The sequence below is a fragment of the Protopterus annectens genome, chromosome 13.part0, assembly GCF_019279795.1.
Source record: "Protopterus annectens isolate FY-2018-M chromosome 13.part0, PAN1.0, whole genome shotgun sequence".
NCBI classification, from domain to species: Eukaryota; Metazoa; Chordata; order Ceratodontiformes; family Protopteridae; genus Protopterus; species Protopterus annectens.
The window spans coordinates 509,456,781-509,528,869 of NC_056747.1; positions in this window are offsets into that span (position 1 = coordinate 509,456,781).

Genomic DNA, 72,089 nt, shown 5'->3' on the forward strand with positions numbered 1-72,089 from the left:
CCTTGTTCAAACTCATACCTATTATTTGTAAACAATTATTTAAGTGGGAATATTACCTCATCCATCCTAATTGTTTGTCTGGATATTAATATAATGTCATTGTCATAAGATAACATGATAAGGATCTCAATTCCTTTTCTAGTTAAATATCTTACATATTGCATATTCTGATTAATATAACTTGCTACTGCATTAATTACTAATGCAAACATTATGCCACTCAAAGGCCATCCTTGTTTAATTCCACTCTTAATGTTTGTTTCTTCTCTTAAGCACTGATTAATCAATACTTTATTTTATTTATAAGACGTAGCATGCACATTCTTTATTTTTTCACACATATTATAAGAATTAAACATATCCTATAGTATTCTATGTTGTATAAAATCAAAAGCTTTGCTTATATCACCTATCATAATTAACAGTTTCTCGTCTATTTAATATGTCATCCACTAATTTTCTAACCACCATTAATAATGCTTATCACCATCTACATTTAATATTTATTTTTATTTGTGTTACATTTCTTAACCGGGATAGTCCGACTGGACACAGGTCCATTTTCAGCAGAGGCCCAGGGAGAAAAGCTCCACATGTGGATAGTTACATAAGAGTTAAACAGTAACAGTTTTATACAGTCACATATAGATACCAGTACAGAATTATAGGATTATATGCATACTTGGAATACATACATACTTAAACTTAACATTGTAGTTTTCTTGTTCGAACTTAGACATTTTAGTGGTACAAGGCTGAAAAAGGTAGCATGTCATTCAGTAGTACAATACATATGAGAATGAGACTAAGTCTGAAACATTGACTATTTTACAGATAGCCAGGTAGTGAAGAGAGTGGTAAGCTGGTTAGTCAGGGTTGGTACAGGGGCACAGCCAGTGACTTTTTAGGAATTTTTTGAGAGATGTTTTAAATTGGTTAATAGTCTGGTTTGCTATAAGTTCGGCAGGGAGCCAATTCCAGATCGTTCCAACAGAGTTGCAAAACAATGAGTCACCTGTTGAGTTTTTAGATTTAACAGTTTGTGCCAGTATTTTGTCAGAAGACCAGAGAGTTTTTAGGTTACTGTAAGGGGTAATTATATTTTTGAGTATGGGTGTGCTTTCGGGCTGATGGAGAACTTTGTGGGCTATTATTAATTGATTATACTGGATGTGAGAGGGAAACTCAAGCCAGCCTAGAGATCGTACAGTGGTGGGTTCTATATGCTGAGCCTGTGGCAAATCTGGCTATGGTGTTGTAGCAGCTATTGAGTTTATTGAGGTCATATTTACTCAGGTTTGTATAGACTGGGGAGGCATAAAGAAGGGTTGAAAGTAAATGTGTTTGGGCAATAACTGTCCTAGCAGTTGGGGTTAGAAATGCCTTAATTCTATATAGATATCCTAGCGTTTTGTTGACTGTTTTAATGGTTTTTGTCGATGTGAGCGTCAAACTTAAGGTTATCGTCAACAATTACACCTAATAGTTTTGTATTACTTTCTGAGGAAATTATTGTGCCATTATTAGATGTTATGGTAAATGATGGGAGTGTAGCTTTCCGGGTGGGGGTGAAGAGTAGCAGTTTTGTTTTATTTGGATTCAATAGAAGATGCCTGTCAGGGAGACAGTTTTCTACTACACTGAAAGTATTTTGGGTTAAGGTCTGCAGGTCTAATGGGGAGGTGGCAAAACAGATTAGGGTAGAGTCATCTGCATATTGAATGCAGGTTACTTTGGGGATGACTGTATGAAGATCATTAACGAAGATGGAAAATAGGAGAGGTCCTAGTATAGACCCTTGAGGAACTCCAAGGGTGACTGGCAGTAGGGAAGAAAGGCTATCCTTCCATAGCACAGCTTGTTGTCTGCCACTTAGGTAGGACTGAAACCAACATATCGCTAGGCTGTCTATGGCAAGAGGTTTTAGTGTTTGAATGATTAGCTGGTGGTTTACCATATCAAATGCCTTAGATAGGTCAAGAAAGACAGCAGAGGAGGACATATTATTATTACGGATTTGATTTATTGTCTGAGAGAAGGATAGAAGGGCTGTGGTGGTACTATGGTGGGGTCTAAATCTATCCTGGGAGCGAGCTAGGAGATTGTGCAAATTGAGGTAATGAAGGAGTTGCTTGTGGATACATTTTTCCATAATTTTAGCCAGAGGGGACATAATGGTGATGGGCCGGTAATTTGATAGATCAGTAGAGTTACTCCCTTTATGAAGAGGAATTACATAGGAAATTTTCCAAATGGAGGGGATATATGCTTCAGAGATGGTTCTGTTAATTAATACTGAGATGGGATACGCTATTGCATTTGCAGCCTTTTGAAGATATTCAGCTGGGACTAGGTCTGCTGAGAGGGTAGTGGGTTTCAGTTTCTTTATTAAGGATCGGATAAATGCTGTTGGTACAGGTTGAAAGTTAAAGGATGGGTGGGATTGGATATGTGGTTAATAAGGTCTAGGTTGTTGGGGCCTAGTTGGTTGACAAGGGATTGTATAGTTTCCGTAAATAAGGTGTTGAAGGTGTTGGCAATATTTTCTGGAGGTTTTTGGAGGATAGATGCAGTGGTAGGGGTAGTAGTATTACCTGGATGGAGAAGACTGTTTAAGCTTGACCAAAATATTTGTGGTTGATTTTGATGTTTATGTTGCAGGTTACAATAATAGTCTTTTTTGTCTAACATTATAGACTTCTTAGTATCATTTCTTAGCTGTTTATTTACTAGTTGATCCTTAGGGTTTTTATTGGTTTTCCAAGACGACCAGGCTTTATTTATATTCATGATTTTTTGTCTAGTTTCTTTGGACAGCCACGTTGCTACTTTTTTCTTTGTTCTTATGGTCCGGGTGGGTGCATGATTGTTAAGGATTGTAAGAAATGTGGAGTTAAAGTGTGATACTGCCTCGTCTAGTGAGAGTAGTTTTAGTCTATTCCAGTTACATGTTTGAAGTTCTAATTGGAATTTGGTTTGATTTAAGTTCTTATTGTTCCTGATAGGTCTGAAGGTAGGTATTTGAGGGATATCATTTTTTTTGTCTGAGTATATATGTTAGGAGGTGATCACTTATTTCCTCAGGTTGGGTGCCTGCCTTATACATTTGGGGAGGGTTATTAATGAGAATCCAGTCTAGTATGCTTTCTTTATTATTGGGCTTACTAGTTCTGGTGGTGGAGATTATGACTTGGGAGAAACCATATAGAGTTATGTGGGTAGTAGGGAAGTCTGAGGAGCAGGTGTTCCAGTCTATATTAAAGTCACCTAAAACAATAGTTTCTTGTGGGGAGTTTATGGACAGCCACTGTAGAACGTCTTCAAGGATACTGGTGTTGTTGCCAGGTGGGATATAAATGCAGCCGATTTTTATATATTTATGCTGGTTAATTTGTACTTTTGTAAAAAGTATTTCAGCTTTATCAGCTTGAGGAACTTGTGGAGAGTTGGAAATAGTTACATTAATTGAAGATTTATATAAGACAGCTACCTTGCCTCCCTTCTTTGAGGTACGTTCCAGTCATATTATATTGTAACTTGGAGGAGTAACTTCATTGTCAGTGGTGGATGGCTTAAGCCAGGTTTCTGTAAGACATAGTATATCTGGGGAGTGTACTGCTAAGAGGGCATGCAGGTAATGGATTTTATTATTTAGGCTTCTGATGTTTAGGTGGCAGATGAGGAGAGAGGTAGAGGAAATGTTTAAGTTTTGCAGACTAGAGGGGATATTATATATTGGGTTGGATGCTTCTGATGGGGTTGGTCCTGGGTTGGGGTGGATGTCCCCATCCATTGTGAGGTTCATTTGAGAATAGATTATTAGTTTTTGAAGTTTAAATAATAGTTTGTAGTAGTGTTTAGTTCTAGGGTTAACATAACTGACTCAAATGAGCTGTTGAGTTATTGTAATACGGGAGTTGGAAGGGAGGGGGAGTAGTGGCTGATTAAAGTTATGTGAAAGAGCATGAGTATTGGTCTGTTATCTGGGGTAGTGGGAGCCTGGAAGGGAGAGATGTTCATAAGCTGTGATAAAATACGTAATTATCAGTAGCATGGGTAAAAGGTAGTAGGACGGCTTTGAATTGAAAGGCGGAGTTGAGGCTTGTAGAGGCATTGAAGAGGTTTTGCAACTTACAATTGTTTAAGAATGGGGGTGGGAGGGTAGTAGATGAGGGTAGAGTAGAGAAATAGGGAGGGTGTTGTGGTTAGAGTGGGTCTAACAATTGCTGATTGGTTCTATAATTAAGGGAGTGGCAGTTGTAGCTATAAATTTAGCACATCTAGAGGTGGGAAGAATTTGGGGCAAGGTGGGGCGGGGAGCGAGCCCGAGCGGAGCGAGGGCGAGTGTAGCAGGGCTAATGCAAAGAAACCAGCTAGCAGTGGGAAACTATCAACACATTAAGTACAATGAGGCTATTTTTTATTTGTTTGTTTTAAATACTTTCTTACCCTTGTTTTTGCCTTCACTATACAATTTTTACGTAGTATACTGTTAGTAATCACTTTTTGCAGCCTTTTCTTACATTAAGCTTTCTTCTGCCAATTGTCTGCTATTTTTGTACAGAGCTCAAGAGTTTAAACCCCTGCTTCAGGTTTATGCTATGTAATTTCTAGTTTTATATGTTTTATGCAGGGAGCTCAACTGTATTTCCTTCGTTAGTATGATTAAGCTCAGTTTCTGAGTGCTAAAATCTAAGGCAGACAGCTGGGCTACAGAGCCTACAGTAAAAAGGAGCTTCGTTCTGTGTGTCTGAGTTAATTTATGCTAGTAATATACCTAGAAACTTAGATATGTTCACTAGGTAATCCTTAGATATAGGAGTAACCCAGTTTAGTATTTTAGGGTTGATTGTGGGGCTTTGAGGGATTACTAGTAGTGCTGTAGACCCGGTATGGCTAATCAATATAGTACATACAAACAGGATAAGATAATATTAACCTTGGCAGATCTTTTCAGAGTCGCTGGACAGTGCAGGAAAGTTTCCAGTTAGGTTTCAGCAGGGGAGGTGTCCTTCTGGCGTTCAAGCCTTTCAGGGATCTAGCAAAAAAAAATATATTGCAACATATGTAAAAGTTAAACTTCCAGCCTTTTTTGTATGATTTAAGATTTTATAATCTGTATTATTTAATACTCTAGACCTCCAATTCAGAATATTATTTCTATCACCCTTTTCCCATATAAATGTAAATACCTCAACATAGTTCCTTATGAGTAAAATCCACATTTAGCCACTCATTTAACACATCTATAAAGCAATTATTTTGTACTATTCCCAAATTCTTATACATCTTGTATTCTATCCCATCAGGTCCTGCTGCTGTTTCAAAATTTGCTTTTCTTAAAAGTCTGTCCAGTTCTTCTGCTGTTATTCTATATTCCAAATCCTTATTATCTTTATCTGATAATGATTTCACCTGCCATATAATTTTTGTTCTATCTTATCTCCAAACATTTCTTTAACCCAATCCACTACTATTTTTATTGTATTTTTTCTCTGTCTCTGTATTAAATCCTTTTTGTCCTTCAAGTTGCTAATTACACTGCCCTCTTTCATTATTGTACTAAGATACGGAGCTACCTCCTCTTATTTTCCCTGAAGAAATTATCTACATTTGAATAATAAGTTTTTGATTTTTCTTGATTTATCCTATACATTTATTTTTCATTGCTAAAATACTTATAATTATTTTCTTCCAGATTATCAAATGGTTTTTAACTTATTTATTTACATTTGTTTACTGTGAAATTCTGACTGGACGCAGGTCCTTTTTCAGTAGACGCCCAGGGAGAAAAGCTCCACAGTGTTGATTATCAACAGTATATACAGGAAATGCTGCAAGTTAAGATAGGTTCTTGTTGTTTATAATATTAGTAACAAAGTTGTCAGACAAGATTTTAAATGATGTAAAGACAACTAGCTAATTCTGACTGTGGTTAGTAGTGGCGGTAGTATACTTGTGTTAAGAGTCTAGGCGGGGGTGTTAGTCTGGATTAGAACAAGGACAAAGCCAGTGCATGTTTAAGTGGAATTTGAGTGCAGTCTTGAAAAGGCTGCTGGAAGGTAGAGTAGTTATAAAGGGTGGAAGATTTTTCCAAAGTTTAGATATGGTACATGAAAATATGGCTTCTCCTGCTGAGTTTTTGGGTTTGATAACAGTGAGTTGATTTTTGTTGCTTGATCTTAGGGGCCTCATGGAGTGATAGGGCTGGAGAAGGGTTTGAAGGGAAGCGATATTAAGGGGGTGGTTAATAAGTTTATGAGCGAGGGTGAGTTGATTAAAGTGAAGGAGTTGTGGGAGTTCTAGCCAATTTAGTTCTTTAAGGGAGATACAAGGAGGTTCTAGTGGCAAATTTAGCAATTTTGTTGTAACAAGCATCCAGCTCATGTAGGTCTGTCTGTCTAAGCCTGGTAAGTATGGGGGATGCATAGAGTAGGGTGGAGATTAGCTGGGAATTGGCTGTGGAGATTCTAGCTGCCTTGGTTAGGAATTGGCGGCTTTGATATAATGCACAAAGTTTCTTGTGAACTTTTTTATTGTGAGAGATATGTGGGTGTCAAATCTAAGTGTGTTGTCTATTTCCACACCAAGGAATTTTGTGTGTTCTGATGGAGAAATGATGGCATTGTCTTTGGTGAGAATGTTGAAGTGGGGCATGTTTTAGGTGGCTTTGGAAGGTTGGAACAGGAGAAGTTTTGCCTTACTTGGGTTGAGTAGGAGCTGAGGATTGGATAGCCAGCTTTCTACAGAAGAGAATGATTCCTGTGTGATTTGTTGTAGTTCTGGTAGAGTGGGGGCAGAGCAGATGAGAGTAGTCATCTGCGTACTGTATAAGAGATGCTTGGGTGGTGGCAGTATGCAGGTTGTTAGTGAAAAGTGAGAATAGCAGAGTGCCAAGGATAGACCCTTGGGGAACTCAGAGTAACTGGGAGGCAAGGTGATAGGTTATCGTCCCAGATTAGTGATTGCTGGCGTCCATGTAGATAGCTGTGGAACCAGTTGCAGGCTGATTGTGAGAAGGAGAGGTTGGGGAGAGTAAAGATTAATAGCTCATGAGATACCATGTCAAAGCCCTTTGAGAGATCTAGAAATATGGCAGTAGAGAAGAGGCCATTGTTTTTGTGATGAAGTATAGTGTTGGTGAAGGAGAGCAGAGCAGAGGTAGTGCTGTGATATGGCCTGAAACCATGTTGGGTTTTGGAGAGGAGATTATTAGCTAGGAGGTAGTTGGAGACCTGGGTGTTGATACATTTTTCAAGTATCTTGGAGAGAGGGGAAAGGATAGCAATGGGGCGGTAACTGGAGAGGTCGGTGGAGGGGGTCATACTATATTTTTTTATTTCTTTCCTCTTATTCCTTTGACAAATTATGTAACTTTTTTATTTATTCTTAAAAGAAATCCACCATTCTGACCAGTCTTTGTAGAATTGTCTGATATTGATATGATCATCCCAGAATTTTAAGTTTTTTCCCATTTTCCTTCCCATTCTTTGTGTTGATGTTTTTAAACCTTTACCTATTTTAATAACATCTTATTTATGTATATATATATATATATATATATATATATATATACACAAATAGCTCTATGATAAAAAAAAAAAAAACGTTTCTACTATACCATCTTCCATAACCTGTAATCCTTCAGAAAATAATCTAGCTCTGTTTTAAAAAGTCCCCTACTATATGTCCAATCAACTTATCACATCTCATAATTTTATTACCTTTCTTAATTTCACCAACTTTTTTCTTATTTTTCCTTAAATCTGTATTAAATTCTACTGACATGATCATTTTCATATTTACAGCCACATAATTCAGAATTTGATTAAACATATTTTCTCTTTGTCTGTAAAATTAGCATAAACTGCAATTAATATGTACATCTTCTCTTTCCATGTTATATCTATAATGGTTACCCTTCCCATTATTACTAAATTTATATCCAGAATTTTTAACTGTCTTCTTTGTTAGAAAACATATTCCTGAACAAGTATCTTGGCCAAAATTCCAAACTATATCATTTCCCCATATAAGTTCTGTTTGCAGCGTATCTTATTTTGTTAATAATCATATGTCTTCCAATATTATTATAACCATATCCACCTTTTTACACCGTTCTATAATAGCTAATCTTCTAGCCTTCATTTCCAACCATGGCATTCTGCTTGAATAGTTATTGCTAGAACCTGCACACTGAATTCCATGATGGACCAATTGCCTTCACTTATCTTTCTGCTCTCCTATTTAACTGCCTGGAATTCAGCATTTTTTCCCCATAAGAAGGCTCAACTGCCACCTGCAAAACTTCAGACAGCTTCTCTTTTACATTCTAAAGTGAAGTCTTGATTGACTTCACTTCCCCACTTTTCGTTTTCTACTCCTTACTAGGAGCTTTCCAAACATCTGTTGACCAATCTGCACTCTTATTATCCTCTGGTAAAACAAAATCATCTATGAAACTGTTAAAAACAGCTTCCAACATCGTGACAGCATCTCTGAATCATCTAGGTGCCTGGAACAAAAGAAGAAAGCATCCCAGCAACAATGGTCTCACTTGCCAACAAATTGAGTATGTTTTTTATTGATATATACATTACATATTATTCATATATTTACATATTTACATTATTTAAATCTATTTACAAATCTTCATAAGTTATACATTTCAATTTAAGCATTTCCTCCCACTCTTTTATCCACAATCAAAACAAGAATTTTTCCATAATCTTTGTCAAAGTCCATTTTCCACTGTATTTAATTTCATTTAGTCTCTTGTTCCATATAGTCCATGAAACATAAAATATTACTCTGTCCATTTTCTTCACTTCTTCCTGTTTTTGTGCACAATAATAAAATTCTATTATATCCATATTTATTTGTTCAAATTTTAACAAACTTTTCAGTCTATTATGTTTACATATTTCTTTCCACAAATTAACTCTTTCACATTTCAATAAATATATACTCAGTAGACTCAAACTCTCCATATTTATTACATATTCTATCCTGCTTTTTCTTGTAAAGCATATTCACCTTAAATGGCAATTTTCTAATAGACAATCTCCATAAAAATCATTATATTCTTTAATCTTTTTATAATTATTATATCACATCATTATGACTTTTCTCTTAACTATTTCTAAATCTTTTCATGGCTCAATACAATATAATGATTTCATAATATTTAAGTACAATTCCTTTCTATTTTTCTCACATATATTCTTTTTTATTTTCTATAAAACAATTTTGTTTTGGTACTCTTTCATTTCTTCATTCACAATGCTTTAACTTCTTTTTTTAACTTCCATTCCTTCCCACAATTATTTGAATTTATACTTTAGTATCATTTCTATCAAGATTTTATTTTCCTTCATAATTCCTTTTAATACGTTATATAAAAATTAAAGATGCTGCAGTTACTGTTGGGTTTATTAAACCTAAACCTCCTTGCTCTTCTTTCATATATAGAATCCCTCTCTTGACTGGATTCAGTCTACAGCCCCATATAAAACAAAATATAATCATCATTAGTTTCTTTTCATACTTACTAGGAATCATATAGATGTTAGCAACATAAGCAACTTTTCCTATTACCATGGTGTTCAACAAATGTATTTTTTTCTATATGAAAATCTATATGATTTCCAAAAATTAGTCATATCCTTTACTTCTTTGAGTACATTATCCCACTGTTGTTGTCTCTAGTCATTCCTTCCAAATATTATTCCTAATATATCTCTATATTTTTCATCAAACTCAATACCTCCCTATCATACCTTTAAAACCAAATCCTTTACTTTTCTCTTTATTTTTACTTAAATCATTTTTTTTAATTTATACTTAATTTTTCATTTACTTCTTCCATTCATACTTTAATTTTAACAGTTAATACAATATCATCTCCATAATTATACATTATTGGCAACTGTACTTCCTTTGTAATTTTGTATCTACTGCTACTTGACATTTTATTAATTTCCTTCACTATTACATTCATAATTAATGAGAATATTACACTACAAGCTGGACAGCCCTGCTTTATTCCACATTCGATTTTTTATTTCTTCCCCAATCCAACCATTTTCATTTAGTTTTACGTAATTCCTTTCATAAACAGATTTTATTACTTGCAATATTTTTTGCTTAAATTTTATGCCTGCAATATTCCCCATAATGATTTATATTGAAAATTATCATAGACTTTACTTATATCCCCTATTATAACCTTCACTTCTACATTTTTATTTATGGTATCATCAATTATTTCTCTTATTATTCATAATAACTCTTGACTTCCTTTTCTTCTGAATACATTCTGGTGGTATATTCTATCCATTTCTTGCAACTTTTTTGTTATTATTCTCATAAAAATGTTATAATCCATATTATTTAATATTATATGACTTCAATTTTTTATTGGGTCTTTATTTCCTTTTTTAAAATAGATTTTATAACTCCTGTACTCATCTCTTTTTCTTTAATTCCAGTTTCTAACCTTTCATTCATAACTTCTATAAAATTATTTTTGCCATTCCTTCATTTCTTTATACATACCACATTCAATTCCATCTAGTCCTGTTGCAGAATTCATGCTAATATCTTTTAGAATTTAATTCAATTCTTTCATAGTTATGTTTTGTTCTAAATACTCATTATCTTTCTTATTTAATTTTTCACCTTTATAAATTTGTCCTGTTTTCTTCTCTTTCAACAAATAATTCCAATACATATTCTTTAATTATTTTGTATATTCCTCCTTGGTGTTTTATTTGCTTAACTTTTTATTTTTTTAATTCCCTTATTTTTTTTCCTTTTTTTATTATTTTACTCAGATATGGTGTTACTGATTTCTTTCCTTGTAAACAATATTTCTGTTTATATAAAAAGTTGTTAATTTTAATTTGATTAATTTTATATATTTCTCTTTCTTTTTCATAAAAGGAATTTTTCTTGTCTAATAAATCTCTGGATGTTTCTTCACTTAATATCTTATATCTCTAGCTTTTCTTTTCTTCCTTATACCTTCTAAAATACTTTTTGATATTTCTCCTTAAAATTAAGCCACCAAACAGTCCAGTTCTCATAAAACTCTTTCATATTCATATGATTTTCCATAATTCCGTAAGTTCTTCTTTCTCTTCTGAATTTAATTCCTTTTCATTAATTCTCTTTATTCATTTTCCTATTCGTATATAGCCTTCATTTTCCTGTACTTTAACCCATATAGCTGCATGATCTGAAAATCCAGCATATTTAATTCCTTTGTTTTTAACTTTTAAACTATCAGATATTAAAAACAAAATCAATCTCTGTCCTACTTTCATTTCTTTTGCAGGTCCAGTGGTTATTTTCCCATACACTTGACTTTCCACTTCTCACAATTTCTTTAATCATTTTAACATCACAATTGGTCTTATTTTTTTCTTAAATTACAATTAAAATCACCCACCACTATAATATCCATATTCACACAGACATATTCAAGAATATTTTTAATCATCATCTCTCTCTCTTTTTTGTTACAGATCCTATAAAGCTATAATTATATACACATACTTTTCCATCTGAAGTCTATTACTGTAATTCGTCCTAGTTCCATTATGGCTACAGCTAATATTTTAATGCTTTCTTGACATAATATACATATGCCCAAGCACGTTTCTTTCCCCATGTTCCAAACTACCACACCATTCCAAAGTTTTTCAGTTTGTGTTCTTTCTTCCTCTGTTATTAATCTGATAACTTCTAGTAATATGTGCATCTACTGCAGCACACCATGGCAATATACCTATTCTCCTCTTAAGATTTTTCATACTGTTCACATTTAAAGCTAATATTTTCAGCTTTTAAGAAAAGTTAGTATAATAAAATGTTTTTCCCTTTCCTTTCTTATTTTCTCTAAGCATTTTATTTTATTTTTGAATTTGCTTTTCTTTCTTTAACTGTTTTCCCTTATCAAATTATTTGTATTTCTTACTGTATGCCAGCCAGTTTCTTCCTCACTTGTCTCCTTGGTTTCCTTTTCCTTGTTACGTTCTTTAGCTTCATGAATAACCTCTTTATCAGTCACATCTTTTTGTACATTTTCTTGTAAAACACATTCTTGTGTCTCTTTCTCCTGTATAACTTTATTTTCATTTTCCTGCACATTCATTTCATATTCTAGCCATGAATGACCAGTATTGCCACATTATTTTGTAATTTGAATCACATTTTTTTGCATTATGCCCTGTTTTACTACATACATAACATCTTTTTTATCACATTCATTGATTAAATGATAATTTTTTCCACAAAAATAACAAGTCTTTGTTTGACCCTGTATTTCATAAAACCCCTGTTACCATGACCATTAATACTAGGTACATGCATAACATTATTCTCACTCGTTCATCTCTAACACATATGACAAGAAGGCTTGTGGTTTCATTTAGATGCTTTAATACATAGAAACACATCAGGATGGATAGTAGCATCATAAAATATGGACAAACTAGTTAACAGACAGGCCTTACATACATACATGCTTACATCTCAATAGCTTACTACAAAATGGCAGTTAGGCTCACAGATGCTCAGTATTTATACACTTGCGTAAGCCCTTGGATAGCTTCTTAAAGGTATATACACACATATTGATCTACATCCTCATTCTTAAAAAGATTGCCATTTGAGAAAAGAATATCAAAACTAGACATACATTACTATATACATTAGAAACAAAACATAATGTTCATGTCTAAGTTGCTTCATATCTGCTACAAAGTTTAGAGATTCGACCATATCTTGTAACATAACAGCTGGGACCAAATTTAGCAACAGGGACACACTGCAGTGCATAACTCATATCAGGAATGTCCTCTGGAATTTCCTCTGGAATTAGAACACTGGACAATTCACTCTGAGATAAAGAGTCTTTATCACAGACTATATTCTATGGTATAAGTTCGGACACTGGTCTCAAATGTTTCCAATTCTACCTAAAGATTGTTCCTTCTGATTCCACAATGTACGATCTTGGCTCTGGACTAATATTCTTCATGTCACCAATCCAGTCATAACTTTTGGATGTTTGCATCCTTACCACTTACCCTTTTCGTAATGGGTTGAGCAATTTGCTGGTCTTATCATAATAGGACTTCTGGGTTAGGCGTTTCTTCAACAGATTGGCTTTCATTGATCTGTTGTTCTTGACACATAGAACCAACAATTGACTACTGATTGGTAATTTGGTTCTGGTTTCTCTCAACAGAAGTCTCTGAACAAGTGAACCAAGATGTTTATCATGATGAACATTTCTGAGATTCGTGAGATTCAGGAAAACATCACTATTATCTCATTTTGACTTCTCTAGTAACCGCTTTGCACTTTGAACTGCACGTTCTGCCAAACCATTTGACTGTGGGTACTCAGGACTACTTGTAACATGAGTAAAGTCCCATTCATCAATAAATCTTTTGAACTGTTGGCCTGTAAACTGTATGCCATTGTCAGAAATAACTTTGTGTGGACTACCATGTACAGGAAAATTATGTTTCATCTTTGTAATGACAGTACTGGATGCTAGATTGGGAAGTAGGTCAATCTCAAACCAATTGGAGTAAGAGTCTACTAATACCAAATAATGTTGACCATTCCACTCAAAGATGTCGGCAGCTACTGTTGACCAAGGTAGTTCCAGAATCTGGTTAAGCTGAAGACGTCTTCTGTTGATATGGTTTTGTACTATTACACACTGAACAAGATGAAAGTGGTATCTCAATATCTTGTAACATAGAAGGCTAAAATAGTAGTCCTCTCGCCCTTCTTTTGGTAGAGTCAGCTCCTGGGTGACCATGATGCAAGATAGTAATGTACTCTGGTTGCAAAGACTTTGGAACAATTACCTTTGGACCTTGCATTATGATACCTTTGTCAGACAAAATCTCATCTCTGCATGGAAAATAAGATTGTACTTCTTGAGGTAAACTAGATTGCTTTGACGGCCATCCTTGTTTAATAAAGTGATTGAGCTTTTGTAAAACTGGATCTGTGGCTGTATGATCTCTCATCTCAAGAAGTGTGGAAGAAAAATTTCTCACTTCCATGACTTCAAAATCAAGGTTCAAATTCTCATGCTGTTCTGTGGTGTTTCTGGGTGATCTGGATAATGTATCAGCAAGATAAAGAAATTTGCCTTTCTTGTAGATAAGATTGAATTTATACTTTTGCAATCTCAGCATCATACTTTGCAGTCTGGTTGGAGCTGAATGCATTGGCTTTTCTCAAGATAATGACTAGAGGCAGGTGGCCTGTTTCGATCTGGATAGGTCTACCATAAACTTAATCATGGACCTTTGAACATGCAAACACAATTGACAAAAGCTATTTCTCTATTTGGGCATACTGCATTTCAGTTTGCATAAGAGTTCTCGATGCATAGGCAACAGGTTGATCCTCTTGTAGAATGACTGTACCAAAACCAAATTTTGAAGCATCACAGGAAAAGTGTAGCTGGCTTGTGAACACAGTATCTGAGAGTTAGTGGACTAGCAATTCTCTATTTAAGGACATCAAATGCTGTTTGGTGTTGCTCTAACCAAAACAGGCTACATCTTTACATGTCAGCTCTCTGAGTGGTGCTGAAAGTTGGCTCAAGTCTGGAATGAACTTTGCTAGGTAGTTGACCATGCCACGAACACATTGCAAGGCTTGAACCTTGTCTGGAGCTGGCATCTTGAGAATGGCTGTTTGCTTTGAAGGGTCTGGTTGTAGGCCTGTACTAGTAAATAAAATACCAACATAATTAACGTCTTGTAGCCTGAATTTGCATTTGTGTGGGTTGAGCTTAAGATTCACTTGATGTGCCTTTTCTAGAACTTTTCTGAGGTTTCTATCATGTTCAGCTTCATTGTGACTTCCTACTAGTGTGTTGTCTACTATAAGGACAAGGATACCCAGAAAAAATCTGCTCCACTGCACGCTGAAAGATTTCACTTGCAGTATTTACCTCAAATGGCACTGTCAAAAATCTGTACATGCCAAACAGAGTAATGAAAGTAGTGAGCAATGAGGATGTTTTGTCAAGCTGAATTTGCCAAAATGAACTCTTTGCATCTGAGATAGAAAAAAATGTGGCATTTGGCATCAAGGCTGTGACTTCTTCAACTATGCGTATTGGATGATGAGGTCTTTTAAGTGCTTTGTTCAAATCTCATGGGTCGTCTGAACTTTTCTTATGAGTTTCCACCATGGAAGATACCCATTAAGTTGGAAATGCAACTGGACAAATCACACCTTGTTGCAACATTTTATCTAACTCAGTTTTGTCTTTGTCCTGCATAGCCATTGGAACTTTATGTGCTGGCCTGATAACTGGACTGTCCTCTGGATCTAACTTCATGGAGTACACAACTGGAAGCTTGCCTAGTTTGTCTTCAAAAAGATCAGCATAGGTAGAAAAAATGTACTAGGCAAAATTAGAGTAGTGATCTTTTAAGCTAATGGTGGACTTCCTTGTTAAATGAAAGCAGTCCCATTTTCAAACTCTCTCTAAGCCCTAATAATGACTGGACGTGCCTCTTGACTACATAAAATAATAAGTCATAGCTTCTTCCAGCAGAGTAACATGAAACCACTACTGAGCCTTCAGCTTGAAATTCTTCACCTCCATAAGCAACAAGCTTTGCACACCTTGCCAAATCAAGCCTTTCACCATTACACACTCTAGCAAATGTTTGTGCTAACATAACATTGCAATTTGAATCTGTGTCAACTTTGAGCTGTATGGGTTTGCCATTTATCCGAACAGTACAAAATACTTCATTCTTTGCCCTTAAATCTACTGCATTAACCATTTCTTGAAGGACTGACACACCATCAACATAGAGTAGGGTGGGTTGCCACTGTCTAATTGATCAACTCGTTTCTTAAAATGTTCCCTTTTAATAAAAGAATGTGGGCCTTTTGATTTACAAAACCTTTTGAAATTTTTCCATTTATTGCATTTGTGGCATTGCTGACCAAAAGCTAAACATTTTTCCCTTTTAGATTCACGACTTCCACCACAACTACAACAGTTGGTAATGAAACTAGGTTGGGGCCCATGCTTTGAGTTTGCTGACTCACTCTTATGCTTCACTGAGACTGTGCAAATTCTGGAATGGGCTGGAAAGCTCTGGGTTTTACCAGTGAGTGCTGCAGGGGTTATAGCTGCTGCCATGTAGTTGGGCTTGTTTCTTTTAACCACATGCTTATATTATCAACATGAGCTTTATCACTGTGCCTTCTAGGGCTATTCTCATTTGTAAGCATATATGGGTGCTTTTCTGTGAGCTCATATATCTGAAAAATCTCAATGGCCTTATTCAAAGTTAAATCACTGTCACAAAGCAAAATATTTCTCACAGCATCATCTTTTATACCACACACAAGTGTTTCTTTTATCAACTCATCCCTTAAGTCACCAAATCTGCATGTTTTAGCCTTATTCTCAGTTCAGATATATATGCTCCAAAAGTTTCACCTGGCTTTTAATCTCTTGTGGAAAATAAGTGCCTTTGCATTGTAACATTTGTCTGGGGGTTACAGATTTCTCTAACTCTGCATTTTAAACACTCTGGGTCCTCCCTTGACTCAGCCTGTACAACAATATGATGGCTCCCCCTCTCCTGTATATATAGCAGGTGAATACACAAATGAATGTTCCCTTTCAGTGGCTTCTGAGCCAGCTAAATTGAGTAGAATGCCTTTGTACTATCATCTTTATCAGAAAATGCAGCCTGTATGAAAATGTTGTACTCTTGCTCAAACACTCTCCAATTCTCAGCAATATTACTGTCAAACACAAGTGCACTGGGTTTTTGAAATCATCTGCCTTACCCACAAAGTATACACAGACATACTGAAAATATGGACCCTGTAATTATATATGAACAAACTATTCCGTGAGCTTGTAACAACATTCAAATGCACAATAAACTCTTTGAAATACTTTACTTTGCAAAATATGCTCTATAATGGCTGCATTCTGTGAAATATGCCTTGTAATGGCTGCACTTTGTGAAATATGCACTGTAATGGCTGTACTTTCTGAAATAACTTTACTGTAACACTGCACAAACATGCAAACACTTTATACACTTCTGATAACTTGAATATCTTTGCTTAATACTAAAAATACATGCTTTGCAAAAATGCAGTTGTTTCCCTTTATTTTATTTGTTTCATGCAATTCAGACTTTAATTCAAACATTTAGGTTCATAGCTTCATAGGTAGGTACTAAGCTATTGGCCCTAGGGCCTATATAAGCCTAGCCAAAAAAGGTACACTGGCTTTTGCCACCCAAGAAAATTATTTTCCTGTGCCCCTGTTGAGCAGAACCACAGAGGTGATCCCCGGGGTGAATTTCCTATTTCCCATCCAATCATCAAGATTTTTCTTGAAGAGTGCTAATGAAGATCTTTGTTTGATATAGATAGATAGTTTATTCCAGAGTATGGAAAGTCTCTGGGACAGGAATCTATCCCTCCAGCATGTTCTGTTTATTGTAGTGACAAGGTTTTAGGTCCCTAGAGCGTGTAGCTCGGAGGGATTGGGATTTCTTTAAGTGGAGCATGTCCAACAGCTCTGGGTTTGACATAGCTTTGTATGTTAGGCAGAGATTGCCTCTGAGTAGGCGATATGCAACAGAGTAAAGCTGGAATTTTTTGAGACGGTCTGCGTAGGGCATCTGTTTGAGACCGGTAATCCTCTTTGTGAGATATTTCTGCGGCCATTCCAGTTGTTGTAGAGGTCTTGTGAGGTATATACCAAAAGGGGCATTGTACTCTATAATGGGTCTAATGAGTGATGAGTAGAGGGGGAAAATGACCTCTTTTTTCCTGGATGAGAAACCTTTTGTGATGAGGTGTGCCATGTAGAAGAATTTCCTGACTACTGTGGCGATGTGATTATCAAAGGAGAGACTACTGTCCACCTGTGTTCCAAGGTCTCTTATCACACTTTTGCTGTTAAGTAGACTACCACCTATGCGGTCGCTCATGGGTACAGAGCTTTTACCAAAGGGGGTGACAATGCACTTTTTAGCATTGAGCTTAAGACCATGGCTTTGACACCAGGCATCTGTTTCCGTGAGGCACTTTTGTAGGATGTCCACATCATTAGGAGTTTTGATTATGGCTCCTAGTTTGCAGTCATCTGCGAACTTCATTAGCCAAAGACCTTCTGTGTTAGCCTGTACTTCAGAAAAGTAGATACCAAACAGGAGGGGACCCAGGATTGAACTCTGTGGTACTCCACTTGTCACTGGTCTGAAGTTGGATTTGGAGTCTGCTACTTTCACAGTGTAGGTTCTGTCAGTGAGCCAGTTGGCAACCCATCTTGTGACATAGGGATTTAGACCTAGTTTAGTGAGTTTATCTATAATTCCAGAGTGGGGGATGGTGTCAAAAGCCTTGGTGAGATCTAGATAGGCTGTGTGAAACACCTTACCCTCGTCAACACTTTGGTGACTGCTTCAAAGAAGTCTATCAGGTTTAGGAGACATGATCTCCCTTTTACAAACCCGAACTGGGTGGGATCTAGAGTTTGGAGATTATCAATGTCTTTGTGTATAAGATCCATGATGATACATTCTATGGCCTTGCAGACCAGGCTCCTTAGGCTAATGGAGCGGTAGTTTCCGGGGTCCGTGGTGGCTCTCCTTTTGTGAAGTGGGATAACCATTCCTGTGCACCATTCAGTGGGCACAAAGCTTGAAGTGAGGCTATGATTGAACATGATACTTAGATTGGGTGCCTGTTCATTCTGCAGTTCATGTAGAATGCAGCCTGGGATGTTGTCAGGTCCCATGGATGCTGTGTTCTTGGCTTTGGAGTGTGTGGTTTTTACCTGTGCAGCCGTGTTTACAGGAACTTTGCATTATTCTGGTATAGAGATGGGCCCTTTAGGGGGTGAGAGGGGGGTAAAGTTAGCAGTGAACCTATCTGCCAGGATGTTGGCAATATCAGTTGGTTCTGTATATTTACTGCCATTGTGCTGTAACTCAGAGCAGATCTGAGTGTTGCCATTGAGATTCTTGACATAGCTATAGAATGCTTTGTGGTTGTCTTTATAATCAGTGGTGATTTTGTTTTTGTAACTAGCTTTGGAGGATTTTATGAGAGATTTCAGCCTCTTACTGAAGCTGACCAGGGAGTTCCTCCAATCATGTAATTTTATTCTTTTTTGCAACAGTTTCTTTTGTTGTAGAGTTTGTTTATGGCAGGGGACCACCAGATTGGCTTCTTTTTTTTGGAGGATAGCATCTTGGTTCTGTTAGGGATAGAATGATCCAGGCACTCGTGTAAGTACTTATGAAGTGCATTTGTGTAGGATTCAGCAGTCGTACCTCTATTGTCTGTCATCATGGGTGTCATGAAGTTTGCCACTTCTGTCTTAAGAAGCGTGAAGTTGGCTTTGGAGAAATTTTTACAGTGGTTTCCCTAATGGGGGGTGGGGGCAGGATGTGGATGTCTAGGGTGATTAGCTTGTGGTCGGATCTGACCAATGAGGAATTGACCACTGATGTGGAACACCAGTCACCCATGTTGGTAATGACCAGGTCTAGGATATTGCTGCCCCTGGTGGGGGTGTTGATAAGTTGATCCAAGGCATTGGAATTTATGAATTCCAGAAAACATTGAGCAAAAGAGTTGGTACATGAGTAGTCTTCCCAGTTAATGGTGGGGTAGTTGAAATTGCCATTATTAGGGTGTTGATTTGTACCCTAATATTTCCAGTTTATCAAGAAATAAGGGGTGGGAATCCTGGGGCATGGTGGGGGATCTGTAGCAAGTTACAATTTGGATTGCGCTCTTGCCCAGAGTTAGTTGCACTTGGATAATCTCGGATGCATTACGCTGAGCAACTAACCTGGAGGTGTAGATATCGTTAATGAATATGGACACGCCTTTGCCTTTAGTGTTTCGGTCAAGGTTAGGTGGCCAAAAGGTGTGGTATGAATTATAGCCTGGTAATGCAGGCGTGCTTTCTGGAGACTTGAACCAGGTCTCTGTCACAGCACAGATGTCAATGTTCTCCATTTTAAGGAGTGCCTAGAGTGAATACATTTTGAGATTTAGACTTTTAGCATTGAGTAGCATTACCCTCAGATTTTGCTTGCTTGTACCTGTTAAGGTGGTGAATTTGTCATTTGAACCTTGCCTAAAAAAGGCACTATGGGGGTGGCAAGAGCCTTATCCAGTATCTGGAATCCCAAGGGCGACAGGTGCAGGCCATCTCTGGCAAAGCATCATGGTCTGCCGATCATGTCATCCCAGGCAGACAGATACTGGATCCCCTTAGAATGAACCAGAAGCTTAGCCAATTGTTGAAGTCAATCATTTTGTCCTTGTCCTGTGGTATTATACTGGGTGATGGCAGGATGCTACTCAGGGCTAGGGTCATACCTGCCTGGGTTACAAGATTGGACAGCTCCTCCATGTCTCTTTTCATGTAGTCCAGGGAGGTACATCTCAGGTCATTTACACCAACATGGACAATGACAGAGTCATATTTGTACTTCTTGTGGAGTGATCTGAATGCGTGCATTATGTGGTGGATCCTAGCACCCGACAGGCAGCTGACAGTAACTTTCTCCTTGTTTAGCCTGGTGAGTGGAACATCAGTGTGCCTGACTATAGAGTCACCTATGACTAGAGTGTTGGGTACGTTGCTATGCCTTATAGGCTGTGGTTGAGTGGAACACTGAGTATGTGGGCTATGTGTCATTTGGGTTGTGTTGGGGGGTGGAGGTTGCTTGCATTTCTTCTTTGCAGGTCTTTGTTGCTTGAGCAAATTTTTATTGAGAGCCTCTGTGACTGTAGGTGTGTGTTTCGTGTTTCTATGTGTGTGTTTTGGTGGTGCAGGTTTTGATGGACTATGTGATGAGTGTGGTGTGGTGCAAGTGTTTATCTTCTCCTCTTGACTGTCTAGTCCAGTCTTGGGTGAAGAGAGCTTTGCTTCCAGTTTGGCTCTATAAGTGCATCTCTCACAGGTTGTAGTGTTGGGTGGTAGGAGGAGAAGGTTTTCTGTGTACATGAGGCAATTGCTGCCTTGCCGCAAGGTGCCCAGATTCATCAGGTAGACAGGAGAAAACACCAGGAGATGACCCTTAGACATGATTGGATAGGTGCTTATTTATTAAGTATTACAAACCTTTTCCTTTAGCAGTGAGGAAAGTTGAGTGCTGTAGTAATTTGTAGCTTATTTAGTGCTTACAACAAGTTATGAACAAGTGCTGAGCTCAAAGAAACAGATTTTAGTACTAAAACTAAAAAACTGGCTCATTCTGAGGGAAAATTTGAAGAGCAGAGTTTATGGTGCTGGGTATAGTTCAACTCTAGCTAAGCGGCGATGCATAAAGTGTATTTTTTTTATAACAGTATCAAATGAGCAAACTGATTTAAACAAATTAACCAATTAACCAATAAAAAGCTAAAAATTGAGCCCCATTCCAGCAGTCTTCAATCAGACAAGTTCTAACTGCACACTCCTGCCACTAGGGTGCAGGGAAACCTTCTCCAAAAAAAGATGGTCTGGATTAGTGCTCAAGTTATAGAAACAAAGCTAGATTCAGCAGGTCTGACTTTAGTTTATGCTACAGCAAACAAGGCGTACCAATTTCAGAAAGAAACAGTTCAAATAAGCAGGCACAATAAGCCTTTAACCAGAAACTCCCAGCTCAGAAGGGCAGAATCTACCCTCTCCTCCCACAAGAGTGCAGACCACACCTTCTTAATGTAAAATAACTGGCCCAAAACCCAAGTGCTTAAACCAGAACGAATACACTTTTAGAATAACAGACACTAAGCCTTCAATCAGCAACTCCCAACTTAGAAGGATGTAAGCTACCTGTCCTCCCACAACAGTGCAGACCACAAACCTTCTTAATGTAAAACAACTGGTCTGAAGCCCAAGTGCTTCAACCCAAAGGCTTAGAATAACAGTTACAATTTAATCAGGCTACTAATAAGCAGTAATAAATGCAGCAGAATAAATGCAATTAAGTACTTTTAAGAACAAGCAGCAAAAGCAAAATAAAGTAATAAAGTAGGAAGAAACACAAATACAGTAAAAGCAGATGAATAAAGTGTAATTTTTTATATAACAGTAGAAAACGAGCAAAACTGATTTAAACAAATTACCCAATTAAACAGTAAAAAATCTCAAAACTGAGCCCAGTTCCAGCAGTCTTCAATCAGACAAGTTCTAACTGCACACTCCTGCCACTAGGTTGCAGAGGAACCTTCTCCAAAAGAGATGGCCTGGATTAGTGCTCAAGTTATACAAACAAAACTAGATTCAGGATGCATGAATCTAGTCTATGCTACAGCAACCAAGGTGCACCAATTTCAGAAAGAAACAGTTAGAATAAGCAGGCACAATAAGCTTTTAACCAGAACTTTCCAGCTCAGAAGGGCAGAATCTAGCCTCTACTCCCATAAGAGTGCAGACCACAAACCTTCTTAATGGAAAGTAACTGGCCCGAAGCCCAAGTGGTTTAACCAGAACTAATACACTTTTAGAATAACAGACACTAAGCCTTCAATCAGCAATTCCCAACTTAGAAGGATGTAAGCTACCTGTCCTGCCACAACAGTGCAGACCACAAACCTTCTTAATGTAATACAACTGGTCTGGAGCCCAAGTGCTTAAACCAAAAAGGCTTAGAGTAACAGTTACAATTTAATCAGGCTACTACCAAGCAGTAATAAATGGAGCAGAATAAATACAAATGAGCACTTTTAAGAAGAGGCAAAAACAAAATAAAGTGCATTTTTTTCAGTAAAATGCAAGGAGAGAGGAAGAAGGACCAGAAGAAACATTCAAGGTTAAGAAACTAAGTGGGTTGGCCTTGTCAAATGTTCTCTCTGTATTAAGTAGAGTGAACACCAGACTTGGAGGGTGTCCCAGATCAAATTTACAGTAGGGGCGGGCAACTGCAAAGCCACCAACTATAACACCACAACAAGAATAGGGTGGGGAGGAGGGGAAAACAACAATTTCAGGACAGAAGAGAAACAGAAAACAATGCCAGAAAATATATAAAATAATTCAGTCAGGTAAAATTAAGACAATGTAAAACTCTGAAAGGTTAAAATGCCAAGAAATATACTTATCAATCAGCGATATATTTCCAGATTGTTTGTGAATCACACTGCAGCCAGAACACCAGGAGTTTCCAACAGTGTATGCAGGAATTTACAAACAGAAACTATTTTTAAATCAGCAAGCTTTGAAGCAATCAGATAACACAAAAGCTGTTAGAACAGTTTTAAAATTCACCACAGGAATAGGGGGGAAGCAGTTTCAGGACAGATGAGAAACAGAAAACAATGCCAGAAAATATATAAAATAATTCAGTTTGGCAAAATTAAGACAATGCAGAAATCTGTAGTAATTCAAATATTTGTATCAATGTCATACATATTGGTTTATGTAAATATCATTTAGAATATTCTGTATGCCCCATTTCATATTTTACGAAAAAGAAATACTGCTGAGCAAGTTTTAATATCTGAAATTTGTTTCTGACCTGTTTTGTGAAGTTTGCACATTTTAGGGATGATCCGCTCATGTATATTCCACCAGTTCTAAGCAAGTGCCTTAAGTCGTTTTAGCCAAGCTGCCTCTAACCTCATGCCCTTTGGATATGCCAGTTCTGACTCTATGCCCTTTAGACATGCCAGTTCTGGCACCATGTTGCTTGTTCGTCTCTAACACATAAAACAAGAAGGCTTGGGGTTTCGTTTAGATGCTTTAATACATAGAAACACATCAGGATGGCTAGCAGCATCATAAAATATGAACAAACTAGTTAACAGACAGGCCTTACATACATACATGCTTACATCTCAACAGCTAACTACAAAATGGCAGTCAGGCTCGCACATCCTCACTATTTATACACTTGTGAAAGCCCTTGGCTAGCTTCTTAAAGGTATATATACACACATATTGATCTACAATTATCATTTTCCATTTTCAGTATTACCCCACCTTCCCATCCCCCAGTCCACAGTCTTCTTTCATCCTATATTTTTGTAGTGTCCATTACTTCTTTACCGGTCTATATTATATCCTCGAAAGTTGTAAAGAGCGAACACTATCTACAGAGAAAATGCTGTGCAGCGAACTGTAAATAGTGAGATCGTACTATAGTGAAGATCGGAAAAATTGTCCTTTCCTCACTGTAGTACAATCTCAGAGTTAATATATATAATTAGCGAGGGGTGTGGGGGGGGGAGCAACTCCCCACAATAGCGAATTTGCTGCACGGCATTTGCACTGCAGATAGTGTTTGCTGTTTACAGCTTTCGAGGATATAATATAGACCCCTTCTTTACATATAGTTAACAAAATTTTTTTTCAGTTCTTTTGCTTTAGCTTCCATTCTAAATTAGATTGTTATTCATTTTTTTGTTTGTCTTTAAAACTATTGCACCACATATTCTAACCATGGATAAATGTTTTTCTTTTGCTCATATGCACCCAAAAAATTTTCCATGGCCTGCCCAGTCTCAAATATCAAGTCACAAAAAGTCCCTTTATTAATTAAAATAAATGCTCTTACCTCTTTTGCTTTTACACACAGAGGTGCTATGACAGAGTCCCAAACCTCATATCTGCCCAAACTTTCTTCTTTTTTACTACTCACACATGCTGTATACTTCTGTTTTGTTTCTTTTATTTCTTCTTTCTTCTTTGTTCCTTCTGCAACAGTTTGTGCATACGTTTTTGTCTCTGGAACTTTTCTGGCACATTCTCTTCTTCTCCTTTTTCTTTTTCTATTTTTCCATGATGTTGCTCCATGAAATTGCTGCTGTATTTTCTGGCTCACTTTGGTTTACCATTTCTTCCAAATAATCATCTTGCAACCCCCCTCCCAATTGGAGGGTTGCAATAATGCATTTCTCAGAGGTAACTGCCTCTCCTTCAAACAATCACCTCTGAAATTTTTCCAATGAATCCATTTCTGTTACAGCTAAAATCTCCTTTTCTTCCAATATCACTGTTTTTTCTGCACCCCCAGCATCAGAAAAAAAAAAAACTTCTGGTAGTGATTCTACCATTTCTACTACATTTTCAACAACTTTCCCTCCAGTTTCAGCAGAAGCTGAATCAGCCATGTTTTTTCAATGTTCCTCCTGGCTGCCTCTGCACCTGGACAAGAAACAGGAGGTCAGGATGTGTAACACACAAACCCTTCCCCTGACTACCAAGAGTAGTAAGAGTAGTAAGAGTAGGGAAGTCCCCCGATACTCTGCCCAAATATCCCTATACTATAATATAATTTTTAGTCTCCCCTGAAAAGAAGCCACTAGCCTAGTGGGACTAATCCCATCCACAAAGGATAAGTGAATAAAATAAAAACGTAGGTCTGCCAGAAGATAACTTGGATGTTTATACAATGTAGACCCAAAACAAAATCACCTCAGGTGGTTTAAATCTGCCTTTCACCCTATCATTGATACATCAAGTTGTTGTTGTTTGTCTTTCGGCTTTTTCCCGGTTAGGGGTCGCCACAGCGGAACTCCGGTCCGCTAATGATTGGGAGTAGATTTTCACGAACGCCAAGGTGCCAGCTCGACGTTCAACCTTCAATGAAGGCATGCCTATTTACGCATGTCTTTCGAATGCCCAACCAACTGTGGGGAGGACATGCAGACTCCACACAGAAGGCACTTCCACATTCCAGCCGAGAATTGAACGGGCGAACCTCTTGCTGTGAGGAAACAACGCAACCGCTGCACCACCGTGGAAGTACACATCAAGTAGTGTAAGGAAAGTTTTTTTCTTCTTTCATCATAGAAAACAGATTAATTGAAAATGAAGGGAGAAACAGCATCTTAGATATTATATGCATACCAGTAAGTCATGAAGTACATTTTGCCAAGTATTTCCACCCCTGTAATGTACTGACCATTCTGTTATGACTGCATTCTATAGCCTTTAGACTTAGACTCTAATGGAATATTACCTGCCACCACTAACTATGTGAAAGCAAAAACTCTGTTAGGTAATATTGACTGTGTTTCTGTTTTTAGGAATAAGAGGGCTTAGGACACATGGACTTATTTAAAATATTGCATCCCTGAATGTAAATTGAATAGGGGGAGTATCAAGGCTGGAAAGAAACAAGATACCTCTGATGGTGGTATCACCCAGAAGGCAAGTAGACTTATTATGGTTAGGGATAATAAAATAAAGAAACAGAAACTAGATAGAAGTAAGATATTTAAAAAATAGAAAATAAATAAGATGGATAAGTAAATTAAAGTAGTGAAAAAACTGATAAAAAATAATAGCAGGAATAACTTAACAACTGAAAAGTAACATGAAGTATTTCTTTAAATAGATTAGAATGGGTAAATAATTTTCCTTCATACCTCTCAACTGTCCCTGATTTTCAGGGACGTCCCTGATTTTCATTCAAATTTTAGCTCTGTGCCTCTTAATCCCTCCTAAAACTGGTGCCTTTTGAACAAAATGTGATGAATTTTACTTAATAAATAATGACAATAATTAAGACTTACTTATTTTACTTCAGGAAAAAAGAAGTTATGTCTTACCATAATGTTCCATCTGTGTTATAGATCTTTGTTCATTCATTACAAATAGGACCTCGGCTCCGTCCTCTGAACTGATACGGCCGTTTCCAAGCTAGCTTGCATCAGCCAAAAACTCTCAGCTAAGACCTACCCTCTCCTAGTTACTCCAGATTGAGTTTGCCTGCCCTTAGATAATAGATGTAGTAATAGAAAAAATAGTAGGAGGTTCTGTCTGAGCAAATACCCTAACCAGGAGTTCCTAAAGTCCATAAGGAGTCCAGGCAGGGGGAAGGAGGGTGGGAAGTAATGAATGAACAAAGATCTACAACACAGATGGAACGTTATGGTAAGACATAACTTCTTTATCTGATGTTGTAAATCTTTTTTTATTCATTACAAATAGGACCGAGTCCCCAGCTACTTCAGTCCTGGGTGGCCCTAAGGAAGGATATTCCTGAGCACCATAGAACCAAAAGACGCTCGTCCCCTGGAGGCCAAATCCAATTTATAATGAGATATAATGGTATGAGGTCTTGCCCAAGTGGCTGCTGTGCAGATATTATCCACAGAGGCTCTGGAATGAAATGCTACCGAAGTAGCCATAGATCTGGTAGAAAGAGCCTTTATTCTGCAAGGTAAGGATAGCTTATTCTGTTGGTAGATAAAGGTAGTGGTGTTGCTAAGCCAGGAGGATAAAGTCACTTTTGAAACAGGTTTACCCAATCTGGGTCCTGCAAAGGCCACAAACAACTGATCTGTTTTCCTGAAAGATTTAGTCCTGTCCAAATAACAACAAAGCTGCCAATGCACATCAAGGGTGTGCAAAAGGTACTCCCCTCTATTAGAATGCTGGGGGAAGAAAACCGACAGGTCAATAGAGTGGTTAATGGAAAAGCCAGACATGACCTTGGGCAAGAAAGAAGGGTAACTACGAAGGGACACCCTATCCATGTGGTAGATCAAGTAAGGACTCTTGACACTAAAGGCCTGCAGCTTAGATACTCTCCTCGCTGAGTTAAGTGCTACTAGAAGTAAGGTCTTCCATGACAAAAATTTCAAATCACATGAATCAAAGAGCCCAAAAGGAGAACCTGTGAGGGACTGAAGTACCAAAGTCTAGTCTCAGGGTTCTAAGGGAGGCTTGACCGGAGGTTTAACATGCAATACTCCTTTCAAAAAGGTCTTGCATAGGCGGTGTGACATAAAATTATCAAGACCATTATGAAAATTGGCGATAGCTGCCAAATGTACAGTGATTATCAAAGCTGAGGCTCCTGCATGTAAAATAGCAATCAGGTATTGAAGGATGTTTTAAATAGGCATAGAGAAAGGGTCTAAGTTCTGATCTTTGGCCCAAATAGAGAACCTAGTCCATTTACTAGAATAAACTTTCCTAGTGGAAGGTTTGTGTGAAGCCAGAAGAATTTCACAAACAGGAGATGGGATGTCAGGCAATCTGGCAATCTTTGGAAGTGGAGGAACCAAGCTGTGAGCTTGAGACTGTGCAGGTTCAGCTGAATCAGTCCCTGAGGATGAGATGACAGGTCTTGGGAATGATCCAGGATCCACAGGCTGTGAATCAGATGAGGCCATAGAAATGGGAACCAGACTTGACGGGGCCAGTAGGGGGCAATGAGGACCACTTTGCTTCTCAACCTCTGAGCTTTCTGGAGAAATTCTGGAATGAGAGGAAACGGGGAAAAGTCATACAGAAGACCCGATGGCCAATCGTGCGTTAGAGCATCCCTCAGTGGTTCCCACTGAGTGGGGATCAGGGCAAAATAGTTTCTGGATTTGTAGTTTATGGGGGAAGCAAAAGGTCGCAGAAAGGCTTGCCCCAGCATTAGAAGATCCAATCTGCTGTTACAGGGTTGAAGGACCATTTGTGAGGCATCAGGATGTTGCTGCTCAGATTGTCTGCAATAAGGTTGGAACTCCTGGGAATATGCATTGCTATAAGAAAGCAGTTGGAAGCTATCACCCAGTGCCATATCCTCATAGCTTCCCAACACAGGGGGTAAGAACTGGTTCTGCCTTGCTTGTTGATATACCAGACAACTGACATGTTGTCTGACTGAACTGCAATGGTCCCTGATGGTAGGGATGTGTGGAACACTTGCAACGCTAAGACAACTGCCCTCAGTTCCAGGACATTTATGTGCAAATTGGCCTGCATGGGGAAACAGGTGCCTTGGAAGTCTTTCCCTGAAAATGCTCCCCCCCCAGCCTAACAGGGAAGTGTCTGTGGTCACTGAGACCGTGAGCTGGAGAAGACAGAATGGTTGACACCAAAGATTTGTTTGTGGCTTCATTCACCATAGCATTTCTTCCTTGCAACGGTTTGTAAGATGTATCATGTGGTCGAGTGGGTGAGTTAGCAATGACCGTTGTGTGGAAAGGAGCCACTGCAGGATTCTCATGTGCAGTCTCGCCCGTGGTACTAACATAATGGCAGCCACCATGGAGCCTAAGAGTTGCAGTACAAAACGTGCTGGTACATAGGTCTGAGGAAGAAAGTCTTGGATTTGGTGTCTTATTTTCGAAAGCCTGTGAGGGGGGAAGAGAAGCTTGACAGGATGTTGTGTCAAGAGAGGCATTATTGGTAGGTCTTAGCTGAGAGTTTTTGGCTGGCGCAAGCTTGGAAACGGCTGTATCGGATCTGAGGATGGAACCGAGGTCTTATTTGTAATGAATAAACAAAGATTTACAACATCAGATTGTATATTAATTCACATGCTCTTATTCAATTAATGCCTCAAGTTAATAGAGCTAATATTTTAAAAGTGTCCCTGATTTTTTTCTGGATTTGTCTCTGATTCTTTTGAGATTTGCCCCTGATTGGTTGAGAACTATGATTTCTTTACAAACTAACATTTTAATGTAGGCAATTCTATAATTAAAAAAGCAAAAGAGGTCAACATTTTTTGCCAGGATAGTATGCCATACTAATATGGATCAGAAAGTAGTAATATTGTCATACATTAAACAACAGTGAGACTTGCTACTTCAGCTTCACTGAAGAAGAGATTATAAGAACATTTTGACAACTTGATCAAATAAATGCTCCAGCTTAGAAGGTATACCAAACAGACCGGAAAACAATAAAGCAAGGGTTACCCTTTTTTAAAAGCTAATTTATACTGTATCTTTTAGATGGAAATAAATGACAAGAGTACTGGAAACACGTCTTGATTATTTATTTATTTGTCTTTGTTTACCAGGAAATTCTGACTGGGTAATACCCATTTTCAGCAGAGGCCCGGGGGTGGGGAGAAAAGCTCTAATTGTTTACATTGCATTATACTTAGTTCGAGTTAAACACAGAGTAGTTACATTTATACACATACAGTAGTTTCATTTATACAATCTAAGATTTTACAGAGGTAGAAGTTATTAAAGAGAGCCCACTTGCAATTTAGAGGATTGTACAGGCAGCGGTTATGTATAAAAATTGTTTTGTCATTTCAGTGAGAGGTTGAGAGTGTTCTGTTTAAGGAGAGTATTTGTAGAGTATCGTACGATGAGCACAACGTCTTAACCTGGTGTTGAGCATGTGCAGGACCAGGATTGTTTAAGATGATGTTTAAGCAGTGATTTAAAACCAGAGTTTGTCAGAGAGTTTTATTTGTGTGGGGATACTATTCCTGTGTTTAGTAACGTAATGGGAGCTGAGCAAGTCTCCTGCAACATTATTTGACTTATATGTGAGTAGTAAGAATTTATTACTAGCACATAGGTCCCTTGCTGGACAGTAGGGCAATAATAAGTTTTGGAGTGCAGGGTATTTTTCTGGATGATAGGTTTGTGTGTTGTAGTTAGTTGTGAATATGTTAGGTAGTTGTGCTGTTCAAGCCAGTTTAATTGCTTTAAGATGTGACAATGGTGGGTCCTATGAGGGAGATTGGTAGCAAATGTAGCTATTTTACTGTAGCAGGAGGTGAGTTTCTTTATTTGAGTATTATTTAAGTTTGTTAGGATAGGAGCGGCCTATAAGAGAGTCCACAGTAAGAAGGTGGTGGCTAGAGTATTTCTTGCAGTATATGTAAGGAGTCCATTGATCCTGTAAACGAAGTCTAGTTTCTGGTGTGTAGATTTAATGGTATTCAGTATATGCTGGTCATATTTGAGAATGTCATTTATTATAATGCCTAGACGTTTACTGTAGTTACAGTTTCAATTACTGTATTATTTGCTGACTGTATGGTAAAAGATTGCTTTTGTTTTTGGCAACTTTTTGAGGTAAAAAGCATTAGCTTAGTTTTCTTGGGGTTGAGTATGAGGTTTGATTCTTTGAGCCAGGTTTCTACAGAGGAGAAAGATTTTTGGGTAATGTCTTGGAGCTTATTTATTGTTGAGGCCACATATATTAATGCTGAGTCATCTGCATACTGAACTAAACTAGCATGGTGAGTGGAGATGAGGATGTTATTAATAAATATATTAAATAGGAGAGGACCAAGGATAGAGCCCTGAGGGACACCTGTAGTTACTGAAAGGTGGAGTAGGTCGTTTGACATTTAATGACTTGTTGCCTTTTAGATAGGTAACTAAGAAACCACAACAAGGAGTATTGTCAAAGTCCTACTGAGGAGAGTTAAATGAGCAGTTGCTGGTGCAAGACAGTATCAAATGCATGTGACAAGTCAAAGAACATGGTGGACACAAGCAGGCCATTGTTTCTACGTTGGCTTATTATACTGGTAAAATGTAGTAAAGCAGTAGTGGTGCTGTGCTGGGGCCTAAAGCCATGTTGTGTTTTTAATAATAGATTATTTGAGGTTAGGTATTGCATCAGCTGCACATGGATGCATTTCTCCAGTATTTTCAAGAGGGGGAGATCATCTCTATTGGTCAGTAGTTATTAAACTGTGTAGATGTGCCATCTTTGTGCAGTGGTATGATGTAGGATTTTTTTCCACAGCGATGGGACATAGCTTTCTGCTATGGACCTATTAATAGTATGGACACAGGGAAGGCTATGACTTCTATGGCCATTTTTAGGTAGTCTGATGGTAGTTGGTCTACAGCTACAGAAGTAGTTTTTAGTTAAGGAGCAACTTCATTATGAGCGAGGTGGGTACTGGACTAAAATTAAAGAGCTGTGGGTGGTTTTGGTTGGACAGGGTAGAGAGAGGGGGCAGATGTATTAGTGGAGATAGAGTCTGTCGTACTGTGTGTTTTTGGAGAGGGAGTGGTGGTCTTGCCAGGGTGGACTAGTTTATTTAGTGATAATCAAAAATGTTTTGAATTGTTTTGATGTTTGTCTTGTAGGTTGGTATGGCATGTTGCTTGTCCTGTTTGACATGGAGATTTGCAAGGTTTCTAAGAAATTGGTGGGAGACATTTTTAGTTTTGTTCTTATACCAGTTTTTCCAAGATTTATTCCTTTTATCATGAGTTTTTGTTTCTTTTGTTAGCCATGGTGTGGGATTGGACTTTACTGTTTTAGTACATACTGGTGCTGGATGATTTAAGGTCTGTAAGAATATGTTATTAAAGTGTTCTACAGCAGTATCTGGTGGCATTGTTCTAAATACATTCCAGTTGTATTGTTTTTGTGTTTCAATGAAAATATCTTTGCTGAAATTGGTCGTATTATGTATTTGATTACAGATATGTTTATCTAGGTTATGGCAAGTTCTATTGACATATGTATGTGGTCACTTATTCCTTCTGAGGGGCACCCTACTTTTGTCAGTTTGTCTGGTTTGTTTGTAAGAATCCTATCTAATAACCTAACGATTATGATTAAACTCATGTACAATGATTAAGCTCATGTACAAGTGTAAAAAGTTAAATCTGATACTAGCTGTTACAGACCGATTCATCCTTTATCCAATACTGGCAAAGTAATGTAAATACTGGTATTAAATTTCTTAGTGGAAAACGTTGGTAAATTTGCTCTAAGAGATATAGATCAACATACTCAAGTAAAAGATCGGTCGTGTTGACCTGCAATCCCTATTTTTATAATAATGTAATAGCTACTGTGGAGAATACCATTAGAACACATATTTACTTCAGCTTTTGATAGGGAAGTTCACAAGCAGTCCTCTCAAAGTTGCAAAAGCTAGGCATTTCAATTTCTCTAGTTGCATGGTTTGCCAAATGGCTTAGCAATAGAACTTGGCCACTTGCATATGAAAACAATTATGAGGAGATTTATGGACTCTTGTCAGAGAACCCCTGACGGGTAGTACTGGGCCAATATTTAAGTAGCCTGCACTTGATATTGATATAGATGCACTGTCTGACAGATACTATTATCTTTATGCAGCTGACTTAAAACTGGGGAACATTTTACAAATGATGAGAATAAAAATAAAATGTAGACTTACCTAATCTTTATAAATGGGCTGAAGAAAATATTCTGATTATTAACACTGGAAAAACAATGCAAATAAGCTTTGATGCATCTCTTATATGTGCTACAAATCATTAAAGGAAGTGCTAACCCTTGTTTCTATGCATACAATATAACCGAGTATGAAACAGCAAATGACAAATTATGTAAAGACTTAAGATATACATGTTAATAATAAACTGTTCTTTAATAAGCATGCAGATTCAAAAGAAATGTTATATAATGACTAGGTGCTTAAGAAGTTTCATCAAATACAAGAATGCAAGTATGTTAAAACTACCAAACCAAAATTTGGTAGTTGTAGACCAAAATTAGAATGTGATATAACTCTGTGGGATCAGTTTACAAAGAATATGCAAAATAACCTAGAGGTTTAAGACAAATTTACAAAACTGATAAGTGGATGTATATGTATGACTGAAAGAGATGAAACTGCAATTCTAAAACTTATTTTTGATATCTTAAAGATACAGAAGGGGAGACCTCAAAAAAGTCTATAAGGTTCAAAATGACTATATTTACATGGATGTTTTAGTTTGTAGAAATGTGTCAGATCTGGATTCCACAGGTTGTGTAGAATATTGTTCAAAAACAGATGAACAATTAATCTGTTCACAGAAATGGTGGTGAATAAATATAACATGATCCCAGAATAACACAGACAGTGGCAGTTTGGAAGTGCTCAAAAAAGGTTTGGTTGATTATTTTTCTAGACAGTGTTATGACATTGAGACAGGCTAGAAGGGCTTCTAGACTATGTCTAATATCCATTGCATTGTATTCTGTGTTGAGGAGACATCTTGGAGAGCAGAGACATTTGTTCTATATTGTAGGTGCAGAATACCTAAAGGATCTGACACCTGTATTTTTGTAAACTCTTCGGATGTTTTCTGTTCATGAGAAGCACAGCAGAAGAGGTGCAGTCTTAGAAATAATTAAATAACTTTGCATTTTCCATCCGGTGTCCAAACATTGTCTCTGGACACAAGGGCATATTTGTGTTTGTGCATTAACAGACATTAGTACAAAGTACTGTGGATGTTATTCTGATGCATAAATCATACTATTTTAGTAGTGAAACATGCAGCTTTATGCACAGTCACCAGTACTCCATGTTCTATCATTCTAGGTAACAAATAACACTTCTGAGATTTGTAATGGTTGCTGGCAAACTACAGCTTGTTACTAAAAATTGAATATATGAACAGTTTTAGAATGTGTGTTGTATTAAGATTCCTCAAGTAAAGTAAAATTTATCAAGTTAACAGTTGTAGAACATATGTCATATTAAGGATTCTCAAGTTAAATCATTGTACATACTAAGCACTCCCAAAGCAGCTAAGAACAGAATAAATCCAATAATCCAAGAAAGTTCACAGGCTTCAAATGGAAAACACCAGTTTATTGTAAAACAGGTACAGATAAATTCCAGTAAGCACTTTTGTCTCCCTCTATTAGCACAGAGACTTCTTCAGACTGAATTATCTGGACAAATCCATTTTAAATGCTCTAAATATCACATGATCTTGAATAAGTCACATGACAAATAAAAAACACTTGTTAACAATACATAACTGCTGAAAACACTCTTACACTTAATCTAAAACACACTACTAGTGTTCAAGTCTTTTCCTTTTCAGGTACATTACAAATTCTTCTCTGTTGTTAAGCCCTGGTGGGAAGCAGGCATTCAGCCTAACTTACCAACAGTATTCAAGCCAGCCTAGCTCTTCCTCAATATTTACAATATTAAGACTATTGGAAAGTGCTTCTAAAACTATAAATTTAAACTCAGCCTTGCATTTTTTCACCTTATAGTGCTTGCTCCATGCATTCTTTTCATCCCCAGATTAATTAGTATACTTGTGCTCATAAATCCTTCCATATAATTCATGGGTGGTTCTTCCCATATAGAAGGAATTACTTTCTACACAAAAGCTCAAATACACAACATTTTTGGACTTAAACTGTATAGCCCTGAAATTTTAATTATTTTTTCTCCAATCACCACCTCATTGGAATCTGTATATATATATATATATATATATATATATATATATATATATATATATATGTATGTGTGTCTACCTGATAATACCGACACGCCAAAACACCGACAACGAAATAACCGACACCACAAAACTGAAAGTTCAAAATCACAATACTTCACATGCCCCACAAACCACAATCCCAACAATCAACAAAACACAGACCTTATCCAAAAAACACACACACAACACAAGCACACCAAAAACTTTACAAACCTACACTAGATCTTACATACACAACTATCTATGCACTAACCTTAACCCAAACCCTAACCCTAAGGTCCGTCACTATCGCACACTTACCTTACCTGCACCCTAACCCTAACTCACTTAATCCACCCTAACCCTAAAGTCCATCACTATCACACACTTAACTTACCTGCACCCTAACCCTAACTCACTTAATCCACCCCTAACCCTAAAGTCCATCACTATCGCACACTTACCTTACCTGCACCCTAACCCTAACTCACTTCATCCGCCCCTAACCCTAAAGTCCATCACTATCGCACACTTACCTGACCCACACACTGACGTCCCTCACTATCACGCACTTACCTTACCCGCACCCTGACCCTAACGTCCGTCCCTATCGCACACTTACCTTATCATGTCGGTGTTCTCAGCGTCGAGCTTTTCAACTGTCGGTCTTCTCCTTTGTCGATCTTCCAGTGTCGGTTATCTCATTGTCGGTGTTTTAGGCTTTCGGCGTAATCAGGTAGCCCTATATATATATATATATATATATATATATATATATATATATAAAGATATATATATATGTATATACACATATACTTGCACATATTATAATTGTGGCATTTAATCATCCCACATTTTTGTTTCTTTTCTTTAGGTTTATTCAGTTTGCCTTGAAAATTATTTTTAGCTTTTTTCTGGCTATAAACTCTGGGTAGTTCCCTAATCTATAAAGTAGTTCACTATTTGCTTTGAATATGCCCCAATTCCTATTTATAACTTTTTTAATAGCTTGTAACTCCATACTATTTTGGATAGCCATAGAAGTTCCATACCTAAATGAGGGCCTCCACTCTCTATTTCCTTCTTTATTTATTCTTCCTTCAATTTCTTCTTCTAATATTTTCTTTACCTCTAATTCAGGGTACACTCTTCTAGTAATTTTATCACAAAAAAGATTTGCTTCTTCTACAAAACTGCCTTCTTTTTTCGTTAATCTGCTTATTCTCGAGAGTTGTCCTTTTACTGTATTCATTTTAGTTTTTCTAGGGTACATACTAGAAAAGTGCAGGTACATATTATTCTGTACTTCATTTTTAAATATCCTAGATGCTAACTTATTATTTTCCTTGTACACAATCATATTCAATAAGCTAATCTACTTATTATTAACATGGTGGGTAAATTTCAAGTATGTACATATATTATTGATGTAAATGAGGAACTCTTCAAATATTTCCTTAGTCACTCACCACACAATAAAAACATCATCAATAAATCTCAGCATTGATATAATATTATTTTTGTACTTACTTTCTAAAACATGCATAAAGACATTGGCATAACCTGGGGCTAATGCTGCCCCCATCACCACCCCATTTACTTCAACATATATGTCATCATAAAACGACATAAAATTGTAGTTAAGCACAATGTTTATCATGTCCATTAATAACCCCACAGTGTTAGGAAAAAACACCCTGTTACGTAATAGTTCCATTCTAAAAATATCCATTCCTTCTTCATTAGGAATCATTGTGTACAAGGACTTTATGTCAAGAGTAACAACCAAATCATCTTCATTAACAATCAATCCTTCTATCTTTTTTAAGAAGTCAAAGCTATCTTTTTTACATAGGTTGAGTTTAATAAAATAACTTTTTGAAGGTGTTTGTCCACAGAAAATTACAGAACCAACTGATATTGCCAACATCCTGGCAGATCGGTTCATTGCTAACTTTACCCCCCCCTCTCACTCCCTAAAAGGCCCATATCTATACAGGAAGAATGCAGAGTCCCTGTAATCACAACTACGCCGATAAAAGCTGCACTCTCTAAAGCCAAAAACACAGCATCCATGGGACCGGACAACATCCCAGGCTGCGTTTTACACGAACTTCAGAACGAACTGGCTCCCCACTTAAGCACCATGTTCAAAAATAGCCTCGCATCAAGCTTTGTGCCCACTGAATGGCGCACAGCAACAGTTATCCCACTCCACAAAGGGGGAGCCACCACTGATCCCGGGAACTATCGACCTATTAGCCTGACGAACCTGGTCTGCAAGGCCATGGAACGTATCATCATGGAACTTATAAACATAGACATTGGTAACCTCCAAACTCTGGATCTCACCCAGTTCTGGTTTGTGAAAGGCAGATCATGCTTCCTGAACCTGATTGACTTCTTTGAGGCAGTCACCAAAACCGTGGATGAGGGTAAGGTGGTTCACACAGCCTAACTTGACCTTGCCAAGGCTTTTGACACCATCCCCCATTCTAAACTCACTAAAGTAGGTATAAATCCCTATGTCACAAGATGTGTTGCCAACTGGCTCACTGACAGAACCCACACTGTAAAAGTTGCAGACTCCAAAGCTGACCTCAAAGCAATGACAAGTGGAGTACCACAGGGTTCCGTCCTGAGACCTCTCCTGTTTGGTATCTACTTCTCTGAAGTACAGGCTAACACAGAAGGCCTCTGGCTAATGAAGTTCGCAGATGACTGCAAGCTAGGAGCCATAGTCAAGTCCCCAAAGGATGTGGACATCCTACAGATGGGCCTCACTGAGACAGATGCCTGGTGTCAGAGCCATGGCAAAATTCCAACCCTTGCTCAGCATAAAAATACATTCTTCTTTCATCAGACAATAGCTAGATAAACTTACTATTTTAAAGTTATCAGTATCTAGTCTTTTCGATACTGCTTCAAAAAACAACTTCTTCAAAAAACAACTTTGTCAAGAAGGGACCGAAATGGAAAAACTGGAACCAGAAGAAGCAGTATCGAAAAAACTAGGTACCGATAACTTTAAAATAGTAAATTTATCTAGCTATTGTCTGATGAAAGAAGAATGGATTGTGCTGAGCAAGGGTTGGAATTTTGCTCCAGCCCAGAGAGCAGACAAATTACAAACAATTAATGATTTAAGGGACTATGTGAGTGGCCGCGTGGGTTTCCTCCGGGTGCTCCGGTTTCCTCCCACATCCCAAAGACATGCAGTAGGTGGATTGGACACTCTAAATTGGCCCTAGGTGTGAGTGTGCACGTGTGTGTTCCTTCTGTGGAAGGTTGGGTGTTGGACTGGCAAGTCGACACTGTAAAACTCTGCTGCCAATCATGAGCGGACAGATTATCCGCTGTGGCGACCCCTAACCAGGAAAAGCCGAAAGAAGAAGTGAGACTTTTGAATTTTGATTTGTTTGATAAAAAGGAGCATGCAAATTTACAGTTTTACAAGCCTAGCTGTTATAATCCTCCTTTGCATAAGGACTTGGAAATGTTCTTAAATATATGTGAAACTCAGATTATAGAAGTATTAGATAACAATACTGAATTTAAATTTTATAACTTGTCGAGAAATGAAAAAGAGGTGTTTGATAAATTAACTAAAATGATGATATCTTTTTCTTTAAGGCTGACAAAGGGAGATCACTTGTAGCACTGGGTAGGATTGTTTATGAAGCAAAAATGGAGGCCTTGTTATCTGATTAAAAGTATTATAAAAAAGTCACAATGGGTGAGGTAAAGAGAGGATATAGTTTTATCGACTCATGTCTAGAAGAATAGTTGATTACTGGAAGGATAGATGAAAGAACAAGAAAAAGCCTCTCAAATGTCAACCCTAAAATTAGTAAAATATTCAGAATACCCAAGATCCATTAGGACTTGGGTGAACCACCATTGAGCCTATTGTTTCAAATGCTAACAGTAAAATGGAAGGTATGTCTGTTTTTGTGCACAAACACCTTCAAAACGTTATTCCATTAAACTCAACCTATGTAAAAGATAGCTTTGACTTCTTAAAAAAGATATAAGGATTGGTTGTTAATGAAGATGATTTGGTTGTTACTCTTGACATAAAGTCCTTGTATACGATGATTCCTAAGGAAGGAATGGATATTGTTAGAATAGAACTATTATGTAACAGGGTGTTTTCTCCTAACACTGTGGGGTTTATTAATGGAAATGACAGACATTGTGCTTAACTACAATTTTATGATGACATATATGTTAAAGTAAATGGGGTGGCGATGGGGGCAGGGTTAGCCCCAGGTTATGCCAATGTCTTTATGCATGGATGGGAAACTATGCATGTTTTAGAAAGTAAGTACAAAAATAATATTATATCAATGCTGAGATTTATTGATGATGTTTTTATTGTGTGGTGAGTGACTAAGGAAATATTTGAAGAGTTCCTCATTTACATCAATAATATATGTACATACTTGAAATTTACCCACCATGTTAATAATAAGTAGATTAGCTTATTGAATATGATTGTGTACAAGGAAAATAAGTTAGCATCTAGGATATTTAAAAATGAAGTACAGAATAATATGTACCTGCACTTTTCTAGTATGCACCCTAGAAAAACTAAAATGAATATAGTAAAAGGACAACTCTCAAGAATAAGCAGATTAACGAAAAAAGAAGGCAGTTTTGTAGAAGAAGCAAATCTTTTTTGTGATAAAATTACTAGAAGAGGGTATCCTGAATTAGAGGTAAAGAAAATATTAGAAGAAGAAATTGAAGGAAGAATAAATAAAGAAGGAAATAGAGAGTGGAGGCCCTCATTTAGGTATGGAACTTCTATGGCTATCCAAAATAGTATGGAGTTACAAGCTATTAAAAAAGTTATAAATAGGAATTGGGGCATATTCAAAGCAAATAGTGAACTACTTTATAGATTAGGGAACTACCCCGAGTTTAGCCAGAAAAAAACTAAAAATTATAAAAATGATTTTCAAGGCAAACTGAATAAACCTAAAGAAAAGAAACAAAACATGGGATGATTAAATGCCACAATTGTAATATGTACAAGTATATATATATATATATATATATATATATATATATATATATATATATATATATATATATATATATATATATATATATATACATACACAGATTCCAATGAGGTGGGGATTGGAGAAAAAATAATTAAAATGTCAGGGCTATACAGTTGTAAGTCCAAAAATGTTGTGTATTTGAGCTTTTGTGTAGAATGTAATTTCTTCTATGTGGGAAGAACCACCCGTGAATTATACAGAAGGATTTATGAGCACAAGTATACTAATTAATCTGGGGATGAAAAGAATGCATGGAGCAAGCACTATCAGGTGAAAAAATGCAAGTCTGAGTTTAAATTTATAGTTTTAGAAGCACTTTCCATTAGTCTTAATATTGTAAATATTGAGGAAGAGCTAGGCTGGCTTGAATACTGTTGATAAGTTAGGCTTAATGCCTGCTTCCCACCAGGGCTTAACAACAGAGAAGAATTTGTAATGTACCTGAAAAGGAAAAGACTTAAACACTAGTAGTATGTTTTAGATTAAGTGTAAGAGTGTTTTCAGCAGTTATGTATTGTTAACAAGTGTTTTTTATTTGTCATGTGACTTATTCAAGATCATGTGATTTTTAGTACATTTAAAATGTTGGATTTGTCCAGATAATTCAGTCTGAAGAAGTCTCTGTGCTAATAAAGGGAGACAAAAGTGCTTACCGGAATTTATCTGTACCTGTTTTACAATAAACTGGTGTTTTCCATTTGAAGCCTGTGAACTTTCATGGATTACTGTACATACTAAGCAGAGTACAAACATGACTAAGAAAATGCTAAAATGCTTGTGAAATATCTAGTTTGCTTTGCCTGGTTGGCTTTTATATTTATACTCACATCATACAGTAAACATGCCTCAGCCACTGTATAAAAGGCTACTTACTTCAGATGAGATAACTTGATTTCGTGTTCTGTCTTTTTTTATCCAGCCAGCAGTCTGCTTTTATAATGAGTCTGAAATACTACAGTACACAAAGAGGTACATTATTACAGTTCTTTCTGCTGTCAGAATTGTTACTTGGCATACTGTGTTTGTAATAACATGTCATGTGACTCACCTACTGCAGTTTGTCAGACCTATTATGTTACGCTGTCACGTGGAAGATTTTTGTGTTGAAGGCAGCTCATGCCTTTCACCTTCAACCCACTTTTTAAATGTACTTGTGCAGAACACAGTGCAGGCATTGCTCGAGGGTGAGCAAGATAATATGCATGCTTGATTAACTGCCAGTGTAATTACTTGGTAACAGGCTTCACTGACAGTGTGGCAATGTTCTTCTGTATGCACTACCTTCTCAGAAAGCTATGCAGGTTTTCAATTTAATGCCTATTCCCAGTATTAATAAAACAAATGTCTTGAATGACCTCAAATTATCTTACATTACATAGCCATTTACAATGTCCTGCTTGCTTTTTCACATTTTTACTACAGAAATGTGCAGGCTATGACAGGTTTGCTGCTGGTTAAGGCAAGTTCTGTAGCTTTAGAAATTATGGATATATTGCTTTGCTGAACATTGCGTACAGAAAGCTTTGACTTAACACTAAAGCAGAATTATTACTCTGGAGCTACTAGAAGGTCACAAATTTAAGGGACATTTTTTGTTGGCTCCATTTTACAGTTATGTTAGCTCCAACACTAACAAATTGGATTACATCTTGCCTCCAGTGGGGTTATCATTTAATTTGTTCCTGCAATTTGTTGCCTTGGAACAGATTCAAAAGTACAAGGCCACTAAATGATTTTAGCAAGTTATGGGCACAGTAAGATGATTCTCTGATCACTTACCAAGTGCACTGACTATCATTTAACACTTCCTTCCCTTTCAAATGTGTGTCGCGATATCCACAAGGAATGAGTGCATATTGTACTTTGTCATTCAGCGCCATCCTTTATAGCTGACATCTGCTGCTGCTTTGATTTCTTTTGGTGGTCCCTATACCTTTTGTGGTGCACAAGTATCTGTTTCAAAGATGACAATCATTCCAAGATACCCTATTCCTGGTTTCTCCCAGTTGGAATAACCATATCCCTGGCTTGTTCTAGAGCCAGGATAAGTGGCAAAAAATTAAGCCAGGTGTGATCTTTGTTAATATAGACAGTTGGAGTCATTGAGCTGTTTGCCAGTTCAACCAGTTAAACTGTCTTTTCAGGAGCAGTCTTTCTTACTGAGGTACTGCTCGACAAGGGATAGTTTGTTGATTACTTCTCTTCAAGATTCCTATTCATCTAAAAGTCATATGTGTGTTGAGTTCCTGCCATCAGTGAGAGAGGAAACATTCTTACATATCTATTGATTTCAGACTTTTTCCCTTTGTCTAAAATTAAGCAACCAAAGAGTTGTTATATATAATTAGCACAGGATGTGGGTGATGTTGCCCCCCCATCGGGAGTGTAGGGAGGTTTGTCCCCTTGTAAAGAAGATTTTTTGCTGTATCAATGAATATAATTAGTTGAAGAGTTAGTGCTTTCATGGAATCACACAGGAAAAGGTTTAATTGAGACTGACAAGTTACAGGAAACATTAATGGTTTGTTTGCTGACAAAGAAATTGACTAAACCCACCCATCTCATTTTTCAAGATTATTCTTTCTGCCAGAAGATACTTGAAATCTGATACTGCTGTAAGTTAGGAGTTTGCTGTATCCCTCTGTAGGAAGCAATGTCCGCCTTACATTTTTTTAAGTAGGGGTATATTACGTAGCTCCATGCATGTAAGATATTGGGGAGCATTGCCTCCCATATAAAACGTTTTTTACCATTCTCTTTATTTCTTAACTAAGCAGCATTTCACTTTTTGTATAAGTGACATTGTTTAAGAAGTGCGCAAAAAATGGATTCATGAGTGTTTCTTTTTTCATAGACTTGGCATGTACATAGTCTGCGCAAAAAGTACAGTTGTATAAATTCTTACAATAGCAGTAGATGTCCTTCTCTTCACTGTTGCAGTATTCTGGAAAGAAGGGATGTCCCGTCCTGGGCAGCTCATTGCTCAGCCAGTATTGAAAAGCTTGAAAAGGATCTTGTTTGCGCCATATGTCCTATTTATGCTCCTCGCACAGCACATATGGCATACAAGGGACATACATTCGCAACTATCTAGAACTGAATTACCCCAGAAGTGAAAAAGCCTTATAGGACAAGGGAGTCCATGCACATCCAGAAGGAAAAAATGCAGAAATAAAGAAGAGGGAGTTGGAGAGAGGGAGTGAATACTGAAACAGTGAAGAGAAGGACATCTACTATTATGGTAAGATTTTACACTGTGCTATATCCTTCTACATCACTGTTGCACTATTCTGGAAAGAAGGGAGAGTAAAAAAGCTCAAAAAATCAGAATGGGAGGTAGAAGGCTGAGAAGAGCCCTCAACAAACGCATATAAAATGGTTTCAGCAAAACCTGGTCTGGCTCTAGAAATCATATCCAACTTATAATGCTTATTAAAGTATTCACTGAAAACCAAGTAGCAGCTTCAAGTGCGGAATTAGTGTCCAACCCCTTGGAGAAGGCACCAGAAGAGGCAAAAGTCATACTAGAGTGAGCTCTAACAGAAGCAGACAGAAACCTGCCATGAAAAGAATAACAAAACAAACTTGCCTTAGATAGCCAAGCGGTGATGGTTCGCTTAGAAACTGCCAAACCCAAAGACCTGGGACAAAAGGAAACAAAAAGCTCATCAGACTTACGAATAGTCCTAGTTGTATCCAAATAGTACCTGAGCTCTCTGTGCAAATCCAAGTTATGCAGGACCCTCTCAGTAGCAGACTCTGGAAAAGGGAAAAAAAGAAGAGAGTTGTACCGACTGATTTAAGGACAACTCATTTACCACCTTGGGCATAAAAGAAGAATTAGTACAAAGGGACACCCTGTCCACGTGAAAAAACAAAAAAAGGTGGAATTGCCTTAAGGGCCTGGAGCTCAGAAACCCTCAGAGCAGAACTAAGAGCCAGCAACAAAACAGTCTTCCAGGTACAATGTTACAAAGAAGCAGAAACTTCAGGCTCAAAAGGAGTCTGAGTCAATTTTTCCAAAACAAAATTAAGCTCCCAAGGAGGAGGAATAGGTTTTCTTGGAGTCTGAATATGCAGGACACCTTTAAGAAATGTTTGACCTCAAAACAAGAAGTCAAAGGAGGAATCAAAGACAAGCAAATATGGCTGAAAAATGGGCCTTCATAGAAGAATAGGTCAAGTCAGACTGGAGCAACTCACACAAATGAGAGAGGACCAGAGGGACCCTAACTAAAAAAGGGTCCTGGTTATGAGCATGGCAACAGCCCACAAATCTCTTCCATTTGGACATATAAGATTTTCTGGTTGAGTGCTTCCTTGCCTCCTGTAAAACCCTAAGCACATCCGGCTATCACCCACAATGTCAGCTGCAGAGTGGACAAGTGGGGATGGATGAGAGACCCCTTGCCCTGTGTGAGGTGACCCAACTGGTGAGGTAACTTGTGATGATTGCCCCTGGCCAGATGCATTAAGAGGGGGAACCAGTGCTGTCATGGTCAAAAGGAAGTCATTAGCAAACTTTTTTGGGAGTCTGCTGAATCTTCTGCAGGACTCTTGGAAATAGAGGAAGAGGAGTAAAAGTAAAAAGAAACATCCCCTTCCATGGAAAGGATAGGGTGTCCTTTTTCCAGGCCAGAGGCCATGGCACTCTGGAACAGAAGAGATGAAGCTGCCTGATCTTTCAGGTGACCAAGAGTTGCCCCCTACCCCCATGTCCGAGGCATCAGACAACAGCTCTTGAGAAGGGACTGGAGGCTGAAAGGGCCTTCCTGGGTTGAGAGCAAACTGTTGAATCCACCACATGAATTCCTTCTTGAGACAAGGAAGGAGAGGTACACTGAAAGTCTGAGGGTGATGATCTTGCAGAAAACCGACTTGAGGTACCACTGAAGCTTCTGCATATGCAGCCTGGCAAGAAGAACCATCGAAATAGAAGATGCATACCTCTCAACTGTACAGGTTTTCACAAAATGTCTAGACTTTTGCCTCATATTTTTGGCACTTTTTCATAAAACTGTGGTTTTCTGGCAACTTAATGGCAACTCATTAAAGACTAAAGTTAGAAAACAATGACAGACATTTGAGTTTCAGATTTCAAACCCTTCAGAAAATGTCTAAGTTTGTAAGAGCAGTATTCAAAAATTGTCCCTATTTTTGGGCCTTTGTCCCACTTTTATATATGGCTTTGTCCAGATATATTACTCTAGGAGGTTGAGAGGTATGATAAGAGGCCATGAATCCCAAGGCCTGAAGAAACTCCCTAACTGGCATGGCAGTCAGAGGAAGAAGAGACTAAAAGAAGGCTGTCAATGACAATACCTTTGGATGTGGAAGAGAGGCCAGCACTGGCACCTTCTGAATCTTGAAACCCAGATACATATGATCATGAGAGGGAGACAGGACAGACTTTTTTAAGTAAACTCCAGTCTGTGAAGAAGAGAGATGGTGACCTGAAGATCCTGCATCAATCAATTGGATTAAGGTAGCTGAAGCAACAGGTTATCTAGATAAGGAAAAATCTGAATGCCTTGGAGCCTGCAGAAAGCAATCACAGGAGCTAGGCATTTTGTGAATACCCTAAGGGCAGTAGAGAGGCCAAAGGGTAAAGCAGAGAACTTAAAATGAGAGGAAGACATGGAGAAATGTAAAAACTTCCTGTAGAGAGGGTGGACAGGTATATGAAGGTATGCATCTTTCAGATCCAAGGACACCAGAAAAGCCTTGGGGCAATAAAAGAGGAAACAGAGTTTGAAGATAAGCATCCAAAAAGGAGAGTTCTTGAGAAAGGTGTTGAGTCAAGAGAGATCCAAAATAGGTCCCCAAGTGCCCTCCTTTTAAGGAACCAGGAACATCCTGGAATAAAAACCCCATCCCATTTGGAAGGTGGAGGGGACAGGTCGAACAGGGACCCCAGAACCTCTGGGAAATGAGGAAGTTGCTCTAGTGGAGGTTGAGGAATCCCAGAAAAAGGAGGGAGAGATTTCCATGCCATGAAATAGCCCTGACGAATGATAGAAAGAACCCAAGGGTCTGAAGTGATGAGATGACAATTTGGAAGACAAAGAGAGAGCTGAAGGAACAAAGGAACCTGATCTAAAAGTGTGGGGGGCGAATTATCAAAGAGATGCAGGCTTATCAGACAAGGGAGTCTTCTGGGCTGATAATTCTTGAGAAGCCTTAACAGAGGGGGCCCGCCTCCCACCCTTCTTGTCCTTAGAGGCCTGAAGGTCCAACAACTTGGCCTTAATGGAAGAGACTGGAGATGAAGCCAAGAATAACACCTAATGATAGACCAAAAGCCACAGCCCCAGAATAGGCATCAGCAGCATCATAGCTACAATTAACAGAGTGGCAAGCTACTTGAGAAGCAGAACCTAAAAAAGATAAGGCAGCTGATTTGCCATCAGAATCAGGAAGGGCGGAAATAATCTGACAAGCCTGAGCTACCAAGGTCAGAGCATGCCTAGTCATGTGGGTATGGTAATTAATAGCCCTAAAGGCCAAAGTAGAAGGAGTGCAAACTTTCTTGCCAATCCTCTCCATTGTCCTGCTATCCTTATCAGAGAGCAAATGTTTAGGAGGTTTGTCAGAAGAAACTGACACCACAGCAGGATGACCAGAAGGACATATAAATAAAAACAGACAATCCTCAGGAACCTTATAGAACCTGTCAAGTTTCTCAGGAGCAGGAGGCCGAGAATCAGGAGACTTGGAAGCAGCAATGAAAGTATGTAACCAGGCAGCCAGCACAGGAGGAACAGGTGATGGTTTAGGATTATCCACCTGAAGCAACTCATAATATCTTCTCTGAATATCTGACATTTGAGTAGAATCCCACTTAAAGAATTCCATCATCCTAGCAATTGTGCCCCCAAAGGATAATTCCTCAATAGGATACTCAGGGTCAACAGACTCCTCTGCATAAGAACGATAAGCCAAAGGCAAAAGCATCTGTGAAGAATAGGACAAAGACCCCTCACCAGACAAGCAATCTTCATCCGAGGAATGTGGTTCCCTAAACCATTTAGAAGAGGCAGAGGTTCAAGGAGGATTAGATACTGAAACCCTTGAGGAGGCTTTAGAGCCATTAAGGCAGAGAATGAGCTCTGAGTAAACTTTTGACATTCCCTTTGTAGATCCATAGGACAAGGTGAAGCATGCTTCAGTTTTTCTCATTTCTTAGAAGGACCATCAGCTCTAACTAATACTGGAGGTTCCAATCCTTGGCAAGACTCGAGAAGAGAAGCTGGACCTTCCTCCCTGACCAATATCTGTGGTATCCCTCTAGGATCCTCTAAGATAATCAACAGTGGTCTCCCCTCAATGTCTGGAGCAGATGTTTGCAAAGCGTCAGAGGATGTGTGAATAGACAGATACATACCAGTCTCCGGCAGGGTCATGGCAGAGGAATCCAAAATAAACACCAAATGATCTACAGAGCTATTACCTGCTTCTACAGGAACATCTGGTGGAGGCTGGCAGGCAAAAATCCATCCAAAACTTCTTTGCTTTTTTCTTACCAAGTGGGAGTGTCTTGGGTTAAAGGATTCCCCCATGGTACCATGGGCTAACTGTCTAAGCCATTGGTGTTCAAGCTAAATCGCCATGAAGATAAACAGCTTCAGACTGTCCTAGGCATAAATGCCTTACAGATATTACAAGAGGTATGGTTGTGGGAAGCCCCCAAACAAAAAAGACACTGATTGTGACAGTCCTTATGTGGAATCTGATTCCCACACTGACATTTTCCCCTCTTGGATGACATGACCTCTAGGTAGTGATAAAAGATATAAGACCAAGAAGGAAACTTTTTAAAAGATAAAATAAAAAGAGAAAAATAACGGCAACTGGGCACTTATCTGGTGTTCAAAGAGGTCAGAACAGCAGCAAAACATTCAAAACAGGCAACAATGGCGTTCAAATTGATGTCAAAAGTGGTTCAGGTTAGTTGTGTCTGTACATCCCTTTTATGCCCTATGTTTTGTGCAAGGAGCATAAATAAGACATATGATGCAAACAAGATCCTTTTCAAACTTTTCAATACTGGCCAAGTGATGGGTTGCCCGGGAAGGGACATCCCTTCTTGCCAAAATATTCTAACAGTGATACAGAAAGACATCAGCTGAGATTGAATGTAGAAGGATAACTAGAATGTGAGTAATTTTTCTCAAATTATTTTATTGACATGGAAAGGGCATTAGGTTATTTTATTTTTGGTACATGGAATAAATGGAAAAATTTCAGCCTAGGCATTGTATGTCTGAGCAGAGCTATCTTTGCATATGATAATATGAAGGAATAAGAAGAATCAATGCTGAATCCAAACCGTGGCTTTACTCACTATGTAAATATTACAAAATACATACCAGTTAGCATACATCTGCTGCTAGGATGTATGCACAATGCTATGACTTTTGTTATTTTTAATTCTTAGATGTTGAGAGGTATGTTAGCAAGATGCACATGCAGAAATATGAATGTGCAATACAGCTTTAATGTACTACACTTCCTCCCATGTAATTATAGGGTCTGATAGTAGCTCTGTAACACATTTAAATGTTAACACTTAAGCTCTGGCAAAAGGTATACAGTTACATGTAGTCATACATAAATGTAATTGCTCATATATTACTGTTAGAACTAATAACACAGTAGACAATGTGCTTTAAATTATACTTGGCACTAATGCACTCAGGTGGATTATATCCTATGCAGGAGGGCCAGTCTGAAGGAGACTGGAGACTGTAAAGTGGTGACAGGGGAAAGTGTAGCTAGGGAGCATAGAATAGTGGTCTGTAGGATGATGTTGGTGATCAAGAAGAGGAGGACAAGTGTGAGAGCAGTGCTAAGGATCAAATGGTGGAAGTTGAAAAAGGGTGACTGTGAGGTGGAGTTCAGGGAAGAGTTAAAACAGGCACTGGGGGGGCAGTGAAGAGTTACCAAAGAGCTGGGTAACTACAGCAGAGATGGTAAGGGAGACAGCTAGAAAGGTACTTGGTGTGACATCTGGACAGAGGAAGGAGGACAAGGAGACCTGGTGGTGGAATGAGGAAGTACAGGGCAGAATACAGAGGAAGAGGCTGGCGAAGAAGAAGTGGGATTGTCAGAGAGATGAAGAAAGTAGACAGGAGTATAAGGAGATGAGGAGCATGGCAAAGATAGATGGTGAAGGCTAAGATTAAGGCATATGGAGAGTTGTATGAAAGGTTGGACACTAAAGAGGGAGAAAAGGACCTATACCGACTGGCTAGACAGAGGGACCGAGCTGGGAAAGATGTGCAGCAGGTAAGGGTGATAAAGGATAGTGAGGGAAACGTACTCACAAGCGAGGAGAGTGTGTTGAGCAGATGGAAAGAGTACTTTGGGGGGCTAATGAATGAAAAGAAATAGAGAGAGAGAAGGTTGGATGATGTGGGGATAGTGAATCAGGAAGTGAAACAGATTAGCAAGGAGGAAGTACGGATAGCTATGAAGAGGATGAAGAATGAAAAGGCTGTTGGTCCAGATGACATACCAGTGGAAGCATGGAGGTGCTTAGGAGAAATGGCAGTGGAGTTTTTAACCAGACTGTTTAATGAAATCTTGGAAAGTCAGAGGATGCCTGAGGAGTGGAGAAAAAGTGTTTTGGTACCTATTTTTAAGAATAAGGGTGATGTGCAGAGCTGTAGTAACTACAGAGGGATAAAACTGATCAGCCACAGGTTGAAGTTATGGGAAACAGTAGTAGAAGCTAGGTTAAGAAGGGATGTGATGATTAGTGATCAGCAGTATGGTTTCATGCTGGGAAAGAGCACTACAGACGCGATGTTTGCTCTGAGAGTGTTGAAGGAGAAATATAGAGAAGGTCAGAAGGAGTTGCATTGTGTCTTTGTGGACTTGGAGAAAGCATATGATAGGGTGCTTAGAGAGGAATTGTGGTATTGTATAAGGAAGTTAGGAGTGGCAGAGAAGTATGTAAGAGTGGTACATGATATGTACAAGTGTAGTGTGACAGTGGTGAAGTCTGCAGTGGGAGTGACAGATGTGTTTAAGGTGGAGGTGGGATTACATCAAGGATCAGCTCTGAGCCCTTTCTTATTTGCAGTGGTGATGGACAGGTTGATAGATGAGATCAGACAGGAGGCCCCACCGATGATGATGTTTGCAGATGACATTGTGCTCTGTAGTGAGAGTAGAGACCAGGTTGAGGAGGCCCTGAAGAGGTGGAGATATGCTCTAGAGAGGAGAGGAATGAAGGTCAGCAGGACTAAGATAGAATATTTGTGTGTGAATGCGAGGGAGGATAGAGGAATGGTGAGGATGCAGGGTGTAGACTTGGCAATGGTGGATGAGTTTAAGTACTTGGAATCAACAGTTCAGAGTAATGGTGAGTGTGGAAGAGAGGTGAAGAAGACAGTATAGGCAGGGTGGAATGGGTGCAGAAGAGTGTCAGGAGTGATTTGTGACAGACGGTACCAGTAAGAGTGAAAGGGAAGGTCTACAAGAGGGTAGTGAGACCAGCTATGTTGTATGGGTTGGAGATGTTGGCACTGACAAAACATTAGGAATCAGAGCTGGAAGTGGCAGAGTTAAAGATGTTAAGATTTGCACTAGGTGTGACAAGGATGGACAGGATTAGGAATCAGTAAATTAGAGGGTCAGCTCAGGTTGGACGGTTTGGAGACAAAGTCAGAGATGCGAGATTGCGTTGGTTTGGACATGGGCTGAGGAGAGCTGCTGGGTATATTGGGAAAAGGATGCTAAGGATGGAGCTGCCAGGTAAGAGGAAAAGAGGAAGGCCTAAGATAAGGTTTATGGATGTGGTGAGAGAGGACATGCAGGTAGTTGGTGTGACAGAGCAATATGCAGAGGACAGGAAGAAATGGAAACAGATGATCCGCTGTGGCGACCCCTAATGGGAGCAGCCGAAAGAGAAGAAGACTAATGCAAAGTGCCCTGTGTATATTATCAATGTTCAATAATTTATTGGAACTCTATAAATCAGAATCAGTGGTACATGATGGAATTATTTGTGACATTAGGTGCCATGCCATGGGTCAATTACTTTACAATGTTGGCAAAGTGAAATAATTTTATACTTCACAAAAGCATGGCATTCCTCATATTCCACTTGTAATTGCTATCGCAAGTTGAATTTCTGGTTAACAATACTATTTACCTTCATCACAAGCTCAGTGTTAGAGACAATCCTATCAGATACTCTGTAAAGGGTTTCTGGAACTCTGGATGTAAACATATTTGTACATCTTACTCAAGGTAAAGATTTGTAATCCATCCTTATCTGGGCATGTCTCTGTACATCTAGCCTTCTGTGGGCATGACTTTGTACACCCACCCTCCTGTGTACATGGCTGTATGCACCCATTCTTCTGTGGACATGGTTCTGTACAGTCACCTTCATGTGTGCATGGATGCATGCATTAATTTCTATGTGGGCATCCTTCTGTGCAGTCACCCTTCTGTGGGCAAGACTTTGTACCCCACCCTCCTGTGTGCATGGATGTATACATTCATTCCTATGTGGGCTTGGTTTTGGCTGTCCACCCTTCTGTGTGCATGGCTGTATACATCCATTTCTCTGTGGACATGGTTCTGTACATCCACCCTTCCGTGACCATGACTCTGTAGATCAACTCTTCTGTGGGAATGGTTCTATACATCTACCCTTCTGTGGGCATGGTTCTGTACATCCACCCTTCTGTGACCATGGCTCTGGAGATCCATCCTTCTGTGCGCATGGTTCTGTACATTCACATTTCTGTGACCATGGCTCTGGAGAACCATCCTTCTGTGGTCATGGCTCTGGAGATCCACCCTTATGTGGGCATGGTTCTGTACATCCATCTTTCTGTGGGCATGGTTCTGTACATCTATCTAGGGGTTGCCCATCTGATTATCTGGCCTTTTATCAGAGCTGATTTACCTTGAAATTGATAATAGTCCATTCAGTAACTGGGCACCTTCCCCATCTGACATCTCTCCCATCTGCTGTGTGTGTCCCTGTTCCCTAGCATGACATGGTTTGTCCCGGCTCAGTTTATCAGTACTATATTCATGCCTTAACATATGCTGACAAATAGTCAATTTTCTATTCTGAATAACATTTGTATTCTGAAATTGCTTATTTTAAACCTGTTTTTGGTATCTGCTTTTGTTAAGTCTAAACAAGACATTAGGTTCCTATTCAGAAACAGCATTGCTGATGTATTGCTTTTAAGTATGCAAAAAATAAATTATTTATCATGTACTACAGTGGCTTATGAGGACATATGACTTTAATAATTGTTCAAATGCATGCACAGAATCTTCTGCTAGCCCATTTGTAGTTGGATGACGGGGAGCAGGTGAATGTTAAATGCCATTTTGCATTTTGAAAAATTTTAATTCTTTGTATGTGAACTATGCAGCTTTTTACCACAAATATGTTTAAGTAAGTTATTTCTTGCTAGCACTGTCTGCAGCAGTGTGGCTGTCCTCAGTGCTGTGAAGTCCATGCATCCAGCTGCTGGCCATTTGGAGGATGTATCAACAGCAGTTAGGAAACACAGTGCCCATGATAATGCAAGGTCAGTGTGATTATACTGACATCACAATGATTGCCATTCCTAAAAGTATGGCAGTGTTTGTGGTAGTGGATTGGGATCATATGAAAACCAGTGCAGGTTCTACACACTGCTTGGCCATACCTTGACCACATATCAAATTACAACATACACACTTTATTTTTGCATTTCCCTAAGTCCCTTGAGTATTGTGGCTATCATGCAAGGACATAGTTTGAAAGGATTTACCATTGTATAGCAATGTATTAGACTCCACTGACATTCTGACAGCTGGTCCTTTCTAGCTGCAGCCATTGCAATGCATAGTGTTTCTTGCTCTTTGAATCAACCTTTAAAAACATTGCTATTGACCTTAGATAATGCAATGGATTTTTTTCAGGTTTCTGTTTGAAAAAGGGCATTTGTCAGTGGCATCTGTTCAACTGTTGTAGCATAATATGCACCCAAGGAATCAATGGTGCTTGGCTCGTCTGCCTTCTATATGAGATCTGTGGTAGTCCACCAACACTACCATGTGTTTTTTGTTCCTTTCTATGGACTGGGATGTAGGAAGGAAGAGTATTTTTTTGCAGGGGGACAAGTCCCATGTACTTCTCCACACCCCCTGCAACTTATATATACCAAGTCTGAGATTATACTACAGTGAGAAATGGGCAAATTCCCAGTCCCCAGTGTACTACAATCTCGCACAAGTAAATACTAGCAAAATCCGAAAAGTACATTTGCAAACTATTTTGTCTGTATTTCAAATGTTTAAACAAATGACAGCTTGAGTATTTGACAATTACAAAAACAATATTAAATCTTGTGCATTGATATTGCATAGACTTTGTTATTGGTAATTCTGAAGTTCATTAGCAAATAATTGGAGAGCAGGTAACAAATCAGGAATATGAAAAATAATCTTACAAATAAGAGATGTGTTTATTCAGGGTGGCTGTGTCCCCCATTAATCCCTTCCTATTTGGAGGCTTCACCTGTACTCCCAAAATATTTAAACATATTAACTCCAAAGTTACCCTACCTCACTGTAAGAAGAATGCATTTTTGCTGAAAACTAGGCTAGCCCTTCTATCTCCAGGACAGCCCATCCTCAGAGTAAGTATATTTAGTAAGTGGGGAGATACTGGTACAGCCCCCACAACATTCAATATGCATATACATATTTCTAATATGCATACCTCTCAACTGTTCAGATTTTTGCCTCATATGTTTTGTCTGTTCCTCATAAAATTTGTGATTTTCTGGATTTTTGTGGCAAATCAGTTAGGACTGAATTCACTAAATAATGACAGTCATTTGAGTTTCAGACTTTATATCCTTCAGAAAATGCATGGTAACACAAGACCTTTTATTCTAGCAACTTTCTAAGTTTATAAGAGCAGTATTTAAAATTTGTCCCTATTTTTGAGTCTTTCTCCCCATTATTTTTGGCTTTGTTCAGATTTTTTGTGCTATGACGCTGAGAGCTATGCAAATGTGTATACATTTTTGTCAAAATTTCTAGGTTTATCATTTAACTAATTTTTGATTATTCCATTCCATTCTATTCACACATCTGCAGTGTGTACAACTGATTATTCAATTTCTAGGTATACAGCTTCAGTATGTAAATATCCGCTATTCTCTTTTGTACTCGCATATTTGTTAATAATATGCTCATAATGGCAAATTTCCTTTTTCAAAACTTGTAACAGTCTCTATTTTTAAAGTTGACAAAGTGACAATCTCATTTTTCCACTGAAAAACTAACTTATTTCATGGCGTGTCCAGCAAATACGCCTGTAAGTACACACTCAAATTCATCTAATTGCATTTCATAGACATCCTTTCAGCTGTTTCTATTCCAAATCTAATACTCATTGTCTTCTTTAGTGTTAAATTATCCTTTGACAATAATCTATTTCCGAATGCATTCACAATGCACGCCATACAAAAAAAAATCTGTTACATAATGCCTTAAAACGCCTCCCTGCAAAATGATAGTGTTCTGCTAGTCTATACAATTTACCTTATTCTGATATACCATCTACTTTTTAAAACAATCATGGTTATGGAATTTGACTATTTATCAGTTTACTAATGACATCAGCTGTGAATGATTTTGAAAAGTTATGCAATGTCCTGAACGATTTTGATCCAGGCTTTTCAATAATCGGTGTAACAGTTTATACTTTTTGGCACTAATCCCATTAACAACAAAGGAATTTCTTTTTATTTTCAGTGCTACTCATTTCACAGTTACGTTTCATTTTTCAATATGAGATTACCAGCTTTCCACAGTAGCAGAAACAAGAGTTGTTCATCATGCATGTCATTTGGTGTCTGCCTTCCTTGTCTAAGCTTTATACTACACTTGTAGCAAAAATCCAATAAGTGCCTCGACGGAGCAAATGCTTCTCTGTAGATAGCCCAAACAATTAATGATAAAAATGAAAGCAGAGGCAGCAAACCAAGAACCGATGATGGAATCAGCATGTACACAATCTCTACGTTACTTCATCAAATGAAACAGATTAGCAAGGAGGAAGTACGGATAGCTATGAAGAGGATGAAGAATGAAAAGGCTGTTGGTCCAGATGACATACCAGTGGAAGCATGGAGGTGCTTAGGAGAAATGGCAGTGGAGTTTTTAACCAGACTGTTTAATGAAATCTTGGAAAGTCAGAGGATGCCTGAGGAGTGGAGAAAAAGTGTTTTGGTACCTATTTTTAAGAATAAGGGTGATGTGCAGAGCTGTAGTAACTACAGAGGGATAAAACTGATCAGCCACAGGTTGAAGTTATGGGAAACAGTAGTAGAAGCTAGGTTAAGAAGGGATGTGATGATTAGTGATCAGCAGTATGGTTTCATGCTGGGAAAGAGCACTACAGACGCGATGTTTGCTCTGAGAGTGTTGAAGGAGAAATATAGAGAAGGTCAGAAGGAGTTGCATTGTGTCTTTGTGGACTTGGAGAAAGCATATGATAGGGTGCTTAGAGAGGAATTGTGGTATTGTATAAGGAAGTTAGGAGTGGCAGAGAAGTATGTAAGAGTGGTACATGATATGTACAAGTGTAGTGTGACAGTGGTGAAGTCTGCAGTGGGAGTGACAGATGTGTTTAAGGTGGAGGTGGGATTACATCAAGGATCAGCTCTGAGCCCTTTCTTATTTGCAGTGGTGATGGACAGGTTGATAGATGAGATCAGACAGGAGGCCCCACCGATGATGATGTTTGCAGATGACATTGTGCTCTGTAGTGAGAGTAGAGACCAGGTTGAGGAGGCCCTGAATAGGTGGAGATATGCTCTAGAGAGGAGAGGAATGAAGGTCAGCAGGACTAAGATAGAATATTTGTGTGTGAATGCGAGGGAGGATAGAGGAATGGTGAGGATGCAGGGTGTAGACTTGGCAATGGTGGATGAGTTTAAGTACTTGGAATCAACAGTTCAGAGTAATGGTGAGTGTGGAAGAGAGGTGAAGAAGACAGTATAGGCAGGGTGGAATGGGTGCAGAAGAGTGTCAGGAGTGATTTGTGACAGACGGGTACCAGTAAGAGTGAAAGGGAAGGTCTACAAGAGGGTAGTGAGACCAGCTATGTTGTATGGGTTGGAGATGTTGGCACTGACAAAACATTAGGAATCAGAGCTGGAAGTGGCAGAGTTAAAGATGTTAAGATTTGCACTAGGTGTGACAAGGATGGACAGGATTAGGAATCAGTAAATTAGAGGGTCAGCTCAGGTTGGACGGTTTGGAGACAAAGTCAGAGATGCGAGATTGCGTTGGTTTGGACATGGGCTGAGGAGAGCTGCTGGGTATATTGGGAAAAGGATGCTAAGGATGGAGCTGCCAGGTAAGAGGAAAAGAGGAAGGCCTAAGATAAGGTTTATGGATGTGGTGAGAGAGGACATGCAGGTAGTTGGTGTGACAGAGCAATATGCAGAGGACAGGAAGAAATGGAAACAGATGATCCGCTGTGGCGACCCCTAATGGGAGCAGCCGAAAGAGAAGAAGACTAATGCAAAGTGCCCTGTGTATATTATCAATGTTCAATAATTTATTGGAACTCTATAAATCAGAATCAGTGGTACATGATGGAATTATTTGTGACATTAGGTGCCATGCCATGGGTCAATTACTTTACAATGTTGGCAAAGTGAAATAATTTTATACTTCACAAAAGCATGGCATTCCTCATATTCCACTTGTAATTGCTATCGCAAGTTGAATTTCTGGTTAACAATACTATTTACCTTCATCACAAGCTCAGTGTTAGAGACAATCCTATCAGATACTCTGTAAAGGGTTTCTGGAACTCTGGATGTAAACATATTTGTACATCTTACTCAAGGTAAAGATTTGTAATCCATCCTTATCTGGGCATGTCTCTGTACATCTAGCCTTCTGTGGGCATGACTTTGTACACCCACCCTCCTGTGTACATGGCTGTATGCACCCATTCTTCTGTGGACATGGTTCTGTACAGTCACCTTCATGTGTGCATGGATGCATGCATTAATTTCTATGTGGGCATCCTTCTGTGCAGTCACCCTTCTGTGGGCAAGACTTTGTACCCCCACCCTCCTGTGTGCATGGATGTATACATTCATTCCTATGTGGGCTTGGTTTTGGCTGTCCACCCTTCTGTGTGCATGGCTGTATACATCCATTTCTCTGTGGACATGGTTCTGTACATCCACCCTTCCGTGACCATGACTCTGTAGATCAACTCTTCTGTGGGAATGGTTCTATACATCTACCCTTCTGTGGGCATGGTTCTGTACATCCACCCTTCTGTGACCATGGCTCTGGAGATCCATCCTTCTGTGCGCATGGTTCTGTACATTCACATTTCTGTGACCATGGCTCTGGAGAACCATCCTTCTGTGGTCATGGCTCTGGAGATCCACCCTTATGTGGGCATGGTTCTGTACATCCATCTTTCTGTGGGCATGGTTCTGTACATCTATCTAGGGTTGCCCATCTGATTATCTGGCCTTTTATCAGAGCTGATTTACCTTGAAATTGATAATAGTCCATTCAGTAACTGGGCACCTTCCCATCTGACATCTCTCCCATCTGCTGTGTGTGCCCCTGTTCCCTAGCATGACATGGTTTGTCCCGGCTCAGTTTATCAGTACTATATTCATGCCTTAACATATGCTGACAAATAGTCAATTTTCTATTCTGAATAACATTTGTATTCTGAAATTGCTTATTTTAAACCTGTTTTTGGTATCTGCTTTTGTTAAGTCTAAACAAGACATTAGGTTCCTATTCAGAAACAGCATTGCTGATGTATTGCTTTTAAGTATGCAAAAAATAAATTATTTATCATGTACTACAGTGGCTTATGAGGACATATGACTTTAATAATTGTTCAAATGCATGCACAGAATCTTCTGCTAGCCCATTTGTAGTTGGATGACGGGGAGCAGGTGAATGTTAAATGCCATTTTGCATTTTGAAAAATTTTAATTCTTTGTATGTGAACTATGCAGCTTTTTACCACAAATATGTTTAAGTAAGTTATTTCTTGCTAGCACTGTCTGCAGCAGTGTGGCTGTCCTCAGTGCTGTGAAGTCCATGCATCCAGCTGCTGGCCATTTGGAGGATGTATCAACAGCAGTTAGGAAACACAGTGCCCATGATAATGCAAGGTCAGTGTGATTATACTGACATCACAATGATTGCCATTCCTAAAAGTATGGCAGTGTTTGTGGTAGTGGATTGGGATCATATGAAAACCAGTGCAGGTTCTACACACTGCTTGGCCATACCTTGACCACATATCAAATTACAACATACACACTTTATTTTTGCATTTCTCTAAGTCCTTTGAGTATTGTGGCTATCATGCAAGGACATAGTTTGAAAGGATTTACCATTGTATAGCAATGTATTAGACTCCACTGACATTCTGACAGCTGGTCCTTTCTAGCTGCAGCCATTGCAATGCATAGTGTTTCTTGCTCTTTGAATCAACCTTTAAAAACATTGCTATTGACCTTAGATAATGCAATGGATTTTTTTTCAGGTTTCTGTTTGAAAAAGGGCATTTGTCAGTGGCATCTGTTCAACTGTTGTAGCATAATATGCACCCAAGGAATCAATGGTGCTTGGCTCGTCTGCCTTCTATATGAGATCTGTGGTAGTCCACCAACACTACCATGTGTTTTTTGTTCCTTTCTATGGAATGGGATGGGACAGGAATAGTGCACAGCATTACAGGTTTGCTTCTGCTAATAAAAAAAAAACAACTTCTGAAAAAATAATGGGCAGTATATCCTAATGACTTGTTGCTAATATGAAGATCTTCCCATATAAGTGCTGGGGAGATGTTTTCACTCTGGCTAAAGATTCTTTTGAGAATTCAGGCATAATTGTTCTCAGGCATCGTTAATATTACTGAAGCAAATGCAGTCTGTGTATCATCTGTGAGCTTATGTGATGGAATGATGTCGGCTCCATAAGGTGAAGCATCATATGGATCAAAAATCACAGAATCATAGAATGCACAAGACAACTGGGCCATGTGGCCATTAATGCCTGGCCAGTACCCACCCTTAGACCTTACCTCATTTTTCAAGAAATAAGAGCCAAATCAAACCAGGGGTAAAGTTATGAACACTCACCCAAGTGTCTACTTCCTTCTTTAAGGAAGATAGTGTGTCATACTGCTTGATATGGAGAGGAAGTTTGTTCCGAAGGGGTCTGGGACTACTGTATGTCTGATAGCCTAGACAGCAAAACAAAGATCACCTGTAAGGAATTTGTAGGACACTGAATACAGGGACAAGGCCTCCAGACTATTTTGAGAGCTCAGGTCCTTTAGGTTCATGGTGTGTTTGTTTTTTTTTTTTGTTTTTTTTTCAAGAATCTTTGGGGTCCCTTCAACAGCTTGATATGTTTAGTAAGATACATCCCAAAGGAGGGATTGTATTCCATGATGGGCCTGATCAGTGAACAATATAAAGGGGCAAGGACTTCTTTGGATGTAAATGAAATATCCTTTATGTTCAGCTGTGGCATGTAGAAGGATTTCCTGCCCATTGTTGTAACATGATGATCAAAGGAGAAGAAGATATCAACCCATTTCCTGAGGTCTGTCACAACATCTTCATTTTGGAGTGGATTGTTTTATATTTTATAAATTGCTGGAAGTTTACTTTCCCAAGTATAACAATACTGCATTTCTTGGCATTTATTTTTAGCGCATTTCCAGTCCACCACCACTGTGTACATTTGCTTTGCAGCTTCTGCATATCAGAAAGGGATTTGAGTTTAATTCCCAGTTTACAATCACCTGCCAACTTGTTTAACCAGAATTCCATGTTTTTAACTTGGAATCAGAGCAGTATATGCTGAATAGCAGAGGTCCTAAATCTGTGTGGTATCCCACTGGCTACCTTTGTACTCTCTAAAGATGCACCTGTCACCCTCACAGTGTGTTCTATGTCCCACGGCCACCCTCACAGTATGGACACTGTCCCACGGCCAGTTAGCCATCCAGCTAACTAAATGATTAAGTGAGTCATCTGACATAATCATTTTTCCTGATTGCTCTGAGGACTAGTTCATAGGTACCTATCCATTTCTGGATAGATGCTTTTGCAGCAATGGATTCAGTGGATGTAGGACCACTGGGAAGCTTGATAGAAATGTTAGTTTTACTAGTCCCAAGTAAAGCCTCAGGTGTGACATGGACTGAGGCCTTGATGCTTTAACATAGCCTCCATTTTGGACAATGACTTACATACTCCATCTTTGAAGTATATAAGGGAAGAATGAACCTTTTACAAAGCAGCTGTAAATATTGAATAGGAGTAATCAAACTGGTAATCAATAAAACTGGCTTGCAATGATAGAACTAAGTTCAAAGAAGGAAAATTATCTTATATTCATAGGGAGGATATATTCTTACTTAATACCTTTTGCTATTTCTTCCACAAGTGTATACTCGTATACAGAAAAATACTGAAATATACAGAAACACTTTGACTTCCCTTCAGGTGCTTGAAGTATCAAAGGTTCAAACACAAAAAAACTAAAAAAAATACATTGCATCTAAAATATTAAAAAAAGAGTATTTTTTTGCAGGGGGACAAGTCCCATGTACTTCTCCACACCCCCTGCAACTTATATATACCAAGTCTGAGATTATACTACAGTGAGAAATGGGCAAATTCCCAGTCCCCAGTGTACTACAATCTCGCACAAGTAAATACTAGCAAAATCCGAAAAGTACATTTGCAAACTATTTTGTCTGTATTTCAAATGTTTAAACAAATGGCAGCTTGAGTATTTGACAATTACAAAAACAATATTAAATCTTGTGCATTGATATTGCATAGACTTTGTTATTGGTAATTCTGAAGTTCATTAGCAAATAATTGGAGAGCAGGTAACAAATCAGGAATATGAAAAATAATCTTACAAATAAGAGATGTGTTTATTCAGGGTGGCTGTGTCCCCCATTAATCCCTTCCTATTTGGAGGCTTCACCTGTACTCCCAAAATATTTAAACATATTAACTCCAAAGTTACCCTACCTCACTGTAAGAAGAATGCATTTTGCTGAAAACTAGGCTAGCCCTTCTATCTCCAGGACAGCCCATCCTCAGAGTAAGTATATTTAGTAAGTGGGGAGATACTGGTACAGCCCCCACAACATTCAATATGCATATACATATTTCTAATATGCATACCTCTCAACTGTTCAGATTTTTGCCTCATATGTTTTGTCTGTTCCTCATAAAATTTGTGATTTTCTGGATTTTTGTAGCAAATCAGTTAGGACTGAATTCACTAAATAATGACAGTCATTTGAGTTTCAGACTTTATATCCTTCAGAAAATGCATGGTAACACAAGACCTTTTATTCAAGCAACTTTCTAAGTTTATAAGAGCAGTATTTAAAATTTGTCCCTATTTTTGAGGCTTTCTCCCCATTATTTTTGGCTTTGTTCAGATTTTTTGTGCTATGACGCTGAGAGCTATGCAAATGTGTATACATTTTTGTCAAAATTTCTAGGTTTATCATTTAACTAATTTTTGATTATTCCATTCCATTCTATTCACACATCTGCAGTGTGTACAACTGATTATTCAATTTCTAGGTATACAGCTTCAGTATGTAAATATCCGCTATTCTCTTTTGTACTCGCATATTTGTTAATAATATGCTCATAATGGCAAATTTCCTTTTTCAAAAACTTGTAACAGTCTCTATTTTTTAAAGTTGACAAAGTGACAATCTCATTTTTCCACTGAAAAACTAACTTATTTCATGGCGTGTCCAGCAAATACGCCTGTAAGTACACACTCAAATTCATCTAATTGCATTTCATAGACATCCTTTCAGCTGTTTCTATTCCAAATCTAATACTCATTGTCTTCTTTAGTGTTAAATTATCCTTTGACAATAATCTATTTCCGAATGCATTCACAATGCACGCCATACAAAAAAAAATCTGTTACATAATGCCTTAAAACGCCTCCCTGCAAAATGATAGTGTTCTGCTAGTCTATACAATTTACCTTATTCTGATATACCATCTACTTTTTAAAACAATCATGGTTATGGAATTTGACTATTTATCAGTTTACTAATGACATCAGCTGTGAATGATTTTGAAAAGTTATGCAATGTCCTGAACGATTTTGATCCAGGCTTTTCAATAATCGGTGTAACAGTTTATACTTTTTGGCACTAATCCCATTAACAACAAAGGAATTTCTTTTTATTTTCAGTGCTACTCATTTCACAGTTACGTTTCATTTTTCAATATGAGATTACCAGCTTTCCACAGTAGCAGAAACAAGAGTTGTTCATCATGCATGTCATTTGGTGTCTGCCTTCCTAGTCTAAGCTTTATACTACACTTGTAGCAAAAATCCAATAAGTGCCTCGACGGAGCAAATGCTTCTCTGTAGATAGCCCAAACAATTAATGATAAAAACGAAAGCAGAGGCAGCAAACCAAGAACCGATGATGGAATCAGCATGTACACAATCTCTACGTTACTTCATCAAATGACCAGTAACCGAGTTTGCTTTAACACTTTTATTATTAAACAGATTAGCACTTTCACCGAAATGGCTTCTTCAGACCTTCATATTTAATTAGTTAATGAACTGCTTATATACAACAAATAAGCGGGAAAAATCATTCATTCTTAAAGTAACATTGCATATAAAATAGAACATTAAAAACAACCATATGTCATTCTAGTGGAGCCCTATCAACAGCTTAAAAACATAATAATAAAAACATCATCGTAAAATAACAATAAAATATAATGGAACTAACATGTATACAAGTAAAACTGGAATACATGCTATATAATACTAGTGATCAACATAAACTCATCAGTCACCTTCTCATTTATGTAATCTCCTTGACTTCAGGAATGGTTTAACTGGAACCATACCATTAAGACCAGGTGGGACATCAGACCTAAGCTTGATAATCCAATTCGCCTCCCTTGTTTCAGTATAGGTCCTGATGTCACCCCCCCCTAGGTCCTGGTATAATCTGTTCTACAATTAAAAACTTGAACATATGTGTATCCCCTCTGTCCATAACGTGTTGAACATATGTGTATCCCCTCTGTCCATAACATGCCAGAACAGTCTCGGGAGGGAGCTTGGGATCTCGTCGTCGGGAAGGAGCTTTACTGGGATCTCGCGGGTCTTTGTGAGTATTGCGCGGGCAGGATATGGTATGGAGAACAGACAGGTAAGTGTATGGTGCATTTTACTTTATGTGTTGGTGCTTCTAACTGGAGTTATGTATGTGTTAGCTGGTGATTGTAACTGGAGTTGTGTATGTGTTAGCTGGTGCTTGTAACTGGAGTTGTGTATGTGTTAGCTGGTGCTTGTAACTGGAGTTGTGTATGTGTTAGCTGGTGCTTGTAACTGGAGTTGTGTATGTGTTAACTGGTGTGTGTGTGTGTGTGTGAAAATGCCCCAGGTGCTCATGGTGGTGTGGAAGGGAATACCTCAGGCTTGAACCCTGTACCCTGTATGCAGGTGTTAAAGACTTGAGTTCCCTACCCACCACCATTTGTAAAAAAATTGCAGATTTTTGCCTCATATTTGATCTGATCTGTTCCTCATAATATCTGTGGTTTGTAAATGTTGCAATGCTTGATATTTGATGGTGTAGTAGTAGCATTGTTGCCTCACAGCTGCAGGTTCTCAGGTTTGATTCTTGGCTGGGGTTCCTTCTTTGTGGGGTCCGTATCTTCTCCCTGTGTTTGTGTGGGTTTGCTTTTGTGTCCTCCCATGTTACAAAGACATGTCTGCATTATTTCTTCCTGGGCCTCTGCTGAAAATTGTTTTTGTTCCAAGTCAGACTGTCCTGATTAACAAATGTTAAATAAAATTGACAGGCATTTGAATTTCAGACTTCAGGTTTCTGAATGTTTAATTCCTTGCAGATTTGATGGTGCAGTGGTAGTATTGTTGCCTCACAGCTATAGGTTTTCTGGTTTGATTCTTGGTTGGGGTGGCTTCTGTGTGGAGTCTGCATCTCCTCCCTGTGTTTGTCTGGATTTGCTCTGGTGCCCTGCCATTTTACAAAGACGTGTCTGCAGTATTAATCCCTGCGTCTCTGCTGAAAATTGTTTTGTTCTGTCCGCAGTAAAATTGACCGGCATTTGAATTTCAGACTTCAGGTTTCTGAATGTTTAATTCCTTGCAGATTTGATGGTGCAGTGGTAGTATTGTTGCCTCACAGCTATAGGTTTTCTGGTTTGATTCTTGGTTGGGGTGGCTTCTATGTGGAGTCTGCATCTCCTCCCTGTGTTTGTGTGGATTTGCTCTGGTGCCCTGCCATTTTACAAAGACGTGTCTGCAGTATTAATTCCTGCGTCTCTGCTGAAAATAGTTTTTGTTCTGTCCGCAGTAAAATTGACCGGCATTTGAATTTCAGACTTCAGGTTTCTGAATGTTTAATTCCTTGCAGATTTGATGGTGCAGTGGTAGTATTGTTGCCTCACAGCTATAGGTTTTCTGGTTTGATTCTTGGTTGGGGTGGCTTCTGTGTGGAGTCTGCATCTCCTCCCTGTGTTTGTGTGGATTTGCTCTGGTGCCCTGCCATTTTACAAAGACGTGTCTGCAGTATTAATCCCTCGTCTCTGCTGAAAATTGTTTTGTTCTGTCCGCAGTAAAATTGACCGGCATTTGAATTTCAGACTTCAGGTTTCTGAATGTTTAATTCCTTACAGATTTGATGGTGCAGTGGTAGTATTGTTGCCTCACAGCTATAGGTTTTCTGGTTTGATTCTTGGTTGGGGTGGCTTCTGTGTGGAGTCTGCATCTCCTCCCTGTGTTTGTGTGGATTTGCTCTGGTACCCTGCCATTTTACAAAGACGTGTCTGCAGTATTAATCCCTCGTCTCTGCTGAAAATTGTTTTGTTCTGTCCGCAGTAAAATTGACCGGCATTTGAATTTCAGACTTCAGGTTTCTGAATGTTTAATTCCTTGCAGATTTGATGGTGCAGTGGTAGTATTGTTGCCTCACAGCTATAGGTTTTCTGGTTTGATTCTTGGTTGGGGTGGCTTCTGTGTGGAGTCTGCATCTCCTCCCTGTGTTTGTGTGGATTTGCTCTGGTGCCCTGCCATTTTACAAAGACGTGTCTGCAGTATTAATTCCTGCGTCTCTGCTGAAAATTGTTTTTGTTCTGTCCGCAGTAAAATTGACTGGCATTTGAATTTCAGACTTCAGGTTTCTGAATGTTTAATTCCTTGCAGATTTGATGGTGCAGTGGTAGTATTGTTGCCTCACAGCTATAGGTTTTCTGGTTTGATTCTTGGTTGGGGTGGCTTCTGTGTGGAGTCTGCATCTCCTCCCTGTGTTTGTCTGGATTTGCTCTGGTGCCCTGCCATTTTACAAAGACGTGTCTGCAGTATTAATCCCTCGTCTCTGCTGAAAATTGTTTTTGTTCTGTCCGCAGTAAAATTGACCGGCATTTGAATTTCAAACTTCATGTTCTTCAGAATACATAGTAGCACAACCTTTTTTTCTAGCAATTTTCTAAGTTTATAAGATGAATATTTTAAATTTGTCCCTATTTTTGGGACTGTATTACCCATTATTGGCTTCGTCCAGGTTTTTGTGCTAAGGTTGACAGCTATGGCAAGAACTGAATTCACTGAATATGGACTGTAGAATTGTGCATATTTACTGATAAAGGTGCACTGTAGAATTGTGCATATTTACTGATAATGGTGGACTATAGAATTGTGCATATTTACTAATAATGGTGGACTGTGGAATTGTGCATATTTACTAATAATGGTGGACTGTAGAATTGTGTATATTTACTAATAATGGTGGATTGTGGAAGTCTGAGTAGACTTTTTTATGATAAATGTTCTCAACTGGGCAGTTTTGCCATTATGGGTGCATATGGTTTGTTTCATTGCTTACTGGAAAAATGTTCAAAACAAATTTAAAGCACCCTCTAACAAGTGTACTGTATTGTACAAGGAATATAATTTTTAGTACAATGAGGAAGGTGTATCAAAGAGCACATGTATGTTTCATATGCAAGGGGCCTATGATTTGAAAACAGCCCAAAATTAATCTTTATCTGCCACTGGCAAAATGTATTTTCTTTGAATGTGGGTTTCAATGCTGTTTCAATGAATGTGAGTTTCAAGGGCAGAGAAGTTTTAATGCTAAGTTTTCATTGTGAGACTGCATTGCTTTGTTTAACAGATGACTTAATGTTTGTGCTGTAAAATACAAAATAAAACTTTCAAATGAAGTCCAATCATTGAAGTAAAGCAGTATGCACATTAGTGTTTATGGTAAATGGAGTGAAATAGCCAAGTAATGGTTAATTGGAATGGCTGCAGAGGCTCCAGTTCAACCATTATTTTGTTGGGGGGGGGGGGAGGGCAGCAAACTCAGACAGGCCCAGCTGAACTATACCTCCCAACTGTCCAGATTTTGAAAGAATGAATAGATTTTTGCTTCTTATTTTTGGTTTGTTGTTCATAAAATTTGTAGTTTTAATTCCTAAATGATTTTCCAGAAGTCACTAAATAATAAGTTTCAGACTTCATAACCTTCATAAAAATGCATGTTAAAGTAAGAGCCGTTCTATCAACTGTCTCAATTTATACAAGAGCAATTTTTAGTACTGTTTATATGTGCCCCCAATATATTTGGCCTTGTTCAGATTTACTGCATTAACAGGTTGAGAGGTACATGCAAATAAATTGCTTTATAGAATTAGGCATAGCCAACCTCTCAACTGTCCCCAATTTTGGCTCAAAATGTTGCTCTTCCCCTAATAATCCCTCCATAAAATAGCAATTTTGGAAGAAAACATGGAGGGTTTACAATTAAGAAATAACTGTAATAATCAAAGTTATAGATTACTTGAAATGCATGTAGATTCTTTTATTTTGTCAGCTGCTCAAGGTAGCAGTACTAATATTAAAGTGTCCCTTCTTTGACAGGTAGCAGCTGTATTGTGTGTCTATTTTATATTTTTGCATCACATTTTTGGTCCATTTTTCATAAAATTGTGTTTTTGGCAAATTAGTGACAAATCACTAAAGACTGAAGTTAGAAAATGACAGACATTTGAGTTTCAGATTTTATACCCTTCAGAAAATTCATACTAATGCAAGACCTATTCTATTATCTTTCTAAGTTTATTAGAGCAATATTTAAAAATTGTCCTTATTGTTGTGCCTTTGTCCCACTTCTGTGTATGGCTTTGTCCAGATTTCTTGCTCTTGAGGTTGAGAGGTATGACAAATGTGTCAGGGCCATCACAGTCAGCCAGAGAGATTTCAAATTGTGACATGCTTGTTGCACCCCACTCCCCCATGTAGTGACTCTGGATGTGTCCAAGCAAGGCAAGGAGTAGTTGTATCTACCTTGGATGGGGAGGACACACTGCATAAGTACTACAGTGGCTTTTCATCTGTCCTTGATTTTGCAGAATGGTCTGGTTTCTGTCATATTTTTGTACTGTTGATTTATGCTTATTACTCAGATTTATGCTTATTACTCAAAGTGCCTGTTGCTCTGTGTTTAAGTAGCAATGCTTTAATGACCATAAGGTAAGCTTGTCTGCCATGCAGAGAATACTTGACTAGATAATGTATAAGCCTTGGGTATTAAAGGACAGGATTCCATTATTTTAAAAAGCTCATTACACTTGTTGGAGACTTCCAGTCATCTCTACAGACTTTACCCGTAAACTAAACAGAATGCCAATCATGTGTGGTCCATAACCTGTACAGTAATCCTTTAAGCAATGTATCTTGAGCTTGTTTCTTGTTTGCTTTTCATTTTTTACTTGTATCATGTTTTCCCCATGAAACAAGTTGTCAGGCAGCAGGTCTTTTTTGGATAAGAAACATTTTTACAAGTGGGGGCATCACATAGATTTCTACTTTCAGCATGTTGCTTGGTACTTTAATAAAGCTGAATATATTATAATTAGAACTGCAGTGCAAGGAGAAGTGGTTTGAGTTGAGTGCTTCTGGTTTTCTTATACTTGATTTTGACTGGCATTCCAGTAATGTATTTAAAAAGTAATTTATTTTTTCATGCCTCACAACCTTTTGTTTCCATCTAGATATTAAGTAAGCTGTCATGCAGCCAATGCATTGAAATATTTTTATTCTTCTACACTTATTTTTGTCTTGATTGGACTTTCATAATGATGGTTTGCCACCCAGGGCAGCATATTTAATTAAAGTTAGTTTTTTGTGGTTTTGTGCATAGCTCCTCCCCTTTATGGTTGACCACACCCCTTCCCTTTGACCCCACCCATTCAGCGTCTCCTGCAGCCCCCCTGTGATTTGAAGTCACCAGCCGCCACTGTCAGGATCAAATGCAGGGATGGTTAAGGAGAGGTGAATTCAAACCAAGAGATGAAAGGTTAATATTGGTATTCCAAGATAGTGGGCTACATACATGTTGGTTTACAAAGTCCAAAGAACATGCAGGAGAAACAGAGAAATGTAGGTTTTGCAAAACAGAACTGGAAACAGTTGCACATCTCGTTGCTGGTTGTGACATACTAATGGCAGAAGGACTATATACTGAAAAGGATAATAATGTGGCAAGACTGTTGCACTGGGGATTGTCCACACATTATGGTACTGAAGTGGCTGAAAAACACTGAAAACATGAGCCACAAAGCATCATAGAAAATAATGAAGTCTACATCACATGGGATCACCCATTACCAACAGTTCAAGAAAAATGAGAGAAAACTGGATACAGTGGTCCATGAAAAGAAGACAAAAGTAGCATTGATCACTAAAATTGCCACACCCAGTGACTACAGTGTCGTGTACAGAGACACAAAGTCATAAAATATCAGGATTTGCAGGCGGAAACAAGAGCAATATGGAAGAAAGATACCCAGACAGTTCCAATAGTAGTAGGAGCAATGGGTCTTATAAAAAAGAATCTACAATTGTATTTAGATATGTTACCAATACATTTAACTCCATATGAATTGCAGAAAGAGTCATTACTGGGCACATTACAGGTGCTTTGAAGAGCACTTCTGGCTGATATTAAAGATTAAAACAATACTAATTTCATGAACTTTAATTGTACTTTGACTTAGGAATGGGGTCCATTCCCATCATGGTATTAGAAACCCAAAAGAAATAAAAAAATAGTTCCTGGACTAGTTACTAAGTTAAATGTATCAGTACAGTTGTTAACTTACTTAAACCTGCTAGAGATACATGACCGCAGCTATACTGTAAGTCTTGCACTAGTTTCTAATTTAAAAGGAGCAATACAGAGGCACTGGATGAGTTTCTTTTTGTAGTTTTCTCAACAAACAGGTTTTAGCTAAATACCTGTAGTTTGTAACAATTACTGCAGTGGTGGTGCTGCGGTAGCGTTGTCGCCTCACAGTAAGACGTTGTCCTGTTTAATTCTCAGCTAAAGCGTCTTCTGTGTGGAGACATGCGTGAATGGTGTACCTTCATTGAAGGCTGTGCATCAGGGCAGGCAACTCGGCATATAAAAATCTACTGCCAATCATTAGCGGACCGGAGTTCCGCTGTGGCAACCCCTAACCGGGAAAAGCCGAAAGACACAAGACCTGTAGTTTGTAACACTTCATGCATATAATATGCAGAGGATATTACATATAAAACAGTTATATTTATTCTGTTACACTTAAAATAGTTAAGTCAGATCAGTATAGCATTTAATATACAGACAAAAAAGAAATGTATCACTGTTTTAGACTTTAGTATAACAAGTGGATGTAATCATAAAGTATTAGATGCAAGAGGCACGTACAATTTGCAGCATTCTGGTCTGCAAATAAAACCTAAGATTTATATTTCATTAAGAAGTATTCTGGAGAGATGTTTTTGCAAGGGTACTGCACCTCTGTCATTCTACATCCCCATACACTAATTATTCAAACTCCAAGTATTTCCTCCTAAATAATGTACCTTTGAAAGTTAGTATATTTACTTTGCAGGGGTGTTGCAAGCAACCCTCATGGTGGGAGGTGTGCAATCCCCTTACAGAAACATGATAAATTTTATCAATTACTTTATTTTAAAGTCAATTTCATTTCATTTTTTATAACTGTAAAAGTCACATTTTTGAAAGCTGAGAGAGACTTAAACTAAATAGTAAAAAAGTACTACACCAAGGGAGGATAGACAACTCATACTTTCAATATATGTGGTAATCAGAGATCATGTTTGGTTGACAAATGAACCATGTGATGTGGAAATGTTGCGTTTATGGTGTTAACTTATAAATAAAATGGCAGCTTTATTCCATGTCTCTGCTATGACCCCACCCAGACTGCCGCTAGATCTACCTCATTTATATTCTGCACTTTCATAACACTGATACCTTTCTTCCCTTTTTAAGCTGCTTATTATGGGCAAAATGTACCTTGGCACAACTTTATCCCGGTCATTGTTCTCTGAGTGACGTCTCTGTCATTGCATCAGTATTCAGGACAAGTGATAATATTAGCATTGTTACTTTCAATACAGCCATGGATGTATTTTTATAGCCCTTATTTTTCATTTATTAATCTTATGCCCCATATTTAGTTATATACCAGTAACCATGTTGTTGTTTGACTTGTAATTTTTTACTATTATTGTTTTTCCTCACATACCCTTTACTTATTTTTGTTTTAGGTACAGTTCTATCACAGTTTCTGTCAAAATAAATCATAATGTTTTATTCATTTTCTGCATTTTATTTACTATAAACTGCATAAAACCATTACATAAACACATTTCTTGTAAATTGCCTGTTGGTTAAAACAAGTGAAAAGCAGATTCTTCCAGCTTATTTTCAAAAAAACGTTCATAGGCAACTAGCCAAAATGATGTGTGTAAGAAAACAAAGACGGTACTATACCACAGTGTTTAGAGTATAGTTTCAAACCAGTACTGGTGATTTAAAGACTTCTTAAAGCATACACACACCAAGATATTTTAAACAATCACATTAGCTTCCAAAACTGTGGATGCCGCAGTGATACGGCGGTAGCGTTGTTACTTCACAGCAAGAGGTTCTCCCGTTCGATTCTCAGCTGGGCTTGAGAGTGCCTTCTGTGTGGAGTCTGCATGTCCTCCCCGTGGTTGGGTAGCGTTCGAAAGACATACGTGCATAAATGGGTGTGCTTTGGTTGAGCGTCGAGCTGGCACCTCGGCGTTTTGTAAAAATCTACTGCCAATCATTAGCGGACCGGAGTTCCGCTGTGGCGACCCCTTACCGGGAAAAGCCGAAAGACAAACAACAACATTAGCTTCCAAAACTGCCAATTCACTATGCAATAAGGGAAAATATTTTTGGCAGTACACACACATGGAGTATAATATCAAATGTGTGCTTTTCGGGTCTATATTATGTCCACAAAAAATGAATTCGCCGAACTGCATCTACATCGAAAATGCAGTTCAGCGAATTGATAATAGTGAAATCGCGGTACAGTGAAGCACAGAAAATTTGCACTTTCCTCACTGTAGTGCGATCTCGGAGTTGGTATATATAATTAGCGGGGGGTATGACAAGAGTGAATTTGCTGAATTGCATTTTCAATGTAGATGTAGTTCAGCAAATTCATTTTTAGCGGACGTAATATAGACCTGTGCTATTCGGAGTATACATGTAAACTGCAGCTTATAACTGGTGCAGAGTATACCAAAAATCAATATTTTATGTTCAAAATACTGACTGCTGTTTTATTCCATTTTAGGGAACATTCTATTTTTTATTATAACTTACTGAAAGATTTTCAGATAAACATAGAAGGGTGAGCATCCTTCTGCTGACAAAATAACACAAGGAGCCACTTTTACCTTCATCATGCTTATAAGAGGGCTTTACCCCATGTATTTGGCTTTACTAAAATAATATATTCTAATAATTTGATACCATTCCCCACTCAGGAATCATAGAAAAACTCACTAAGCTAGGCATCAACCCCCTATATCACTAGATGGGTTGCAAAC